The 71723-nt window shown below is 45.7% G+C and overlaps 1 protein-coding gene across 1 annotated transcript; it reads left to right on the forward strand.

Moving 5' to 3' along the window:
- The first annotated feature begins 16369 nt into the window (after nucleotides 1-16369).
- On the forward strand, nucleotides 16370-50101 carry MARCO (macrophage receptor with collagenous structure). The gene is made up of 16 exons (XM_033113052.1): nucleotides 16370-16552; nucleotides 27693-27794; nucleotides 28632-28847; nucleotides 30174-30209; nucleotides 31913-31957; nucleotides 32983-33027; nucleotides 33325-33423; nucleotides 37046-37135; nucleotides 37244-37279; nucleotides 37724-37822; nucleotides 37915-37977; nucleotides 45194-45238; nucleotides 46204-46302; nucleotides 46828-46872; nucleotides 47738-47914; nucleotides 49345-50101. Exons 1-16 carry the CDS (start codon nucleotides 16444-16446, stop codon nucleotides 49473-49475), a joined length of 1437 nt encoding a protein of 478 aa, XP_032968943.1. The 5' UTR covers nucleotides 16370-16443; the 3' UTR covers nucleotides 49476-50101.
- The last annotated feature ends 21622 nt before the right edge of the window (nucleotides 50102-71723 follow it).

Consider the following 71723-nt stretch of genomic DNA (forward strand, 5'->3'; position numbering starts at 1 on the left):
TGAGGAAGCCTCCCCGAAATCCCAGTAATATGGCAGTCACGGAGCTTCCAGGTTGGTGAACACATTCACATGCTAAGAGGGTGGCACACTCCATGGGGACAGAAGTCCCTGCGCTCGGGACCTTCTCAGACTTCACCCTATGCATTGCTTCATCTGGCTATTCATCTGTACCCTTTACCATATCCTTTAAGAAACTGCTAAACACAAGTGTTTCTATGAGTTCTGTGAGCCACTCTAGCAAATGGAGCAAACCCTAGGAGGCGGTCCTTAGGACCTCTAATCCAGCTGATTGGTCAGAAGCATGGGTGGCAGGGGAAGGGCAGGAAGAAGTCTCGTGGGACGCAGCCTTCAGCCTGTGGGATCTGACACATCTCTGCGTAGATAGTAGTTAAACTGTAGGACACACAGCTGTGTCCCAACAAACTGCTTAGTGTGCAGAAAAGCCTCCACACATGTGGTTACCATAAGTGTCAGCAATGTTTTATGAGAGTAGTAAAGGGGACTCACGAAAAGAGAAAGACAGAGCAGGGGAGAATGAGGTATTTCCCCTGCTCAGGAGGTGGAAAACTGAGTTTTTCCCTTTACACTTGGGGATGCTTTCTAAATTCCACCATATATTGGGCTGTTTTTGACTGTCCAAAACAAGTGCTGCTCCTTTAACTCTCTGGGAAGCTAACTTAGCTGGTGGGAGTTGAAATAATGGCATGGAGCCTCCATGCCTTTCCCTCAGTAATATGAAGCAGAAATTCATAGGCAAACACAGAGTCACGATATTTAGAGGACGAGGTCCTAATATCCACTCTGGCTCTAGCGAGTCTTGCCAGAAATGGGGGTTGCTGTCCCCACAAATGCCTGCTATGGGGCTGACAGCAGGTAGGAAATGGGTTGCTGCCACCATGCTGATGGCAGTAATCATTAGAAATTAACTGCAATTTATCAGCCAAGCTGTTTCCTGGAAGCTGCAAATGTTCAAATAAACTCCAGTGTTATGAAATGCAGCAGTCACTTTAGACTGTTTCTGCAGAATAATTGTCCAGCTGGTGTGATAGATTCCTGCTGCTTCTTATTCCACCATCCTCCCTGACATCACTCCTGGCTTGTATTTTAAAAGGATAACTCTAGCTGCTGTATTGAATGTGGACTGTATGGTAGCAAGGATGGAAATATGGGCACCGATTAGAAAGTCACTGGATTCAAGTGGGAGATCCTGGTGGCTTGCACCAGAGTGGTAACAGAGAGTTAGTGAGAGTTTTCAAATTCTGTATATATTTTGAAAGTAAAGCCAAAGGATTTCCTAATGGATTGAATGTGGGAAGATAAAGAGAATGAGCGAGATAAAGGATTCAATGTTTACTTCACGATTTCTTTTTTTTAGATTTTCTTTCTTTTTTTTTTATTAGTTTCAGGTGCACAAGACAAAGCCATACTTAGACGTTTATCATTTCTATCCCTCACACTGTGTGAACCCCCTCCCCCCATCCACTATCCCTCTGACATCGCACAGAGCCATTACATTTCCACTGTCTCTATTCCTAATGCTGTACTCCACTTCTTGCAAGTATATACATACATGTATATACATATATATATATAATTATAGTTGGCATTCATTATTGTTCAGCTTCAGGTGTACAGTGCGGTGATTAGGCATCTACATCTTCCCTGAGGTGGTCTCCCAAATGGGACACGTGTCTATCGGATACCCTACAAAATCTTTACAACATTATTGATTACATTCCCCAAATTAATTTTCAAAACCCCGTGGCAATCTTGTGGTTACCGACTGTTTTCTAATCCCCTCACCCTCCCCCTTACCCCCACCCCCCCGCCCATCTAGCAACCCTCGGTTTTTCCTCTATGTCTCCAAAACTGTTTCTGATTAGTTCATTCACTGATTCTTTTCTCTAGATTCCGCATATAAGTGAGATCATATGGTATTTGTCTTTCTCTGTCTGACTTACTTCACTTAACATAATGTTCTCTAGGTCCATCCATGTTGTTGCAAATGGTAAGATTTCTTTCTTCTTTATGGCTGCGTAATACTCCATTGTATAAATGTACCACAGTTTCTTAATCCAGTCATCTACCGATGGGCATTTCGGTTGTTTCCATGTCTTGGCTATTGTGTATAGTGCTGCAATAAACATAGGAGTGCATAAATATTTTTGAATTGGAGTTTTGGATTTCTCCGGATAGATACCTAGGAGTGGAATTGCTGGATAATAAGGTAGTTCCATTTTCAGATTTTTGAGATACCTCCATACTGTTTTCCATAGTGGCTGCACCAATCTGCAATCCCACCAACACTGCACAAGCGTTCCCTTTTCTCCACATCCTCACCAGCACTTGTTTGTTGATTTATTGATGATAGCCATTTTGTCTGGGGTGAGGTGGTATCTCATTGTGGTTTTTATTTGCATTTCTCTGATGGTTAGTGAGGTTGAGCATTTCTTCATATGTCTGTTTGCCATCTGTGTGTCCTTTTTAGAAAAATGTCTCCTCATGTCCTCTGCCCATTTTTTAATTGGGTTGTTTGTTTTTTTGGAGTTGAGTTGAGTGAGTTTTTTATAAATTTGTGATAGTAACCCCTTATCAGACATATCATTGGCAAATATCTTTTCCCACTCAGTAGGATCCCTTTTTGTTTTATTGATGGTTTCCTTTGCTGTGAAAAAACTTTTTAGTTTGATATAATCCCACATGTTTATTTTTTCTCTTACTTCCCTTGCACGAGGGGATATATCAGTAAAAATCTTACTCCAGGTAATGTCTGTGAAGTTTCTTCCTATATTTTCTTTTAGGAATTTTATGGTTTCAGATCTTACATTTAAGTATTTAAGCCATTTTGAATTTATTTTTGTATATGGTGTAAGGAGTTGGTTCAGCTTCATTTTTTTGCATGTGTCTGTCTAGGTTTCCCAGCACCATTTATTGAATAGACTGTCTTTACCCCACCGTACATTCTTGCTTCCATTCTCATAGATTAAATGGCCATATAGACATGGATTTATTTCTGGACTCTATTCTCTTCCATTGATCTATGTGCCTGTTTTTATGCCAGTACCATGCTGTTTTGATTACTGTAGCCTTGTAGTATAATTTGATGTCAGGTATTGTTATACCTCCTACTTTGTTCTTATTTCTCAAGATTGCTGAGGCTATCCGGGGTCTTTTATGGTCCCATATAAATTTTAGGATTACATGTTCTATTTCTGTGAAAAACATTGTTGGTAGTTTGATAGGAATTGCGTTGAATATGTATATTGTCTTAGGCAGTATGGACATTTTAACTATATTAATTCTTCCTATCCATGAACATGGTATGTGTTTCCATCTTCTTTCATTTCTTTCTTCAGTGTCTTATAATTTTCTGAGTACAGATCTTTTACTTCTTTGGTTAAATTTATTCCCAGGTATTTTATAGTCTTTGGAGCGATTGTAAATGGGATTGCTTTTTTAATTTCTCCTTCTGATGTTTTATTATTGGTATATACAAATGCAACTGATTTCTGAATATTAATTTTGTATCCTGCTACTTTACTGAATTCATCTATCAGCTCTAATAGCTTCTCTGTGGAGTCTCTAGGGTTCTCTATATATAGTATCATATCATCTGCATATAATGACAATTTTACTTCCTCCTTACAGATTTGGATGCCTTTTATTTCTTTTTCTTGTCTGATTGCTGTGGCTAGAACTTCCAGCACTATGTTGAATAGAAGTGGAGAAAGTGGGCAATCTTGCCTTGTTCCTGATCTTAAGGGGAATGGTTTTAGTTTTTCCCCATTGAGTATGATGTTAGCTGTGGGTTTATCATATATGGCCTTTATTATGTTAAGATATGATCCCTCTATTCCCACTTTCTTAAGGGTTTTTATCATAAATGGCTGCTGGATTTTATCAAATGCTTTTTCTGCATCTATTGATACGATCATGTGATTTTAATTTTTTCATTTTGTATCACGTTAATTGATTTGCAGATGTTGAACCACCCTTGCATACCAGGGATGAATCCCACTTGATCATGGTGTATGATCTTTTTAATGTATTGCTGAATTCTGTTCGCTAATATTTTGTTGAGGATTTTTGCATCTGTGTTCATTAGCGATATCAGCCTGTAGTTTCCTTTTTTTGTGGTGTCTTTGTCTGATTTTGGGATCAGGGTGATAGTGGCCTCATAAAAAGTGTTTGGGAGTCTTCCCTTCTTCTGGATTTTTTGGAAGAGCTTGAGGAGAATTGGTGATAATTCTTTTTTGAACATTTTGTAAAATTCACCTGTAAAGCCATCTGGTCCAGGGCTTTTGTTTGTTGGGAGATTGTTGATTACTGATTCAATTTCCGTGGTGGTAATCAGTCTATTCAGGTTTTCTGTTTCTTCTTGAGTTAGCCTTGGAAGGTTGTACGCCTCTAGAAAATTGTCCATTTCTTCCAGATTGTTAAATTTGTTGGCATATAATTGCTCATAGTAATTTCTTAAAATTTTTTGTATTTCTGAGGTGTCCGTTGTCACTTCTCCTCTTTCATTTCTGATTTTATTAATTTGGGTCCTCTCTCTCTTTTTTTAAATGAGTTTTGCTAAAGGTTTGTCAATTTTGTTTATCTTCTCTAAGAACCAACTCTTGGATTCATTGATCTTTTGTATTGTTTTTCTGGTTTCTATTTCATTTATTTCTGCTCTGATCTTTATTATCTCCTTCCTTATACTCCCTTTGGGCTTATTTTGCTATTCTTTTTCCAGATCCCTTAAGTGTGAAGATAAACTGCTGATTAGTGATTTTTCTTGTTTCTTTAGGTAGGCCTGCAATGCTATGAATTTCCCTCTTAGGACTGCTTTCGTGGCATCCCATAGATTTTGGGTCGTCGTGTTTTCATTTTCGTTTGTCTTGAGATTTCTTTTGATTTCTTCCTTGATCTCCTGGTTGACCCATTCATTATTTAGTAACATATTATTCAGCCTCCATGAATTGGTGTGTCTTCCAGTTTTTTCCCTGTAGTTCATTTCTAATTTCATAGCACTGTGGTCAGAGAAGACAATTGGTATGATTTCAATTTTCTTAAATATATCAAGACTTGTTTTGTGGCCTAACATATGGTCTATCTTGGAAAATGTTCCATGGCGCTTGAGAAGAACGTGTATTCTGCAGCACTGGGGTGAAATGCTCTGAAAATATCGATTAAATAAATCCAAGTGGTCCAATGTGTCATTTAAGGCTGTTTTTTCCATATTGATTTTCTGTCTGGAAGACCTGTCCCTTGTTGTCAGAAGTGTGTTGAAGTCCCCTACTATGACTGTATTACTGTTGATCTCTGTCTTTATGTCAGTCAATATCTGTTTTATATATTTAGGTGCTCCTATGTTGGGTGCATAGATGTTTACTAGAGTTATGTCCTCTTGTCGGATAGATCCCTTTATTATTATATAGTGCCCATCTTTATCTTTTAATATGTTCTTCATTTTAAAGTCTATTTTGTCAGATATAAGTATTGCAACTCCAGCTTTTTTCTCATTTCCATTTGCATGAAATATCTTACTCCAACCCTTCACTTTCAGTCTGCCTGTGTCTTTTGATCTGAGGTGAGTCTCTTGTATACAGCATATACAAGGGTCTTGTTTTCTTAGCCACTCAGCCACCCTATGTCTCTTGATTGGAGCATTTAATCTGTTTACCTTTAAAGTGATTATTGATAGGTACATAGTTATTGCCATTTTTAAATTTGTAGTTAGGTTGTTTTGATATTTCTTCTATTTACAGAAGTCCTTTTAGTATTTCTTGCAATGCTGGTTTGATGGTAATAAATTCCTTTAGCTTATTCTTTTCTGGGAAGCTCTTTATCTCTCCATCAACTTTAAATGATAGCCTTGCTGGATAAAGCAATCTAGGTTGTAGGCCTTTGTTTTCCATCACTTTGAGTATCTCCTGGCACTCCCTCCTGGCCTTCAATGTTTCTGTAGAAAAGTCATTTAATGGTCTTATGGGAGTTCCCTTGTATGTAACCCTCTGTCTTTCTCTTGCTGCTTTTAAGATTCTGTCTTTGTCTTTAACCTTTGCCATTTTAACTATAATGTGTCTTGGTGTGGACCTGTTTGGGTTTACCCTGGTTGGAACTCTCTGCACTTCCTGGGCTTGTATGTTGGTTTCCTTCATCAGGTTGGGGAAGTTTTCAGACATTATTACTTCAAATATGTTCTCAATCCCTTGCTTCCTCTCTTCACCTTCTGGTATTCCTATGATGTGCATGTTGTTGCGCTTGATGTTATCCCAGAGGTCTCTTAAACCACCTTCATTGTTTTTTATTCTTTTTTCTTTCTGTTGTTCTGTTTGGGTGATCTCTGCTAACTTATCTTCTAAGTCGCTGATTCGATCCTCTGCTTCATCTAATCTGCTGTTAATTCCTTCAAGTGAGTTCTTTATTTCGGTAATTGTGTTCTTTAGTTCTAACTAGTTGTTCATTATGATTTCTACATCCTTCTTTATGTTGTCTCTAAGCTCCTTAAACATTCTTATCATCAGTGACCTGAACTCTGTCTCTGATAGGTTGGTTACCTCTGTTTCATTTGGTTCCAGTTGTGGAGGTTTCTTCTGTTCTTTTATTTGGGACATTTTTCTTTGTTTCCCCATTCTGGCTGACTCTCTGTGTTTGCTTCGATGTATTAGGTAGATCCCCTAGAGTTCTTAGTTCTTGCTGGGTTATCTTCTGTAGTATGTGTCCTGTATATTTGACTTGCACTACTTCGTTCTTCTCCTCTGCGTGTGCTCCAAAGGTGACTCTTGTGTTGTGTATATTGTCCTGTTCAAGAAGATCTTTAATTGCTTTTTGCTTGTGAGTAGGTGGGGTTAACTCCTAGGCTGACTAGTTGTGAGACTTGGCTCTCCCCACCTGAGGGTGTTCTGCTGCGTGATGGTTGACCACTTAAATGTGGTTTGGCCTCTATGCGCTCTTGTGCCTGCAGAGAATTCCCTCTGGGTGTGTCACTTGTAGGTCAAACCAGGTAGTACTCTGGTTTGGTCTGGAGTTGGCCTCTGGGTGTGTTGAATCTTGTGCCTCTTAAGCTGGGCCCTGGTAGGGCAATTTCAGAACAAAGCAAATCACCAAGCACAACAACAACAACAACAAAGAAAAAATCAAATACATTCACATGTAAAAACATCCGACAATCCCCACTCAACACAGGCAAAGATATCAAAGATATAAAGACAAAACAAAACAAAACAAAAAGCAGTGTCAGTCTTGGCTTAAGCCCACCAAGTAATCTCCAGGTTGTCCTCTGCTGTACCAAAGAGTCCCCTGCATGTTGTGCAGCCAGAGCTGGTCACCTGGTGCCCAGAGTGACGTTGGGGATGCAGATCTAGATGCGTGGGGCTGAGGGGTCTGGATGGTAGTTTCTACAAAGTCAGTGCAGTGTCTGCCCTTGTCTGCACATATGCGCACTGAGAGTAACACCACCAGCCCTGTGTCCAGTTCTCCTGAGTCTTAGGGCACTTCTTCCGCGTGTGTGTGTGTGTGTGTGTGTGTGTGTGGCCGGCGGGAGATTTCTGATCTGCTGAAAGCCCAGAGCTGCCTCTGCCGCTTACTGCTGATCCCTGGGAGTGTCTCCACAGTTGTATTTGCCCCGCCCTAGGCAGGCCAGAAAGGGTGGGGGTGGCAGTTGGGGATGGAGGGATCTTCTCTCTCCCAGCACAGCTGTGTCACACTCTTCCCGCAGGCCAGAAAAGGTGGTGGCTGGGGGTGGAGGAGTCTCTTCTCTCCTAGCCCAGCAAAAATCACACTCTTCCCAGCCTTTTGCCTGGGTCAGAGCTGCACACCAGTCTTCCCAGAGCCTGAGCACTAAGGCTCTTCTGTAATCTGACACTACTCCTCAGTTCAGGGGCCAGTTTAAGTCTCTGGAAGGGCGGGGGTAGGATTGGAAGAGCGGGGGTGGGTGGGGGGTGGGGGGCCCAGGTATGGAGTTTGTGTCCTTTGTCCAGCCTAGGGCCCAACTGGAGGTATCAGCTGAGGTTATTGCCTCAAATGCTGGATATGCTGCCCCCTCGGCGGGAAAGATCAGCTGTGGGACTCAGGGAAAGAGCCCACCTCCTGGCTTTTGTGTTCTCTGTTCCGTCCTGGGATTCCCTGCGTGTCTGCAGCTGCAGATGTGGGCCACGTCTCCACTCTTCCCCTGCTCACCCAATTTGCCCACCTTCAAGTAATCCTTGCATGAGTCTCAGCTCTTCTGTGTGATGAGCGGAGAGTCCTTTGATGGGTTATAGATGTCCCATTTGTGATAAGATCCGAAGGAGAACTCAAAAAGTGCACCCCGCTGCCGCCATTTCTATGACATCACTTCCATGATTTTTGATTGATACAAATGGAGGGATGAAGTTGTCATCAACTAAAATGGAGAAAATATCAGGAATTCAGTTTTAGTATAGAGCCTGTGATGTCTACAAGCATGCCTTCGAAATAGTGCAGATTCAGTTTCAGACCACTGCAATAAAGCAAATATCACAATAAAGCAAGTGACGTGAATTTTTTGTTTTCCCAGTGCATATAAAAGTTATGTTTACATTATACCGTAGTCTATTAAGCGTGCAATAGCATTATGTCTAAAAAAGCAATGTATATACCTTATTTAAAAATACTTTATACTAAAAAAGGCTAACCGTCATCTGAACCTTTAGCAAGTTGGAATCTTTTTGCTGGTGGAGGGTTTTCAGCGTTGATGGCTGCTGACTGAACAGGGTGGTGGTTGCTGAAGGTTGGGGTGGCTGTGATAATTTCTCAAAATAAGACAACAATGAAGTTTCCCATATCCATTAACCATTTTTTCATGAATGATTTCTCTGTAATGCACTATGCTGTGTGATAGCATTTTACCCAGAGTAGAACTTCTTTCAAAATTGGAGTCAATCCTCTCAAGCCCTGCCACTGCTTTATCAACTAAGTTTATGTAATATTCTAAATCCTTTGTTGTAATTTCAACAATCTTCAGAGCACATTCACCAGGAGTAGATTCCATCTCAAGAAACTAGTTTCATTGCTCATCCATATGAAGCAACTCCTCATCCATTAAAGTTTTATCATCAATTTGAAGCAATTAAGTCATATCTTTAGGCTCCAATTCTAATTCTAGTTTTCATGCTGTTTCCACCACATCTGCAGTTACTTTGTCCACTGAAATCTTGAATCCCTCAAAGTCAATCAATAGGGTTGGAATCAACTTCTTTTAAACTCTGTTAATGTTGATTTTTTTTAAGTTTTTTTTTTTTTTTTTTTTGGGAACATGTGTTTTGTCCAGGGCCCATCAGCTCCAAGTCGCTGTCCTTCAATCTAGTTGTGGAGGGTGCAGCTCCGCTCCAAACCCAGTCGCTGTTTTCAATCTCAGTTGCAGGGGGCACAGCCCACCATCCCATGCGGGAACTGAACCGGCAACCTTGTTGTCGAGAGCTCGCTCTCTAACCAACTGAGCCATCCAGCCGCGCCTTAACTTTGACATTTTGATCTCTTCTCATGAATCACGAATGTTTCTAATGGCATCTAGAATAGTAAATCCTTTCCAGAAGGTTTTCAATTTACTTTGCCCACATCCATCAGAGGAATCACTGTCTATGGCAGCTATAGACTTAAGAAATGTATTTCTTAAATAATAAGACTTGAAAGTCGAAATTACTCCTTGATCCATAGGCTGCAGAATGGATGTGGGGTTAGCAGGCATGAAAACAGCCTTAATCTTGTTCTACATCTCCATGGGAGCTCTTGGGTGACCTGGTGTATTGTCAATAAGCAGTGATATTTCGAAAGGAATTTTTTTTTTCTGAGTAATAGGTCTCAAGAGTGGGCTTAAAATATTCAGTAAACCGTGATGTAAGTAGATATGCTGTTGTCCAGCTTTGTTGTTCCACTTGCATAGAGCATAGGCAGAATAGATTTAGCATGGTTATAAGGGCCAGAGCATTATTTGGAATGTAAGTGTGCATTAAAGTCACCAGCTATATTAGCCCCTAACAAGGGAATTGGCCTGTCCTTTGAAGATTTGAAGCCAGGCATTGACTTTTCCTCTCTACCTGTGAAAGTCCTAGATGGCATCTTCCAATATAAAGATGTTTTGTCTACATTGAAAATTTGTTTTTCAGTGTAACTACCTTTATTAATTATCTTAGCACGATCCCCTGTGTACCTTGCTGTAACTTCTACATCAGCACTTGTTGCTTCATCTTGTACTTTTATGTTATGGAAATGCCTTCTTTCCTTAAACCTCATGAACCAACCCCTGGAATGTAGATTCAAACTTTTCTTCTGCAGCTTCCTCACCTGTCTCAGCCTTCATGGAATTGAAGAAAGTTAGGGCCTTCCTCTAGATTAGGCTTTTGCTTAAGGGAATGCTGTACTTGGTTTGATCTTCTATCCAGACCACTCAAACTTTTTCCATATCAGCAAAACAGCTGTTTTGCTTTTTTATCATTCATGTGTTCACTGGAGTAGCACTTTTCATTTCTTTCAAAAACTTTTCCTTTGCATTCACAACTTGGCTAACTTTGGTGCAAGAGTCTTAGTTTTCAGCCTGTCTTGACTTTTGACATACCTTCCTCACTAAGCTTAATCATTTCTAGCTCTTGATTTCAAGTGAGAGAGGAGTGACTCTCCCTTTTTATTTGAACACTTAGAGGCCATTGTAAGATTATCAATTGGCCTAATTTCAATAGTATTGTGCCTTAGGGAAAAGGGAACCCTGAGGAGAGAGAGAGAGAGAGAGATGGGGAACAGCTGGTTCCTAACCAAACTGTTTTTCTCCAGTTACATTCAGTTGTGTGTAGTTTTTGTCAAGTGAGTACAATAAAGCAAAAGAGGGGCAAGGAGGTGATTATAATGACTGACCATAAATTTAAGATGAATTAGTAGGAGAGAGAGGTCATGAAATGGGTAATGGATAGTAGAAGAGTGGCAGAACAATAGATCAGAAGTCCTAGGGACAAAGGATTGTTGGTGGTGGTAGGTATAGTAAAGGAATGAGCTGGAAAGATAGGCGGTGTGGCCAGAGAGTGGATGGATGAGAGACTATGAAGAATTTACAATTACTAAAAATGACAAGGTAGGGCATGACCCCGGGAGCATGTGACTAAGGCAGAGTGGATAACAAGCTCATCAGAGAGAATAAGGGTCTGTTTTCTTCTCTTACCTGCACAGAGATTAGGACATACCGTGTTTCCCTGAAAATAAGACCTAGCCGGACCATCAGCTCTAATGCGTCTTTTGGAGCAAAAATTTGTATAAGATCTGGTCCTATGTAATATTATATTATAGTATATAAGACCCTGTCTTATATTATATTAAAATAAGTCCGGGTTTATATAAGACCCGTCTTATATTAAAATAAGACCGGGTCTTATATTAATTTTTGCTCCAAAAGATGCATTAGAGCTGATGGTCCTGCTAGGTCTTATTTTCAGGGAAACAAGGTATTAGGCACTCAATAAACATCTATTGAATGAATGGGGGATGGCTGACAGTTACCTCCATAGCAATTCTGATTAATTTCCTATTTTCTCTGTTCCATCCCATTTGCTCCTAGCTCACGATTGCTCAGGCAAAATTATTTTAGATCACAGAGACTTAGCACAGGTGACCCTTGGCACAACTGCAAAACCTGCAAAGTTTCTAGTAATGGCTCTTGCTTTTCTTTCAGTGTATATCTAAGACTTTCATGTGCAGAGACCTCCAGGGTCCCTGGTGGTCTCACTGTCTCCTGCTCCTGCATCTCTTCCAATCCCCAAATCTGCTCTGGGAAAGGAATAATATTGCTTGTTTATACTTCAGAGTGAATAAGTCACTGTTTTCTCTCCTAGGAGAAGATAGCTTTCCATTGGGGGAATGAAAGGTTTGACCTCTGTGGAAACATTACAGGTCTCAGGAAGGTAGAGCGTGTTGTCTGGCGCCAGGAGAATTTGTATTCCTGAAATCAGATTGGGGGTTACACCTGCCTTGCCAGCCTTTGTCCTGGGTGGGAGTGCTGGGTCAGTGGGAAAGTCTCACCAGAGACCAGTTTGCTTCCCTTTTCTTTCCTCTGTTCTGAGAGCACAAGCTGCAATCCTGAAGAAGTAATCCTAAAGTGTAAGTAAGGATCCCAATTCAGGCAAGAGAGGGTATGGGGGGTCTCACATGCACTGCACCTGGGGAAATACCGCCCCTCCCCCCAATCTACACCTGTTGCTGGGATGCTGGCACCATCACCCTCCCGTGGCTCTCAAAGGATGAACTTCTGTGAGTTAGGCCACACTCCAACCATGATGATTCTGTCATCTTTTTTCTTTAATTTCTGTTTTGATTAACTTTATGAGGTATAATTTATACACTATACTTAATTAACTTTATTGAAGTGTAATTTACCAACTATACACACTATACATACATTTCAAGTTCATTAAGTTTTGTAACACTCCAGTCAAGATATGAAACATTGCTATCACCCCAGAAATTTCCCTGTACTTCCCCGTGGTCAATTCTCCCCTACTCCCAACCCAGGAAACCATAGTTCTATTTTCTGACACTATAGTGAGTGTTGCTTGTTCTGGAACTTTTACATAAATGGAATCATGCAATATATCTTTGGGGGGTAGCTTTTTCACTCAACACAATGGCTATTGAGATTCATCATATTGTTACTTATTTCTTTTAGGCTAATTAGTATCGCATTGAATGGCTGTATTACAATTTATTTGTCTTTATCTAGTCACCCTGTTGATGGTCTTTTGTGTTGCTGGGTTTTTATTTTGGATTTTTTGTTTGTTTGTTTGTTTGTTTTAATTTTCAAAAGAGTTAGCAGTTAAGCTTCATTTAGTACCAAGCACTGAGCTAGGCCTGGGTTCACTGCCCACCAGTGTGGAAGGAAAAATGAAATCAATAGACAGAATATTTTTGCATTTATCTCCTATACATCTTGTTTAGCCCAGGTTCCTCTTTGCGTCATCTCTGCTGGTGAGCGCAGGCAGACGGCAGGACAAATGGCTCGACAACCAGTGGAGTGTGACAGGGCCTTGGGGATGGCCACGAAGACTTGCTGTGGGGTTTTGTTTGTTTTGAATATTTGGGTTTCTGTCAGTGGTTTTTATATCATGCATTAACGTGGTTGCCCCAATTTTCACCTGGAACGAGGTTATTCAGGAATTCTTGGTGATCTTGGTGACTCATCAACTAAACTAGTTTGGGACCCACAAATTCATAGAGAGTCAAGCTCTGCAGAGGCCACCAGGAATGGGGTCGTATATGGCTGGGAGTCCTGCCCCATTACCCGTCTAATAAAGCATCGGGAATCACTTGGCTGTCACTTTGGAGAACATCAGAACTTGATATGCTACATCAGAGCCACTCTGAACACACATTTAAATTCTCCAATCCAATTACTGTATATGCCCTCTGTTAGGAAAATAAAGCCAAACCCTGCGTTTCTTTTACATAAATGGAATCAACAACGTGTTCCCCAAATGCAAGCCGACCACTTCATCTGATGCTCGAGAGAAGCAACAGCCAGATCTGCGTTCTTGAAGATAAAAGTGTCTGAGTGGGACTTAGGAAGAGACTGTACAATTTTCCCAAACTGTGCATTTTGTACTTTATGGAAAATTTAAGGGATTTTTAAGGGTAATATGGACAATGCAGGAGTTTCACCTTACAACGTGCAGGCTTGACAAAAGCTGCTTTTCTACTGAGATTCCTTTCATTTACAAACACCCTTACACTTTTCTTATTCATTTGATCCTCACACCCACCGTATGGGCAGACGGAGCAACTATTGGTATCCCATTTTGCAAAGGGGAATGCAGAAACACAGAGTAACGAGCAGCGTTGGGATCGGGGTGAAGCAGTGACCAGTCACTGCAAGTGCAGCGTGGGATTCTGTCTTTATTTAAAACGTTGGTGTTTTGTTCATGGTGGGCTGTTTGCATTAACTTTCAATTGTAAAATGTTGCATTAGAATATTATTTATCTTGATTACTGTATCTTTTGCATCCTCGGCTAGTGCCTGCATTGCCTCACTCTAGTCCTGGCCCTGCAGGCTGGATATATTAGCTTGATTTCTATGGCGTGTCCATTTAATACATGTCATAGGGATGTATTAAATGGGTCCTCCCAGGATGGAGACCTGAGGGCCCATACAGGTGTCCATGCTGCTTGTGACCACTTCATTATTCTGCACAGGGGTCCTCGGCCTGCCTGTGCTTTAGAACCAGTCATGGGTCTGCTATTAAAAGCAGAGCCTCACGTTGGAGATGGGAACTGGCATGTGTGTTTTCAAAAAGCTCCCCTGGTGCGAACCTCTGGATTACAATTCCTGGATTAAACTGAGTGTAGAGGCAGGGGCTTCTGGATTTGAATGCTAGTGCCAGCACTTTCTAACCACAAGATCTGAGGCAAGTTTCAAGTTGTGAGTGTTGAGCAATATATGTAAATGTGTAGCACAGTGTCTGGCACCTAATAAATCCTGAATAATGGTTAATGGTTCTACGAGCTATTACTGTGTGCTGAGGTTCAGAGAAGTTAAGTAAGTCACCCAAGATCACACAGCAAGTTAATGAAAGGGATGGGTTTGGATTCCAGGTCTTTCTGGTCCCATAGCCAGAGCTGAAACAATTACACTTGACATCTACTAACTAGTCCCTCCAAGCATGGTGGTACGAGGTAATTAGCCCATAGTATTTTCCAATGAGCTCCTACCCCACTCCATGAATAAGGATGTCGTTGGTCAGAGCTGAGCCGACCAGGCAGAGTGAGTGGGTTCCTTTGGCTGGGGAGATTTCCCTCCTGCGGGGGAAGCCCCTGAAGCCTCTGTTACCTTGTGCGGTCCAGCAGTCCACCGGAAACTTCTAACCAGAGCTCCCTGCTGCCTTCATTTCCTGACTTCTAGTTCTCTCCTTTTAACCTCTTCTGTTCTGCTTCTGTTCCTAGCCGCAGACTTTCTGAATGTTGAAGTTGTGGGCACCACTGGGGATCTCTCTCTGCCTAGTGGGACAATGCCAGGAATTCACTTTCCTTTCTTTTCCCTTTTACTTTCTGTCATGCCACAGGGCAAAGAAAGTGACTTAGCCGGCCCAGCTTCATCTCCTGCCATCTCTCCTCACCGCTTACATTCCAAATGGGCCAGACGTCTTTGTTTCTCCTACCCCACGCCATCCCATCTTTGTGAGGCTGCCCTTGCCATTTTTCGTACCTGGATGCCCTTGCCTTATCTTGCTCTCCAGGTAAACTTGCAGTCATTCCTTTAAATTCAGACCTGATCCTGAAGCTTTTTGTGCTATTCCCACCCCTGTTTCCCCAGCTTCCTGACCACTTCTGTCTTCTCAGGTTCTTCAATGATGACCACACTCCACAGCAATTTTCTGGAATTCAGTTGTATTCACATCCATCCCGCATACCAGACCATGAAATCCTTTAAGGAAAAAGTCGTTTCCTTCATCTCCCTGCCACAACTTCTCCAGTGAAAGAGGCAATGACCTTCGTGCTAATTACTCACCAGGCACCATCTTAGCCACCTTGAATGATTTAATTCATTTAATACACGTAATCATTACCATCTTCTCTATTCTACAAATGAGGAAACTAAGGCACTTAAAGCTTAAAGCCCACAGTCACAAAGCTGCTGTGTGGAGGAGGTGAAATCTGAATCCAGGCATTCGAGATCTTCGGGTCTGTGTCTTAACCACCTCGTCATACAACCTCCCGGTAGGGCGTGCCCAGCCCGAGAGATATAGGGAAGAGGTTTCTCCCCTCAAGTTGCTGAGAGCTTACTGGGTCCAGACCAAGCATACATGTGCACACACAGAACATGGGAAAACTGTAAGGGGAAATATAATTAAAGGCTAAAATGGGAGGTATAAAGCAGTGCTTCTCCAATACATGCATCACCTGGGGATCTTGTTAAACCATACATTTGAATTCAGTGTATACGGGGTGAGACCTGAGACTCCGTTTCTAACAAGTTCCCAGGCGATGCTAATGCTGTCAGTCCATGGTCCATACTGAGTAGCAAGGATGAACCCCAAGAACAGAAGGATGTCAGAGGAGGGATATTTCTGTGGGGGCTGGAGAGGTTCCAGGGCCGCGAGTTGGGTCTGAGACGATGGGAGGCCTTGGGTAGACAGACGGGAAGGAAAGAAACGTCCCCCCTGGTCATTCAGCTCTCTGCTCGCAGAGGCCTGGGAGCAAAGACTTGTGCCAAAGCCACCCAACCCCCCTAACAGGCCACTTCACTAAGCAAGAATTCCACAAGTGAATAGCCTGTTTTTGAGAAATGCCCAATCCTGATCAGGGCAGGAAACGTTTTGCAAATTCAGAAAGCAGAGCCAAGGGGGAAGTGCTGCGATCTACAACTAGTTACAGTAGTTAAACGAGAACAGTCTTTCCCTGAGTGGCTCCTCATAAGGGAAGCATTTCTGCTGGCTCTAGGACTTTGGCCATCTATAAAGCCTAGCGATGGAAAATAAGGAAATTCTCAAGGAAGAGAAGTTCTTAGCTAGCACCGAAGACAGAGCTGCCCTCGACCAAACCATGTTTCCTGCAATGGAGACCTTTGAAATCAGTGGTAAAGTACTACCCCCCAATAATGACATTGGCCTGGTGAGGTGGTCTTTCTGTTGGTGACAGAAGACTAGAGAAGTCCATAGAAAGTCTGGGTTTGCACCATAGACTCTCTAATACATTTAGGGAATGCTTCAAGCTGCCATTTGTGTAATGCTAATAATAGATGCTGTATCTTTGGCATATAGTTTTGTGGGTTTTTTAGCTCCCCAATTCCTTTCAATGGTATTTAAATATTTTCCCTTAGATTAATGCTACTGCCCCTCCTTTTTATGCGTGCCTTATTCTCACGCACAGGTTGTGTGATGAAATGGCAATGCAAAACAAGGGGAACGAAAAGTTCCACAAAACTGAAGCCAAGCGCGTCGTATCTATTTAATAATGTAGCTCCCCACTTCCTTTCAATGGTATTTAAATATTTTCCCTTAGATTAACACTAATGCCCCTCCTTTTTATGCGTGCCTTATTCTCACGCACAGGTTGTGTGATGAAATGGCAATGCAAAACAAGGGGAATGAAAAGTTCCACAAAACTGAAGCCAAGCGCGTCATATCTGTTTAATAATGCAATGCCTCTAAAATTCTTTAAGGTGACTTCTGTTATAACTGAAGTGTTGACCAGGGAGTGCTTTAACTATTTCCTGTTGCCTAGGATATGTTCATAGCTTCATAATTAGTTTGTTTTCGGTTAAACTCAGGTTTTAAAATTCAGTCAACTCTGTCGTCTTTATTTTTTCACTCAGCATTATACAGGTGATGCATTTTTAAAATCTTCTAGAATTTGTAGCGTTTAAAGTCACCAGTGAGTGACTTTCTACAGGGGAGCACTGATCTCCTATTCCAGAATATCCACTGCGAATCGTCTTCCAAGTTGGTCAGTCCTTTCCACGCTCAGTCTTTTCTGGAAGGTGTGTGTTCAGGAACTGCATCTCTGTCCTCTGGCCTGAGTGTCCCTCTTATCCAGCGTCTGTCTGTGCAGATCACTGGTTGGAATTTATGGGGGTACAAAGACGAAGGGGTCGGTGCTACCTTTAGGAATTCACAGCGCAGTAACAGAGAAGGCAGACATGCAAATTACTTTAATAATTATTGGCTATTCAGAACTTTGCAGCATTCTGGATATATGACTTTTTAAGGTACTGAAATGTTCAAGCAAAGTCAGCTGATCAAACATTTTCAGCACCTACTACCTGCACTGAGGAAACAGACAAAAACAAACATGGCCTCTGGCCTCCGGGAGCCCACAGTCGTGTCCGTAGTGGCAGGAGGATGGCAGGGTGAGGATGGCCATCACTTATTTCTATACAATCCGTCACCGGCTGTGACTGATATTTGCACAGGACATTATAAACGAATCTGGTGTGGGGTCATTGAGGACAGAGCCGATTCGGCTTCTAAAATCTAATGGATAAAGAAAAGTAATCAGAGAAAGGAGAGAGTGGCTAGGGTGGATAAGGGACCATATGTTTAAGATATATTCACAAGGAATATATCAGGGAAATGCAAAGAGCTCCACATTGCTGGGCCAAAGCTGGGTGGGGGAGCTCAGTGGGGATTGACACTAGGACCAATTAGCTTTATCCTGAGGGCAATAGGGAGCCTTGCCGGGGTTGAACTTGGGCTGAGAGGCATTGGTTTGCATTTAAGATTGTTCACTATCATAGATGGTGGACAAGCTGGAAAGAGTAATGCTGAGGACAGAGAGGAGCATGGCAACAAGAGATGAGAAGCAGTAGTTGTGAAAAAGGAAAAGGAGAATGGTCTGGAGAAACATAAGAAGTCAAATCAGTTGAACTATAATGGTGGGACATGGCAAGTGAGGGAGATACAAGTGTCAAGGGTGAATCCCGGATTTCTGACTTGGGCTATGGATGCCACTAACTAAATATCGACCCAAGAAACAAAATCACTCCAGTTTTGATGGAAGGAATATTTTTCTAAATGCGTTTACAACTTCCTGTCTTCTCCTACAAAGACCATGGAACAAAAGGAACTTTCCAGATGAGTGCCATTGTGGACAGTAATCCCTGTAATGCAGTGACTTTCTCAGGGCTTCCTGAGATGAATGAAACTACTTGCTTCAGCACCAAATGGCTCCAGGCATCTTCAGATGTTGATTTATGTCTGCTCTACATTGCTTTAGTTTCTGAAGATGCTTGAGCCCTGAAGGTCCAACAAACCCCCAGGTCTTCCTCAGCCCCATCTCCCACATCAATAATGGAAAACCTGAGCTTGAACAAGTGACTTTACATTTGTCCCTGTTGACAATTTCTTTCTGGGATGCACTCCCTTCTAACTTTTTGAAAAACATGAACATTTGTCTGGCTCAAGTCTTCCTGTCACTCCCCTGATTGTATCTTGCTTCTCAAGAAGTGGTTCTGCTTGAACATTGCAAGTTCTTGCAGGTCTGTGGAGTGTCATGTGTCTGACCTGTCCCCCTAATCCCTCAGCTATTTCAGGCTTCACATCGTTCTTCATCATAGTTCTTCCCACTAATTTTAGTCTGAAGAATATTCTTCTTGACAGAGAAGACTCCCAAAGATATAGATAGAGAAGTTATGGGTTTTGTTATTCTTTGTTTTAATTAACATTAAGCATTGGCTCTTAGCTGCCTGTCCCTTCTTCCTGTTCTAAAGATAATTTAAAACATTTTCCCAACAGACTTTAATTCAGGGTCAGCCTTGCTGATGTGACTACTATCGTTGCATGTCATTATTCTGACTTTGTTCTTTGTCACATCACTATTTCTCAGCATCTTTTAAACATTTGGTTTTCCCCGTAGAGTTTTTAAAACTTTTTATTTTGAAATAATTATAGATTCACAGAAAGTTGCAAAAAGATGTACAGGAAAGGCTCTGTGATGCACATGCAGTTTTCCACAGTTGACTGATATTGGTACAACCCACCAAGATTATTTAGATTTCATTAATTGTACAGGCACTCATCTGTGTGTGGGAATATAGTTCTCTACAATTTTATCATACACCTATATTTGTGTAACTACCACCAGAATCAAGACACAGAATGTGTGTTCAATCACCACAAAAATTTCTCGTGCTATTCCTTTATACACGTACCCCTCAGTCCTCCACCAGCAGTCACTAAGCCCTGACAAGCACTAATCAGTTCCCCATTTCTATCATTTTGTTATTTAAAGAATGTTATATAAATGGAATCACACACTATGTAACTTTTTTAGATTGGCTTTTATTTTTCACATAGCATATTTCCCTTGAGATCCATCCAAGTTGTTACATGTATGAATAATTGGTTCTTTGTATTAATGAGTATTGTTCCATGGCGTGAATGTATCAGTTTGTTTAACCCATTGAAAGATGTTTGGGTTGTTCCCAGTTTGGGGCCATTACAAATAAAGCTGTTAAGACCATTCATATGAAAGTTTTTTGTAAGCATAAGTTTTCATTTCTCTGGGATAAATGCCCAAAAGCGCAATGGCTGGATTCTAAGAGTATGTTTGGTTTTATAAGAAGCAGCTGATCTATTTTTCCAGTGTGGATGTAACATTTTCCACTCTCGCCAGCTTATCTATAGTTACAGAAAAAACCTCACTGGAATTGCATAGGAATTGTATTACACCTATGGATCAATTTGAGGAGAATTGACATCTTTACTATGTTCAGTTTTACAGTCCGTGAACAAGGTATGTCTCTACATTTATTTAGGTCTTTGATTTTATTTTTTAAATCAAGATTTTGTAATTTTCAGCATACAGATCCTGTATATATTTTGGTAAATTTATACCTAAATATTTTATTTTATTTGGATTGTAAATGCTATTTGTTTTACCTTTGATTTCCACATGTTTGCCAGTAGTTGTATGTATTAGGTTGGTGCAAAAGTAATTGAGGTTTAAAAGGTTAAAAATAATTGCAAAAATCGCAATTACTTTTGCACCTACCTAATAGAAATGTGATTGAATAGAGAGTGAGAACAGATATCATTGCTTTGTTCCCAATCTTAGGAGAAAAGTCCTCTGTTTCATTAGTAAGTATCATGTTAGTTTTAGATATTTTGTAGATACTATTTGTAGATACTTTTTTTAAGTGAGGAAGTTCTCTATTTCTAGTTTGCTGAGAGTTTTTATTAGGAATTTGTCATTATGGGAATTATAATTGTGAATTATAATTTTGAGAGCTTTATTATGAATTGGAATTTGTCAAATGCTTTTTCTGCATCATTTATATGATTAAATGATTTTTCTTCTTTAGCCTGTTGATATGATGGTTCATATTGATTGGTTTTTGGATATTGAACCAACTTTGCATATCTGGAAATCCCATTTAGTCAGAGTATATAAATTATTTTTATACATTACTTGATATGGTTTGCTAATATTTTCTTGAGGATTTTTGTGTCAAATTTCATGAGAGAAATTGGATCTTTTTTCTTTTCTTTTTTTTGGCATTGTCTTTGTCCGGTTTTCATACCAGGGTAATCCTGACCTCATAAAATGGGTTAGGAAGTGCTCTCTACCCTTCTATTATCTATAAGAGATTGTGTAAAAATTGGTGCTAATTATTTTTTAAAGTTTGTCGGAATACTTCAATAAAATCATCTGGGCCTAGATTTTTCTTTTTCAGGAGATTTTAAGTTACAAATTAAGTAGTTATAGATATTTATATTATCAATTTCACATTGGTTGGGTTTCAGTAGCATATGGTTTTTGAGAAATGGGCTCATTTCTTCTAAGTTGTGAACATAAAGCTAGTAATAGTATTTCTGTAATTTTTTTTTTAATGGCTGCAGGATCTGTGGTAATATCCCCTGTTTTATTCCTGATATTGGTGATTTGTGTTTTATATATATATAATTTTTGTCAGTCTTGCTAGAGCTTTATCAATTTTATTGATTTTATTTAAAGAACCAGCATTTCTTTTTGTGGATTTTTCTCTCCTTTTTTTCCCCATAAATTTTATTGGGGAATATTGGGGGACAGTGTGTTTCTCCAGGGAGTTGTCCTTCAATCTAGTTGTGGAGGGTGCAGCTCAGCTCCAAGTCCAGTCGTCATTTTCAATCTTTAGTTTCAGGGGGCGCAGCCCACCATCCCATGCGGGAATTGAACCGGCAACCTTGTCATTGAGAGGTCGCACTCTAACCAACTGAGCCATCTGGCTGCCCTGATGTTCTCTTTTGTATTCCTATTTTAAATCTCATTGATTTCTACTCTGATCTTTACTATTTCTTTTCTCTGGTTGTTTAGGGTTTACTTTGCTCTTCTTTTCTAGTTTCTTGAAGTAGGAACTTAGTTTATTGATTTGTGATCTTTTCTCATTTATAATGAAGCATTTAGTGCTATAAATTTCCTCTCACTGCTGCTTTAGCCAAATCCCATAATTTGATATGCTGTATTCTCACTTTTGTTAATTTCTATTTTTTAAAAAATTTCTTTGAGACTTTTTCTTTTTCTTTTTTTTTTTAATTAAAGTTTATTGGGGTGACAATTGTTAGTAAAGTTACATAGATTTCAGGTGTACGATTCTATATTATATCATCTATAAATCCCATTGTGTGTTCACCACCCAGAGTCAGTTCTCCTTCCATCACCATATATTTGATCCCCTTTACCCTCATCTACCACCCCCCCGCCCCCCTTATCCTCTGGTAACCACTAAACTATTGTCTGTGTCTATGAGTTTTTGTTTCTCATTTGTTTATCTTGTTCTTTTGTTGTTTTTGGTTTATATACCACATATCAGTGAAATCATATGGTTCTCTGCTTTTTCTGTCTGACTTATTTCACTTAGCATTATAATCTCAAGATCCATCCATGTTGTCACAAATGGTCCTATTTCATCTTTTCTAACACCGAGTATTCCATTGTGTATACATACCATAACTTCTTTATCCATTCATCTATTGAAGGACATTTTGGTTGTTTCCATGTCTTGGCCACCGTAATCTTTGAGACTTTTTCTATGGCCTATCCATCACTTAGAAGTTGTTTTGTTTGGTTTGGTTTCATTTTTTCCCAAGTGTTTTGGAGATTTTCCTATTGTCTATATGTTATTGGTTTCTATTTTGTTTCCATTGTTAGAGAACATACTCTATATGACTTCATTACTTTTACATTTTTGTTGAGATTTGTTTTATGACACAGAATATGGCTGAATATTCTATGTGTTCATGGAAAGAATGTGTATACTTCTCTTGTTGCATTGAGTAGTCTATAAATGTTAATTACATCCTGTTAGATTATGATGTTCAATTCTTCAATACTTTGGTCATTTTCTATCAATTGCTGAGAGTGAGGTGTTAAAGTCCCCAACTATAATTATGGATTTATCTATTTCTCCTTTCACTTATATCAATTTTTGCCTCATGTCAATGGAAGCTCTTTTTTTTTTTTTGGTTTCTTGTAGATAGTATATAGTTGGGTCATGCTTTTACAACCACTTTGCCATGCCAATATCTACTAGATATAACTTCTCTTAGTTTTTCTTCATCTGAGAATTGCTTCATTTCTCATTCATTCTTGAAAGATATTTTCATTGGGTATAGAATTCATGGTTGATAAGTCATTTCTTTCAGCACAGGAAAAATGTGTCACTTCCATCTGATCTACATGGTTTCAGATGAGAAATTTGCTATCTTCAGATTGGTATACCTTTATAGGTAACGTATCATTTTTCTCTTGGCTGCTTTCAAGAGTTTTTCTTTTCCTTTAGATTTTTAAATTTCTTTGTATCTAGATTTTTTTTTCAGAATTTTACTTGTGATATGTCTTGGTATTGATTGCTTTGCATCTATCATGGTTGGGGTTTGCTCAATTTCTTGAATTTGTAGGTTTACGTTTCTCACCAAATTTGAGAAATTTTCAGCCACCGTTATTTGTTTGAATATTTTTTTCAGCCTCACACTCTTTGCGGGACTTCAGTGATATGAATATTATGTATTGTGTTGTTGACACACAAGTCACTGAGGTGTTTTTTGTTGTTGTTGTTGTTTTGTTTTGTTTTTGTCAATTTTCTCTGTTTTTAATATTGGGCAGTTTCTATTATTTTATCATTTAGTTCATTGGTCCTTTCCTTTGTCATACATATTACACAATTCAGTCCATCTAATGAGATTTAAACTTTTTGTTTTTTTAAATTATGAGGGTTTTTTTTGTTGTTTGTTTGTTTGTTTTTAAAGATTTTATTGGGGAAGGGGAACAGGACTTTATTGGGGAGCAGTGTGTACTTCCAGGATTCTTTTTTCCCAAGTCAAATTGTTGTCCTTACAATCTTAGTTGTAGAGGGTGCTGTTCAGCTTCTCAGCGGCAGCTCAGGTCAAGGTGCCGTGTTCAATCTTAGTTGCAGGGGGCACTGCCCACCATCCCCTGTGGGACTCGAGGAATTGAACTGGCAACCTTGTGGTTGAGAGCCCACTGGCCCATGTGGGAATCAAACCGGCAGCCCTCGGAGTTAGGAGCATGGCGCTCTAACCACCTGAGCCACCGGGCTGGCCCCAGATTTAAACATTTTTTTCAGTGTTTTCAAGTTCTACAATTTCCATTTGGTTCTTCTTTATATCCTCTATTTTTTGTGAAATTAAAAATTTTTTGTATTACTTTCAAGAGTATTAATAATTGTTGATTAAAGTATTTTTGTGATGGTTGCTTTAAGATCCTTATTGAATAATTTCAACATCTATGCCATCATGATACTGACGCCTGTTGTTTTTATTTTCTCACTCAAGTTGTAATTTTCTCTGTTCTAAGTATAATGAGTGATTTTCTACTGTATAATGGACATTATGTACAGTATGTCAGGAGACTCTGGAGCCTATTTAAATCTTCTATTTTAGTAGATAGTGACACTGTTTAGGTTTATTACATAGATTCTGGCCCATTTTGTGGGCTGTAGTTCCAATAACAACTTAGTTTCAAAGCCCTGACTGTGCTATGCTTGTCTGCTCTGTTCACCTGATGCTATGGGTATTTGTGCTGTCTCCCTGCTGGTGATACCTGCAGGGGCAGAAGGCACTTCTACAGACTGTCAGACTACCGGATGCTACTAGGTGGGAGATGGGAACAGGGCAGAGACCAATTCCCTGGGCCTGCTCACCAGCAACTCAGTGCTGGGAAAGAGAGAGGGGGATTTGCTCCTGCTTAATCTCTACTAGTGTCACAACACGAGAGGAGCGAACCTACCAAGCCACCTTCTGCCACCAGGGGAGGAGTTGGGAGATGGCAAGCCTGGGAACCCTAGAGTTTGTATGCAGCCGTTTTTTCTTTGTTGAGATCTTTTATAGAATTGAAATTTTATTTCCTTCTGGAGCCATATTTTTAATGTAAATCAGACAATAGAGCTGTCAAATGTCTGAAAACTGCTTCCTTAAAATCCTCGCCCAGGCTCACCATAGTTCACTTCAGGGGGGCTCTTTCTTGTTCATCTGAGGTTGTTTTCATTTTCTCATCTCAAGCAACAATTCCTCATGGTCAAATCCAATCCAGAGTAGATATTCCTTTGCAGTTTCTTCTACCCTGTAAGAGATGATCAGCGTAGAGGGTAAAGAATTTATCAGATCCTCTGCTTTCTACGGAGTGAATTAGTTAATGTTCAGAGATCAGAAATTCCCAGCTTCTAAAATATCTTGCCTCTCTGCCAGGTGATTGCTCTGACTTAGAAAAGCATTCCAGGCCTCAGGGGACACCCACAAACCACGCTCATCATACTACCATGTCTGTTTTTCCTCTCGTTATTCTTACTCAAGTGCCTTCCTCTCTGCTCCTACCATCTAGTTTGAACAGATTTCTATCTTTCATGCTGACCCTCACTTCTACCTTTGACCTCTGACCTCTGCGACACCTGTGTCTCTGAAGCACAGTTGATCTTTCCGCTCCCATCCCATGTTGTGTTTCATCAAGTTTAGAGCTATCTTTGAGATTGTGTTCACCAGGCACCATCTTCTGTGAAGTGTAAGGCCTCCCTTCCGTGTTATCATCCTCACCTTGATGGTTGTGTGGATACCTGAGGCCCTAACTTGCATTCCCAGTGTTCTTCCAACACTTCTAAACTGACAGAGTTGAACTGCCCACAAGCTCAGCACCCAGACATCTGAAGCCATCCATTCATCCCTTCATCTGTTCAGTCATCTTCTTTCCAGCACATGTTGTGTACCAGACACCATGTTCATGCTGCAATATATCCTAAGAAGCTTCTATGAAGAGACACTGTTCAGGGTGATCGGTGCCGTGACAGGAGGGAACTCAGAGTGATGTGGGAAAACAGAGCATGGTCCCATTCAGCTCAGGGGACCCAGGAAAAATATCTTGGAGCAGGAGAAGCTCCATGGTGCTCCCAAGGGATCGTAGGAATTAGTCACACTGAAGGGAGGAGAGAGGGTTGTGTATACAGAAGAGATACGTGGCCCGAAGCGGGAGGGATGTAAGCAGGAGAGTCTGGCCTGACCGCGGGTGGTAGGATGTGCAGCCACAGGAGAGCTGGTTGGCAGGAGGGCTTCGTCAACCAGCGGGGAGCTGTTTGTACTGAGGGCAGGGAGCAGCCTCAAGGGCTGAGCAGGGCAGTGACTTGGCCAGGTTGTGTGTTAACTCACTCGTGTGTGTGGGCCTTTATTTGCGGGGTATAGTGGGCGATATTCTGTGCTAGACTGAGCATAACCAAGTGCCACTAACTAAAAATCTACCCAATAGAAAAGCCCCACTCTTCTTGGCACTGCCAGAGCCATCTCTGGACCACTGTGCATTAGATGATGCTCGAGCAGGGACTCCTGTTCTGCCGATGGCTGGAAAGAACGTCAGCAGGCTAACACAGCTCCCACAGGTGATGGAGAAAGATGCAAAGTCGTACGCCTCTATTGCAATAGTCAACTGAAACTTCTCCCTCACTTATCCTGAAGCAAAACGTTGCTCACAATGCACCCTCCATTTCCTGGGCTGTTCACTTCTGATCTCTTTCCCCCTCAGGTCTGCCCCGGGGCTCATTTCAACTGCATTTTCCAAGGGGCAGCAGTCAATGTAGGCTAGTGAGGTGAGCTCAAGCCTGGGAGTTAGATCGACCTGGGGTCAGGGGCCCCCTTTTTTGGACTGAGGCCTGTCCTCTCTGGAAGAGGATGATCACACCTACCTTGCAGGATTGCTGTGAGCACTAGGGATGACGTTGGCCGAGGTCTGGAGCAGAGTGGGTGCTCGGGCATGGGAGTGGTGGGAACCACAGGGCTAGGTGGGGTCCCTGCCTTTGGATGCCTCTCAACTGGCGTGAGCAGAAGGCTGGCGTCGGAACCACTGCAGCCTGTAACACCCCAAACTGGAAACAGCTCATCAATAGGGAAATGTTTGTGTGAATTGTGACTTTGTCTTTAAGGACTATCAGGAAGCTATAAAGGGAATCGTGAAATCCTTCTCTACAAAGAAAACTAGAAGAATGTCCATGGAAAATGATTCATTGTCAAGAGCAAGCTTCTGTAGTAGATGTAATATGACATCATTTATGTAAAACTAAAAGAAAAGAGAAGTCTACCTATGGGGTATATGGGTATTAAGTTTCTGAGAGCAAGGGGGACAGGAGGAAGTCCACGCCCCAAAATGCAAACAAGGCTTTCCTCCCCTGTTAGGACCTCGGGGTTCAGAGGAGGTCATGAACTCTTGTAATACTCTCTATACTATTTAATTATATTAAGCATGTTTTACTATTATCATTTAAAAGATATAAAGACAAAGAAAACAAAGGCCTGGAACTGAATCCCATATTCGTGTCTTATAACCTAATAGGTTTTTCTACTTCTCCACACCTTGCTCCTTGTTTATAAAATGGGAACAGTCATCCTCCTGTCAGAGGTTTGAAACGAACTCGTCAGTTTGCTCCTTCATCGGCTACACACCCACTAAGAGCCCTTGTGGCCAGGCACTGTGCTGGGGCTTTGTCAGTGATACCTCGTTTACAGACCACCTGGTTTCCAACTGTGGCATGTGACCCAGGGTTTTGTTTGCCTGGCCACACAGATGAATGGCCCACGATGGCACTTCTTGCCCTGTGGCAAGAAGGATGATTAGAGGAAGATTTCAGGGTCGTAGGGTTTTGATGTGTTCCCCACTCGACTACACACAGAAGGGATTTGGCCCAGTTGGGGTCACCTGTTCTCCATCCTTGGCAGCAGCCACCTTCTACCTGGGTTGTGTTTCAGATACAAAGCCGAAGAGGCCAAATGGGATGAAGTGCTTCATGGCCCTGGTACTCACCTACCTGATTCTGCTCTCCGTGGGTGCTGGGTTCTTGGTGATGAAAGGTGAGGCTGTCTTGGTCCTGTCTAGTCCCTCTGTGGGTGACTGAACATGGCTCAGACTGACACAGGGCTCAGGATGAGTGGGGAGTCCTGGGACCACTACTTCCCACCTGCTGGGAGAGAGTTCTCAGTCCCTGGGCTGCCACAGTGATGGAATGGGAAGGGGGAAGTATGTGTTTGTGTGTGTGTGTGTGTGTGTGTGTGTGTGTGTGTGTGTGAGAGAGAGAGAGAGAGAGAGAGAGAGCGCGCCTATATGTGTCTAAAGCAATGACTGATGCAGTTATTTCACATAGGCGTGCCGTGATCATCTTACATCAAAGATTTCCAGCTTCTGAGTGGGAAGGGGCTTTGTTGACTGCAGTGTTCATTTTAGCATGACTTTATTTTGCAAAGTGTTCCCAGTCCGAATGTTAAGGTCACAAAGCAATTCCATCAGCAGACACTGAAGTCACTCAAGAACGCTATGTGCCCAACTGTCATAAACACGTGTCACATGCATACTAAGTCAGACCAGCACATTAATTGTCATGCTCAGAACATGCACGGAAGTCTTAACAGCATGAAGGCTGAAGGTTGATTGTGACTCAGTGGGTGCATCTCCAGGCCATGCAGGAGTGTTCTGTGGGTGTGTAATGTCATGCCTGAGTGTGGAGTGCACATGTGCAAGAGACAGAAAAAGCTCTGTGCTCATTCTGGTCCTTGCAGCACATGAAATGTGTGTATGTATTTAGGCCTACAAAAGGTATGCACCTTTGACACAAAAATGTCAGGGAGTTACTCCATGCCATGGTCTTCAACGAGGTCCCTAAGAGAGTACTGTGGGGTGGGTGGGATGTCCAGTTCTGAATCTGCAGGAACAGCTCTGGGCCCTGGACATTCACTTCGAGAATGAAACACTGGCCGCTGAGGACAGCCTGTTCTTTACCCATTCGGAGCCTGTCCGTCACCTGGCTGTGGGTGCACCAAAGCTGCAAGTCCTGCAGGCCCAGCTCATAAAGGTCCACACCAGGCAGGAGTACCTGCTGCGGCAGATGGACAACTTCACACGGAACCCAGGTTTGGCCCCCTCGCCTCCAGATTGGGACTCCTCAGAGATGGGTGGGAAAGGAAGAGCTGCTTGTTCATGGGAAAGGGGACCTTTGGGTCCAAATCCCCTTCCATGGCAAGGAAGGGGCTTCGAAAACCCTGGCCTGGTATGGGACCCTGGGGGCCAAGACTCAGAGTGAGAGCCATAGGGGATGGACATGAAGTGACAGGCCCCGTGGGTGGCTGCAGACAGGGCTCTGGGAGACAGCGGGCTCAGCAACCCAGGAACCAAGGGCCCTGTCCAAGCAGAGTGTGACCTCAACAGCCAGGGACTGGAGCAACCAACCCATGGCCAGATCTGAGTCACAAAGCCCTCAGGCTGATCCAGAATGTTTAGGAGGGCGGTGAGGCACAGTACCCGGGGTAATGCCCAGGACCATGCCATGCAGCTGACTAATATTGGCCCATGGTTGGGAGAGAGTCAGGGTGGGCACCAAGCCATCCAGGTGATGTGGGAGCCGTGGAGGGGAGAGGACAGCTGGCGAAACATGGTGGCTTAGGTGGTGGGGCTGCAGGCAGGAGAAAAGAGAACCAAAGGGGAGAGGCCAGGGGCCTCCTTCCTTTGGTCCTCTCCAGGACTTGTACGTGGCACTCTCTCAGGCTGTCCCAGAAAGGAAGGGCTAACTTGGGCAATACCAGCTCCTATGTGTGACCTCACTAGTACAGGGTTTACACTGTTACACGGAGCCTGGGGTCGTTGCTCTGACCCCTGTGTCTGGGGTGAGCTGGGACGTAGGAGGGTGAGCCCACAGCCAGAGCCCGCAGGCACATGTGCTGGACAGACGTCCAGGAAGGCAGATCCCCCCAGAGGCTGCCACTTCCCCATTGAGCACAGATGAGGGCCGAGTCGAGATTTGAGGAAAAGGCGCGGTGTAGCAGATGGGCAGAGTCCCGGCTCAGATGCTGGGACACAAGTGGGTTCACACTTTCACTTGAGAGGGGAAGGAGCTCGTTTGAGCAACATGAGGGCCCTTCCTTGAACATGACACACTTGCCCAGCTGCTTTGGCTTCATAGTCTTCTAATAATGTGGGGCGCTGTCTAGGTCTCAACTCCCTTTCCACACTTCTCGGGCTCCCAGGGATCTATGGCTCTTGGATGTAAACCACTAGTTACAACTAAACATCTGGCTCTTTCCAAGGGCTCATTCCTGAAAAATGCACTGGTGTCTGGCCCCTGTTGTCCAATCTGCCTGCTTCAGCTCCTCACCCCTGAGAAGCCCCCTGTTTGCACTGAGCTGGGAGCTCTAGGTGTGTGCCACCACAGCTCAGCTTGCAACCTCTTCCTTCCCTTTCAGACCAGTTCCGGACCAAAGGCGAGCGCGGCGCTCCAGGTGGGTTCATTTCCCTGCGGACCCACGCTGCCCTCTCCCACAAGCCCATATTCAGGGCACACAGGAGTCAGGGGAGCCAGCTGTCAAACCCTGAACTGATTCTCAACAGTGTCCTTTCCTGAGACCCTGTGCTGAAGTGAGGGGTTGCAGTCCCCAGTTCTACTTCCATCTCTCTGGACCCCACTCTTGTGTATACAAAATGGGTATAGCATTATGGACCCTACACACTTGACTAAGCTTCTACTCCATATCCATGGTTCTGCACTCACACATTCAAGCAACCATGGATTGGAAATATTTAAAAAAAAAAAAATTCCAAAAAGTGGATCCCAAAACAATACAGCATACAACAACTATTGACATAGCAGTTACATTATGTTAGGTATTGTAAGTAATCTAGAGATCATTTAAAGTATCCAGGAGGATGTGGGTAGGTTATATGCAAATACTATGCCATTTTCTATGAGGGACTCGAGCATCCTCAGGTTTTGGTAACCACAGGGGTCCTGGAACCAATCTCTCGGATACTGAGGACAAGTGTAGAGAGCTTCCTCACAATGGCGCCCTGGCATGGGTGCAGGCTTTGCTGTTGGGAAACCCCGAATCTGCTGGCTTCTCTCCAAATGCGTCACCTCTGGCAAGGCCCATGCCTCTCGGAAAGTCACTCCTCTCTGTGGTGATGTGAGGATGTGCCACGATCTGCGTATCTGTGGCCCCCGCCAAAATCCATATGTTGAATTCCTAACGCCCCAGGTGACGGTATTAGGAGGCGGGGCCTGTGGAAGGTGATCAGGTCATGAGGCTGGAGCCCTTGGGAACTGGACGAGTGCTCTTATAAAAAGGACCCACAGAGCTCCCAAGTTCCTTCCACCATGTGAGGACACAGCAAGAAGTCAGCCATCTGCAACTTGGTGGAGGGCTGTCGCCAGAACCTGGCCACGCTGGCACCCTGATCTTGGACTTTCAAGCTCCAGAACTGTGAGAAATGAATTTGTGTTGTTTATAAGCCACCCAGTCTGTAGTGTTTTGTTACAGCAGCCAGAATGGCCTGAGACAGGACAAGGAGCCCTGTGCTGCCCGCCGAGTCATTGTGAGACTCGAGTGGGCAAAGCAGAGCAGCTCTTGGAAAGGTAGAGAACTGCGTAGGAGTGGCAGCAACAATAGTTTCGTCTATGCAGCGCCTGCCACGTGTTTTCCATGTGGTTTGCACATGGCCACCTCAGGACAGCCCTGCATCACTGGTATATCAACCTCATTTGACGGATGAGGAAACCGAGGCTCAAAACGAAGAATGCCTTCCACAAGGTCACCCAGCTAGAAGGCCATGCTACTACTTGTCCCAGGTCTGTGTGACTCAGCCTCCCTCAGACGACATCATCTATAAAGTTGTCTCAATTGCTAGGCCATGAGCTTCTTGCAGGAAGGAGCTCTGTCTTTGTTGTCTTCCTTCCACGCCGTTCGGTCCTCAGTGCTCAGTGACGGTCTGTTAAATGAACAATGGTGTGAGTGAGTGGCATTGTCACCCCACCTTGTTGGTTGGCTCACTGGTGTCTCTGCCCCTCTTCCTCAGGTCTTCCAGGTGAGATCTTCCAGGTGAGAAGGGGCCACAGTGGAGCCACTGATACCACCGCTTGTCTACTGGCTTCATAGTCTTCTTTCTCCTCCTTGTCCAGGCTCTGTTCTGAATTTCTTTCCCTTTCTACGCCCCCCAGGACCCCAAGGCCTGCCAGGAATCAAGGGAGAAGCAGGTGAGTAGGGGCCGGGTGTATGCACTGACATGCACAGCAGCCTTTCTCAGAGAGGCTGCAGAGGGCTGCAGACACAGACAGACACACTCCAGAGTCTAAACACCCGGTGGGGTCTGTGTATGAGGAAGGCCAGCCTGGTGGAAGGCGAGACCCTAGATGGGCTGGGCACCTCAGCTTCTTTGCCCATGAAATGAGGATAAGAGTGCTTCAGAGAGTTGCTGGGGGATTACTGATAACAATGAAAACCCCATGACTTTTTCTGTTGTTTAGGCTGTAGCCTAAACCTGCACAGCCGTCTTATAAATGGCCACGGCATGGCTAGGGCAGAGAATGTGGGGAGCTTGGCTGCACCCCACCCCCAGGGGAAGGGGGAGACACAAATGTCAGAGCCGGTGACTGTTGCAGGCCAGTTCACTCTCCACTCAGACTCTCGAACCTCCATATTCCTGGGGGGACTGAGGCTGCTGAGATGTAAAGATGTAAAGACAATAAGACGATACTAGAGAAAGAGCAGAATGAGAGGATTATAAGGAAGTGGCAAATAAACACACCAAGTCTCTAAGCTTCCGGGCCACTGAGGCAGAAAGAAAACACCACCAGCTATGGAAGGGAAACTTGTTAGCAGGGAAAATCTTTAGGGAGGAACTAATTTGGGGGAGGAATTTAAATAGAAGGGATCCCAAAGAGTCTCTTGTTCTGTCTCCCGCAGAGGTTTTTCCAGGGGGAATTTCAGGGGAGAGGATGGGAAAACAATAGGAGGAGACTTTATGCTGCAGTGAAGGACCCACGGAGGCACCTGCACACCCACGTGCTCACACACACGCATGTGTGCACACACATTTATGTAACACTCTCATATACGCACTGTCACGGTCGTGCACGCACTCACGTGTGCATATACACTCACACTACCTGTGTGTGTGTGTGTGTGTGTGTGTGTGAGAGAGAGAGAGAGAGAGATCTAGAATGTCAGCTGATTGAAGAACCCAGACCGCAGAGTGACTGAGATCTTTCCTTCTTCTCAGGCCACCAAGGACCCAAGGGCGCTCCAGGGAAGCAAGGAGCCACTGGTAACTCGTGCTTCCTCTGCTCGGGGTCACTGATGCCCTGGCCCAGGCACTGCACCAGTTGCCCCACTGTGCTTTTCCCTCGACTCCTCCCCAGCCCCAGAGTGGACACACCTCCTACAGTCCTCTTCTCTTGAGTCTTACTGGACCTTGTCAAGATCACCTGAGATAAGCTAGCACAACTCCGGCCTGCATCTGGGGACCCCTTGCCCTTTTCCCCAGAATGGCCCTGCCCATTGCCTAGAAGTCCGTCCCCGGGCAGACGGTGGGAGCCCACCTCATCAGCCATTCCCTTCCCAGGACCTCAAGGAGAGAAGGGCAGCAAAGGCGATGCGGGTGTCATTGGCCCGCAAGGGAAAACTGGCGCTAAAGGAGACAAAGGAGACGTGGGCCTCCCAGGTAAGGGCTGTATTGGTGTGTTGGTGCTCGTTGGGGAGCGGGGTCCACGCTCTGGGCAACTGTGTCTATTCAGCGCTCACTGAAAGCAGAGCAATACTCTGTCTACCGGCATCCCAGGGGCATAGATGTGGTCCCTTCCATATAGATAAGCAAGGACAGGAATGCAAAAGCAAAAAGCAGTGCAAGAGGGGCAACAATGTCATGCCAGGCACCATTGGTGGCAACTGAGGACACAGGCAGTGCTAAGAGCTTGGAGGAGAGGAAAGAGAGACATTGAATGAAGTAAGGGCCTGAGTTGGGCCTGGGGGAAGGAGGGAAGCCTGGCTGGCAGTGAGGGCAAAGGGGGTGATTCCAGCAGGGGGACTTCACAACACCCCCTTGGTGGCAGGTTCTATCTCTAGAGCAGTGTTTCTCAAGCTACAGGCCATGAATAAGAACTATGTGGGGTGTTTGTTCAAAATGCATGTCAGGCCCAACAGTTGGGCCCTGTGTTTTAGAGACGTTGGATGATTCTGACCTTGGAGTTCCACAGAGGCCCGCTCTGAGGAGCACAGCCCGAGAGGCTCTGGCCGTGACTGAGCCCCTTCATGCTTTTTGTCACGTGGCCTCTTTTGGCCCCTTGGGGTGGCTCTTGGGTTCAGTAGGGGAAATGAGGGCTGCAGAACTAGCAGGTTTGGTTGCCATCCCTGCTGTGTGCCTGTTCACCTGTGTGACTAAGCATATGACTTAGCCTGCTGAGATTTGATGTCTTCATTTCAGAAAAGAATGATAATTCAATAAAATAGTAAATTATACTCATCTTGTAGGACAGTTATAAGGGTTAGAGATCATATTTTCAAAATCTACCACATGGTTGATGCTAAATAAATGACAATCATTATTAATAGTAGTAGTAGTGATCCTGTAAGGTAGGAAGGGAAGGACTTCAATTCCAATAACAGACAGAATTGAATTCTAATATGGCTCACTAGCTGTGTGACCTTGGGCAAATGACTTAACCTCTCTGAATCTCAATTTACTCACCTATAAAAGGAGGATAATAATAGGAACCTTTAATTACAACAGGAATATAAGACATAGAAGAAGTCTGCTGCTGTTGCCTGCAAATTGAAATTATTTACATTATAAGAAACTGGGTACGCTTGCCTTCACACAGAGTCCTTAGCAGGCACCTGTCAGCCATCCTCAAATACTAGAAAGGCACTTGTGAAAGAGAAAATAGACTTGCTCTAGTGGTGCCCAGCAGAAAATGAGGACCAATGGGCAAAAGTTTCAAGAGGACCAAAGGTGCCATGATAAGCGGGGAAGAACGAGTTAAGACTTGGGGCTGCTCCACGGTGAAATGGGCAGATGAAAGTCTTAGGGGGCAGCCCGCTCCTGGGGAGGGGATGAGGAAGTGCAGAATTCTCCCAGGGGGACTGAAAGGGGACCCTTGCACCAGGCAGATGACCTCTGAGGATGGTCCCCAAAGTGGCAGGCACTCTGTAGTTCTCTCTGCATTGGGGAAGGGAGGCCCAAACTTTCTCAGGGTGGCCCTGCCAGCCCCACAGAAGGGGATGACAGCCAGGCCTTTGCCCTCTAGCCCTTTCCTATGGAGTCTGAGCCATGCTGTTTCCCCTCCCCCACTCCCCCACTATCACATAGGAGGGCACTGAGCCCACACCCGACGCAGGCCTGGGAACGACACAGGCCTGGGAACGCTGTGGTTGGGTGGCGAGGGAAAATGCAGCACTTTCAGTTCTTCAGAAATCGGGATGCCAGCCTACCCCTCCACTTCCCAAATTTCCTCTCCCAAGATCACAAGACCTCTCTTACCCACTGCTTGCCCAACCAACTGCTATGTGCCTCGGTGTCACTGAGGTTTTCTGTTCTTTGTCCCAGCAGATGGGTAATGCCACAGTGGTGAAATTCCAGGGGACATTCTCCACCTTTAGCTGTGATTAGAAAGCTCTGAAGTGAGATGCAGCTGTCATACCTCAGTTGGTGCCAGACTTTGGTCTTTTCGTTGACACTGCTCTGTTTGCAAGGTTGTCCCCTCTGATGGAGACACAAAAGTCATAGGAATACAGACTCAGGACCAGGCCCCGTTCGAGAAACCTCATATGGCCACACAGTTGCCATACCATGATGGGTCTGGCCAGCCCAGAGTGGTAGGGTACCAGCAAGTTCCTCCAAGAAAATAATTCTTAGTCCTTTCTAACGAGTGCCATTTGGCCCTTCTGCTGAAATGGACATTGAATGACCAAGAACTGCCTTCTGTGCTGTTCGCACCTAGACTGTTGTAAGAGATCTCAGCTGTAACCAAGTTCTTTACGGTTGTTTTGTCTTCTATCAAGGAAAAATCGTCCTTCAAGTAAGTATCCAAAGCATCTCTGAGAATCCAATGTGCAAGCCTTTCCTCCAACATCACTCAAAGCTCAGACCCAGATAGGTTTGCATGACAGTTGCTTCTCTTTCTCCTCTTCAGACCATTTTGTCTCCTTTTCTCGTTCACTAGAGAAACGACTGGTGGCCTTCTTAGTCCTCTCCCCCTCTGATAGCATGAAATTAATGGAATGGAGGTGTTTCACCAATTCCATTCCCCACAGCCTGGGGGAGTTGCTCGGGGGGGGGTCTTTGTTGATGGTGGGACTTCAGCAGCTTCCTGAGTGGCAGGTAGCCAGTGGGCTGCCGATGAGCAGGCCCCCGTGTGACAAGGGTCAGGCAGCCTGCTCCCAAACCAAACTCACAGTTGGGGAACGGGTTGGTGAGTCCTACCCTGTGAGGAGCTGCCCTCAATTGATATGCACCTCTGAGCAGTGGCAGAAAAGAGGAGGGAGCGAAGAAGGACTACGGTGTGGACAGGCCGGGATGAGCCTCCACAGGCTGGTGCCAAGTGGAAAATTTGAAATCTTGGGCACCAGGAAAGCCTGTAGCTGAAGTGCTGGCAGGAAAATGAGCTGCTGCAATGTTTCTCTCTCCATCAAAGCCAAGTTTCTATTCTCAGTGTTTGAGATCTGCCTTCTGGAATATTCAGATTTCAGTTGGGGAGGCTTGAAAAAAATAATTCCCCAGGGTGGCCAGTTAGCTCAGTTGGTTAGAGCGCGAGCTCTTAACAACAAGTTCGTTGGTTCGATTCCCACATGGGATGGTGGGCTGCACCCCCTGCAACTAGATTGAAAACGGCGACCGGACTTGGAGCTGAGCTGCGCCCTCCACGACTAGATTGAAGGACAACGACTTGACTTGGAGTGATAGGTCCAGGAAAAACACACTGTTACCCAACAAAATAAAAAATAAAAATAATTCCTCAAATGCAGACACTAAAATCACGTGGGCAGGGCAGTGCTGGTTGAGCCTGGGCTGTGACAGTCCCAAGGGCACCTGACAGTCTGCCCTCTGGGCCTTCCACTGCCATCAGCCAGGCCAGGCCACCTCGTCCACTTTTCATAAATGTATGCCTTGTCTCTGAGACAAGATGTTTGCTCCCTGAGGGCAGCCATCATGTCTTCCACTTCTGGGCCCCAAGTAGGACCTCAAGGAGTCTGAGTGTGGAATTTGGGTGGGACAAGAAGTCGCAGAGTGACCTGCTGCCCAGGCTTGCCCTCTTCCCACAGCTGACTGTGACTCCTTGGTTTTTCAGGAGTCATGGGCGTGAAAGGAGACATGGGGGTCGTGGGACCGCCTGGAGCCACAGGCAGTAAAGGCGACCCGGGGAAACCAGGCCCCCCAGGTAAGAGGCCACATGGTCAGGTCCACTGGCCTGAGGTATTCCCTTTTTTTTCTGCCAGGCTGAGCTAGAGAGTAAAAAAAAATCCTTAAAAGTTTTTCTTCATTTTAGGTGTGGCTGGAATTCCTGGAATGAAAGGAGATCAAGGTAAGAACTGTGGGAATCTGGGCATCATTCCAGCTCCCACTGCCCCAGGCAAAGTCAAGACCAGGACCTGATTCTGCTCTTATTTCAGTGGAGTATTAACCCAGAGCATCTGGGGTTTCTAAAACCTGGCCCCACCGAAGAGGAACAAGCAGTGTGCTTAATTGATATCCCTCTTTAGAGCTTCATTCCCCTCTGCCATCCAGGTTTGGTGCTGGACATTCACAACCCAGAGGTCCTAGTAAGTTCACAAGTCCCAGACTGCAACCGTGAATGGAAAATATCAGTAAATTGCTGAGACTATAATTTTCCTCCCACTGTTAGGGCTACTCCTCTGCTTTTAAAGCCCAGGGAACATATTAGGTGTTGAGAACAGAAGTGTGTTGAGAAGGTGGCAGCCAGGCCCTCTGCCAACCACCAGCCTTGCAGTCATGACTTAACTTTCAGGACACCCCGGAGCAGAGGGGCTTCGAGGCCTTCCGGGTCTGTCAGGACCCCCAGGTGCCAAGGGGGAGCCTGGCGAAGCTGGTGCCACTGGTCTAACAGGTGAGGTCCTTGGTCCTGTGGTGGGCATGGGGAGTGATATATGAGGATCCATTTAGCCCAGCCCTATGCCCACCATGGCATCTGTTGCCCAGGACCACCAGGGATACGCGGGATTCCAGGAGCTGCAGGCATGAAAGGAAGCAAGGGAGACACAGGTAAGAGGGTGTGGGTAGGTGGGTGGGCGGGCTTGCTGGGTGTCAGGGACGGAGAGGGAGGAGGACTGGCTCCCTGGGGGCCCACCAGAGAGAGGCAGAGGGTCTCCTGTGCTCTGGTGCCTGAAGGCTCTAGGACTGTTCTTCCTATGTTCCGGCCTCGAATGCCATGGCCAAACTTCCAACATCAAAGGGGAGAGCAGGGCACCTTGGCCCCACTGCCTCCTTGGTCTGCCTTCCAGCTGTGGACACAGTTTCCACTCTCTCCTGCTGACCTGCAGTGGGGCTTCACGGGACAGGGCTCTGGGTTCGACAAAGGGGTGTTGAGAAACCCTTTCTTGCACATCCTCCCAGGGTGCTCAGGCTGGGAGGAGTGACCCACAGCCACTGAACCCACAAAGACTAGCGGCTAAACCATTGGGCCAACTCAGCCTAGGTTATAAACTGTCATTCCAATTTGGTCTACTTTATAAACCACTATGCCAGTTTTATCTGGTCACTGTGTAAGTTTGGGCACCTGCAATGGTCTAGAAAGTCTGGGCCTCCGTGTTTCATAAGACCTGGTGCCTGCCCTCAGACATCAAGTCGATGAGGAGAGAAACAGGCAGACTTACCAGACTGTCGGGCACACTTTGATGTGGCATTTGCATGGAGAACTGCCACATGCCGTTTAGAAAGCCAGGTGCAGGCCAGGAGGTGTTGTGACAGTGCAGGGCTGTGAGAAAGGGCTGTGTATCTGCCTAGGATGTTTGTGGGCAGAGCAGAGGCCACGCTGGTGTCACCCAACCTGGATGCCCTACCCCAGGGCCGTGTCACGGACCCACACCAGAGGCAGGCCCTGTCAGTTTTCATTGATCAAGTGGTCGACTTATTGATTCCTTAAGCCAATGGGACTTAACCTCTTAAATGCTTCAAGTTAGCAGTGGCCTGGGTCTGGTGGGGGTGGTGAAAGGCAGACCAGTGCAGGGCTTCCGCTGAGTCTTGAAGGATGAATGGAGCTTGGCTACATGCAGGAGGGGAAGGAAAGTCTAGAAAGAAACAGCTGGTGAAGTCACGGAGGAGTGAGGGAGCACTCTGTAGGTTGGTGTCGCTGGCACCTGGTTGGTGTCTAGGGTTGGGCTGTGGGGGAGTCAGGAGCTCTGTTTGGAGGTGGGGGTAGGGCCAGCTCCTGGCCAGTTTTGGACTCTGGGCCTTTGACCTTTGGGGTTTTCCTGAAGGTTGTCAGCAGCCATGGAGCGGGCAACTCCTACACCCACTGTTTTTCCAATCTGTCCAGTCGTGGAGCTGATTTCTTTTCCACAGATTGTGTTCACTGTAGGCGTGGGCTCGGCTGCCTGTTGCCATATGGGGGTCAGGTGGGCCTGACTTGTCAGCTGCCTGTTCTGATCTTACACCTCCCTCTTCCCTGGTCCCAGATCTTAGGGTATCTGACTTTGGGGGCTGAGGCTATCTTGTCCCTGAGTTTTCTGCTTGGTTTCCTGGAGGTGATGACTCATCCTTCAGTTATAAGCAGGGAGTCTCCCTCCCACCCCTCCACCCGCCCGCCCCCATTGCTAGCCTAAGCAGGAATATTGGGGTAAAGCATGATTACACCCAGAGGGGCGCCGTGCCCACTCCCTAGGCTCCAGCCTGTGTCTCCCACTGTCTGAGGGGAGGGAATCTTGCCCTGAACTCTGCATCCTGGGAGTGTTTGTATAATAAGAGCAGCTCCTGACAACGAGCATCTTCATGACAACCCAATGGGCTAAGCACTAACTCTTGCTAGTGCTATTTCAAAGTAAGAGATGCAGCCAGGGTTCGAATCCAGGCCTGGCCAACGCAAAGCCTGGGCCTTACACATTGCACGCCACCATGCCGTCTTCCCCCCAGGCAGCCTGAAAGTTCCCTGCTCCCATCAGGGCTCTCCGGTGAGCACCACCTCTCCTTCCATCCCAGTCCAGGAAGGACCAGAACAGAAGCTGCAGCAGCGTCTTCCACTCTTAGAAGAAAGCACGAGGCTCTCAGGCCCTGTTAGGGCTCTTCCTTATTTACCCCAGACCCCAGCCCCATTTCAGCAAACAGCCTGGGGTTCATTTTCACTCTATCATTGAGTCCTTGTCTATTTGTTGGGCACCTTTATGGGGATCTCCATCAATCAGGCCTAGTGGTAAATACCAACCAGGCAAATTCTAAGGGCAATTCCTTAGTTCCTGCTGCCCAAGTAAACATGGGGAATCACATTTTCAGTCTGGGTCTTGTGATAATTACAACTTATTTGCATAGATTCCCTACACAAACCCACATGCTTGTCTTGATCAAGTAGCTGATGGTCCACATCGACCTCTCAGAAGGGATTTCCCATAGGACCATAATCTGGCTTATCGTAGCCAGGTCTATAAATCATCCTGAAGCCATCGGTTAATAAACTTTGGGAGAGGTTACATTTCTGAAGTGGGAGAAGGAAGGGTCGGTGGTGAGTGGCTGCCAGATCGCATCATGGGAGATAATGCGGACTTTTCAATGTCAGGACATTGGTATTCCCCAAACTAGAGGTCCTGTGGTGTTTGTCCAGTTTTGATTATATCAAGCCAGTTTTTCAAATTGATATCTTTCCCATTTTGTAAATAAAATCATTAATCTTTCAAGAGACTATCTAGACATATTGAATGAAGCTAGAGAAATGACAGTGCCTTGGCTTGACCTGGGTAGCAGTGAGATCTCATTATTGTACATTAATTATGAAAATGAAGAGGTCTGTTTATTATTAACAATACCTCCAGCCAGACACTGTGCTTGGGACTTTACTCCCAGGATCTTAGTGGTACGTGGGTCAATGCACAACCTCCGTAGGCCTTGCTTTCCTGCTCTGTGGGGTGTGAGGAGTAGTCTAATATCAGTTGGTTTTGCAAAAAAAAATTTTTTTTTGCAAAACCATTAAAAATGAAACTAATTTTAGCTTTAAATTCCTTAGCTATTTTGAAAAGTAAAGTTTGTTTGGAAATGAGGAAGGGCTCACTTCACCTTGTAATTATGGCATTTTTTTCCCTACCATTTCTACCTCATGAAATGTTAGAAGCAGCCAAAACATTTATGCTCCAAAACACCAATCTGATCAGAAATTTTGCACTTCAACAGCCTGACATCTAAAATCTGAGTTTTCTATGTCCTTTTATTTATCTCTTGAGGAAAGTCAAAGTGCAAATAACTACAAATCTATTTTCTCACCTGTATTTTATAACATTTTACTTTAAAGATAAACAACAAAGAATAATCCATACCAGCAATTAAGCCTTATGCAGTGAATTTAATTTCTCAGTTAATTCCATTCCCCATATCTAAGTACTGAGTTAGTCCAAGAACTTATTAAATTCTACCAAATCATGTTACTAAATTGTCACTTATAAAGCTTTTCCTTGTTTTCCTTTAAGTGTCTTAGAGATATCTGCAGAAGTCTACATACGTCCCAATTTTGGGCCCCCCACCCACCCTCTTACTTCTCGCCACACAGCTCACTTTGTTAGTTATTAAATTAATCCTAAATTTGCCAGGAAGCACTTAGCCTGTACCATCAGGATGGTGTTTAAGGAAGTTTCCTAATATACTGGAAATTTCTGTATTAATTCAGTCATGAGACCTGTGCCTCAACATGGACTTACCACTGACTAGCTAGGTGACAGTGGGTTGGTATTTGACCTCTGTGGACCTCAGTTTCCTCCTCTGTGCGGTGAGAGGAATAGTCTAGAATAATATCTGGGTCCCTGCCAGCTTGGTAGCACTCTGTGTTTGAAACAGGCAATTTTCCCTTGGAGCAGGAACGTTCTAAGATTTTAGTCAGAACACCAGCTGAACATGAAACAATAGGAGGGCATGTGCTTTCTAACTAAACTTTTTTTTTTTTTTTTTTTTTTAAGAAATAACTTCTCTAAATAAACACTTCGCAAATAAATATTCTGGGTCTCTTAGCTTGGTAAGTTTGTGATACCCAGGGAAACCCAGTGTGTTTGTGGTTAAGAGGAAAACCCGACATTCGTTCGCTCTCTAGTGTAGTTTTACAACATGCGTATCTAGATGCTGTGTTTCAGCCATTCTCTCTCTCCCTGATCCAATCCGGATGCTGCCTTGGTCCACAGTGTAGTTAATAGTCCTTCAATTGCATAATCAGTGCACAGCCATTCAGGAAAACACCCTCTAGAGTCCAATGAGGCTTGGAGAGAAATCACACAAAACTCAATTCCAATTTCCACTACGCGAAGAGAGGAGTTTTGAAGACAAAACCGCCATTCATTATACACATATCAGAGGGCATTTCGTCAAGGGCCAGAAGGTTCTGGGAGCTCTCGGGCATGGGAGCGACTGAGAGTTCCTCCGAGACAGGAAGGCTGGCTGTGAGCTGGTCCCTGAAGGGTGAATGAGATGTGTTTGAGGCAGTGCTACACAAAATGTGGTCCCTGGGCCAGGAGCACCAGCGTCACCTGGGAACCTGTTAGAACTACAGTCTCAGGTCCCCATCCCAGATCCACTGAATCTGCTAATCTGAGTGGAGCCTAGCATTTGTTTTATAACAAACCCTGTGCAGGTGATTCTGAGGCAAACTCCAGTTTGAGTACTTGTTTAGGAAAAAGGGATGGCCCAAGGCTGGCTGGGAGTGTCTTTGGAACCAGGTGGACATCCACAGTGAAACTCCAGGAAGCAAGCAGTGAGCTGGCAGCTACAGGGACCAGTGGGAGGCCGAACATGGGTTCTAACTCCAGCTTCACCACTGCCTGAGTGACTTTGGATAAATCCCCTCACAAGTCTGAGTGTGGTCTTCCTCCTCTGTAAAGAGGGAAATGGCCCTGCCTAGCAGGGCAGCTGAGAGATGGAAGGAGCAGTGTAGGTAAAACCCCTGGCAGGGTGCAGGCAGCAGCAGCCGCTGAGTCCCCGGGAGGTGAGGGGTTGGGAGGGAGGGTGTGAGAAATGAATTGGGGAGGGTCAGGCTGCAGAGACCACGGACCTAGTGAAATAGGGTCTTCTGTATGGTTCCTGTCTGTACAGGGTGTTTGTTGTTCAGTGCTTTGGAGACAGCTGGAGAGGGGTACTTTTTTGGGGGATGAAGGGGACAATAAAGGGAGGTCATGGTGCCTGGGGTCCTTGTACTTTGCTTCTAGGGGTAGGCTCTTAAGGTAGAGATTTCTGCAAATATGCACCCTCTAGGATGCAGACAGAGAGAGCCAAGAGTCTAGATATGGACCGTTTTTCTAACAACCAAAGACGTGTGTCTGACTGTGACTTAGCCTCCCTAACTGGGACACATGCAATTCAGACGCAGGTAAGCAGAGAGGAAAGAGCTGCTACCTCTGTTGGGTGACCTCCAGGCAATAGCAAACAGTCAGGGAAACTTGCTGGGCAGAAAGCCTGGAGTTCATAAGGAGGTTTCAGCCCCCATGTGTGAGGTGCTCCCCACCTGGAGGGAAGACAGACGCATGCAAACAGGCTCCACAGGGCACCACTTATTGAGCACTTGCCAGATATGAGGCTCAGCAATTGACACAGAGGAACGACTTCATTCAAGTCTCACAGCTGTCTCCTGGGGCCACCAGGAGACTCAGAGGAGGAAAGGGAGGCTCAGGAATGGGGACACTTTGCTCAAGGTCACAAAGGTGGACACAAACCCAGGGTGTCTGACTCTGGCCACTTTGCTGTCTTGGGAGGAAGTGCACTATCCATTGGCGAGGCCAGAGAAGGCTTCACAGTACACCTAAGATGACATCTGACATCCTAGCAGGTTTTACAGTCTTGATCGGAATTCTCCAGGGGACCAAAAGGGTGAGGCATTCTAGACAGAGGGACCAGAGCACAAATAAGTGGCCCGGTGAGCTGGGGCCTGCTTGCCACGGTTTGGCCTCTAAGGCACCTCCAGCTCCTAGAAGAAGCTCTCTGAGCCTTAGTCCTGTCCCCATCCCTAAAATGAGGGGCTGAAGCAGTTGCCCTCTCAGATTCTTCCAGTGCTTCCTGCTTCTCTTGGTGCCAACGTGTGTCGTGGCAGCTCGCAGTTCCTTGGCCCTCTGACCCTACCACAGCGCCCGGCCTCAGGCAAGATGTTTGAAAGGCTTGCAGGAGCCAGGACTTCCCTGTCTTGTTATTCCAAGAAGGTGCCCTGAAGCGATTTGCCAGGCCTCTCACCTGTCCTCCATTGACCAGCACAGAGTAGGTGCTCAGCAAAGTCAGGAACTGGGAGACAGGAACTTCCTCAGGCAGGAGCTTTCCCCAGGCAATTGGCAGTGAGGATAACTGGTTTCCGGTGAGCATCAAAGGAGTGGGCCTTTGGTTAAGGCTGGACCTGCACCATGGAGGGAAGGGAAACCAGTCAAAGGCATGGTGATGTTCACAGTCCCTCATAAATAGATGTCTACATTCCTATTGTTATAGTAATAGGAATTTACATTACTTCACATTAATAGTGAGCTTTTGTTTTCCCAAGTCTGTGTATCCAATTCTTGGGTCCCGTTTCTTTGAATCGGAACCAATTCTGGCACTTAAAATTGAGAGACCATAACGTTGCTAAACCAATAAATTATTATCCCACAGTGACCCAGCCTGGTGCTGGAAACAGTAGACCTTAGTGAATTAGTAGAAGTTAGTGAATGAAAGGATGAATGGGTGGAAGGAAGGAAGGAAGGAAAAAAGGAAGGATCTTTCACATTAGAACTACAAATAGTATCCACCAATAATTGCAGTGATTATTTTTCCATTTTCTGGATGTGAGACCCTTTAGCCACATGAATCTAGGGGCCACAATGAAATAAATCAACAAAGATATTGAACATCTACTATGGGTTAGGGCTCCCAAAGCTTCTGGTGGCCACTGAGACCCCTCCATAGTCTTTTGGAAATAAAGATAATTTTATTTTCAAATATTTCTCAATTGTTTTCTAATAACATGTAACAGGAAGGAATGTAATTGGATTTAGACACCAAGTCAAGCTATCATTGGCAAGGAAGACCAGCCAGTAAGTCTGGGGTCTGTCTAACTCAGACTCCCGTCTGCTATATTTCGATTTCACTCCAATACACGGGTCACCATTTATCGACCGTCTGTCTCCTTTTATGCTGTGCTGAAGAGGCTTTAAACAATCGTGAAAAACCAATGTATCTTTCCATCTGCATTAATCAGACAAAAGGTAGAGGTTGTCTAAGATTAAAAGTGTCTAATATCCAAGTTTTATTATCTTCTCCTCTTTTTTTTGTATTTTGATCTTAGGACTTCAAGGAGAGAAAGGAACAAAAGGAGAATCAGGATTTCCAGGTAAAGGGCTGGCTTCATTTTAATTCCCCAGAATGATGACTGCAAAGGCTCATGCTCAGAGGGCGGGTCTCGTTGACTTTGAATACACCGCTGTGACCTTCCCCCAAAGTGGCCCGGGATCAAGACCATTTGAGGCTAAGACTCTAAGACTCTGTCAATCAAACCTCTGATTCTTCCCCTGGAAAACCTGGGAATGACAGGAACTCACTGACCTGAGGGGTATAAGGAGAGGGGCAGGGGCTAACGGTGGTAGAAAGGTAGAAAATGTCAGGGTGGTCAGGTGGTGGCCTCAGGCTGTGCAGCCACCATGGGGCTGTCCAGCGTCCCCTCCAATCCCAGGTTGGTTGCAAGGCGTGCTTCCCCATATCTGCTCTGGTCTCGCTCCATCTCCCCTTTGTTGCCTCAAGCCCCTCCCCTGCTCCGCATTCTTCTCACTAGATACTGTCCTCATCCTGGTTCCCTAGGTCCTTGCTGGTAGCTGGTTCCTGAGTTTGGCACTTTCCACACAGCATTTCTCGTCTTCTCAATAGCCCGACGCTAAGGCGTGCTGAAACAACCCTTCTTAGACAAGTTGCTTGAGCAGTCTTTCTTCCTCATGAACTACATATTCTATTCCTACTTTAACCTACTGAAGGAGAAATTGAGGCCTAGAAACATTCTAGCAAATTCTCCCACAACGGCTAGAACTTTTGCACAATTATATAGTCCGATGAGAACCAACAACCTTTGGAATCCTCTCAGCAATTTTCACCCGTATGTTCTCAACCAGCATTTACATGGGAGGTGGGAGATCAGAGCATCACCCTCCCCCCAGTTGGACCAAAGACATCAGTAACATCCAAAGAAGCCATCCACGGGGTGACACCTGCTAGTTAAGGGCAACTCATTCATTAAACACCCAGGCCCTTGGTCATCCTTGAAAAGCAGAGCAGAGCATCTGACGAAGTGGTCTCTCTCTTCTCCAGGCCTTGCAGGCATGAAGGGAGATAGGGGAAGCCCAGGCCCGGCAGGCCCCAAGGGTTCACCTGGACCAGGTGGCCAAAAGGGAAACCCAGGAGAGAAAGGTAAGGTCTCTGTTTCTCCTTTGTGGGTTTGAAGGAGAGGCCCTGTTGTAAGGCGTTTGGGAGTTTTCAGAACAAGAGGGGTCGAGGTCTGTTGGTTCAGTGGATAATTTCTGAGCTGGGATTGGTCTTGGCACTGAGCCTACAGAAGTGAATAAGGCCCAGCTGGACACTCAGCGAGGCAGACATGTGAACATGTGCTCCAACATGTGCCAGCCGTGCCCCTGGCCACCCTGGACCATTTCCATGGCTGATTGGATCTTTCCACAAAGGAGATCCTTCCCACTCCACGTCGCTTACCCATTCAACGTCCCTCACTAATCTAGTTTGTGAGGGACTAGATTGTGGCTCAGGCCATTTATTCACGGTTAACTGTTGGTGCCCATAATGCTAGGGCACGGGCACAGCTGGGGAGAGAAACTGCTCTGCTCCCCACGCCTCCACCTTTCTCCCCAGTGCGGGCAAAGGAGGCTGAGGGGGTCCTGGCTTTGTTTCCTTCAAATCACGTGGTTTTCCTCTTCATGACAGGATCTTCTGGGTCGCAAGGAATAAAGGGAGAAAAGGGTCAAAAAGGTAATTGCTGCTTCTGTTCTCTTTAATTTGTGCTTTAGAATCAATTCTATTCTTGAAAATTGTATGTGTGGTAGGGGGAGAGGCCTTGCTTCTCGGAGAAATCCCTCATTTTTAGGAAAAGTTAATGGGTTCTCTCTTTGAATAAGCCTGCTCACAGCATAGAGTGGCACAATTTTCCTCCCTCTCTCCCTTCTTCCTTTCTTCTCTTCCTGTCTTCTTCCCTCCCTCCCTTCTTCCTTTTTTCTCTCTCTCCCTTTGCTTCTACCCCTCTTCCTTCCTTCTCTCCCTTTCTTCTTTTCTTTCTTCTTTTACTCCTCAGCTTTTCTCTTTTTTTCCTCTCTGTAACACAAGACAAGATGTGGTCATCTGGATTTCCAAAACTATCCACAGAGGCACCTGCTCCTACCGTTTCCCCGAAAATAAGACCTAGCCGGACAATCAGCTCTAATGTGTCTTTTGGAGCAAAAATTAATATAAGACCCGGTATTATATTATATTATATTATATTATATTATATTATATTATATTATATTATATTATATTATATTACCCAGTCTTATAGTAAAATAAGATCGGGTCTTGTATTAATTTTTGCTCCAAAAGACGTATTAGAGCTGATTGTCCGGCTAGGTCTTATTTTGGGGAAACAAGGTACGATATCATACGTGCAAGTCCAGGTAAACAGGCTGCTTACCAGGTCGTGTTGACGCCATAATGTGGGATCTTTCTGGCTCTGGTGACAGCCAAGCAGAGGGGTTTCTTTCCCCTAACCATAGATCTTCCGAAAATGAAAAGGGAGAGCCCGCATTCACACAAAGCCCTAGGCTGCCTTCCTCACCTCTCCCACTTGTGTTTTTTCACCCAGGCGAATCCCAAACACCTGTCAGGATTGCTGGCTCTCTGAATCGAGGCAGGGCTGAAATTTACTATAACGGTAACTGGGGAACAATCTGCGATGATAGTTGGGACAATTCGGATGCCACTGTCTTCTGCCGCATGATGGGCTTCTCCGTGGGAAAGGCTCTTTACAACGTGGGAGCTGGTAAGTGAATCCTCCACCAGCAGCCTCTTTCCTTGAGGGGCTGATGTAGGCTTTCCCTCCCTGGTGGAGTGTTGACACCCTTTGGCTGCAAGTGACTCACTGTGGTTTGAGTTTAAAGATTGGCTCAAGCAAGTGAAAAGTTCTGCAGCTCAGGGCCCCAGGCTTACATCGTTCCAGCTTGGCAGCCCCAGGAGAAAGATGACCTTTCTTCCCCACAAGTGACAGCAAAGGCTTGGTTGAGGCTTTGGCTGGCCTGGCATGGGTTAATGTCTGGCCAGCCCTGGAGCCAAAATGCTGCCTGGCCAAGGGTGTTTGGGAGGCATGGCTCTCTCATGACACCTGAGGTGCTGGTGCTGGAGGAACGGAGAAAAGACACAGGGCAGGCAAACACCGGTGTGCATTCCAGCTATTTGGAAACTGGAGGCCATGCTGTGATCATCTTTAAGAAGAAGGTGCGAAGGGAAGAGAAAGCAATCATGGCAGGGACTTCCTAAAATCAGTTTGGGAATGATGTCCTGGGGTGCTGGGGACTCACCCTGTGTCTTTCAGCAAAAGGTTCAATCTTCCAACAAAGGAGTTAAGTTCCCAGGCTGAGACCATTCCTTTGGCCATAAGAGCTGACCTGGCATGGACTCTAGCCCCTTTCTCCTGCTTCGCCCCTAAATGTTCTCTGCCCTTTCTCCACCCCAAAGTGCACATCTAGTTTTTAATCTGAGTCCAGGATTGTAAAAGTCTTTTAAAATGCACATATTCCTCTATAGATTAAGTCTGTATAGATTGTCACACTATAGTATAAATTATTGTAATCAAATAATCCAACTATTTTCCTCTGAGTTCTTGATCTGAAATCAATTATATCAGAAAAGAGTGGGGTTGAAGAATGTGTAAATGCTTTAGTGCAGGGGTGTCCAAACTGCGTCCCGCAGGCCAACTACGGCCTGCAATCCGTTTTTCATTGGCACGCAGCAAATTCCAAAAATATATTTAGTTTACTTAAATAAACCAGGTGAGGCAATACGTACTTCACCTCGAGTGAGTGGCCCGGCTGTTTGTGTATTTTACTGCATATGGCCCTTGGTGAAAAACGTTGAAAAATGTTTGGACACCCCTGCTTTAGAGCCAGAGAATGACCTGGTGAAAAGGGCATGTGAGGAGATCGGTACAGCTGTGGTGAGTTAGCCGGGAGGCGATCCCCTACGAGACCCCATTCAAAGCATGCATGGATTAAGAATTAAACACTTGGATGAGATTTTTGTCAAAGGACAGAAAGCAGACAAAAAGGAATGAAAGCAGAATGAAGCACCTTGGGCTTGAGTGGATGTGAGAGAAACTGGCAGTCTACCCCACATGGGAACCCCCAAGCACAAAGGGGCCACTGTGCTTTGACCCTAATTTCACTGCCCGCTTCCTCCTTGTTTCTCTCAATCTAGGCACCGGGAACATCTGGCTGGATGATGTTGCCTGTCAAGGGACAGAGATGAACCTATGGAACTGCAACAAGAGCAACTGGGGCTCTCACAATTGCAACCACAGTGAGGACGCTGGGGTGGAATGCAGCTGACCCTCCCCAGGCTTCTCAGTGCTCTGCTCCGAAGGTGTCTGCAGTCATAGGCACTCATCCCACCGGGGGGTAGGCCAGTGCTCTCTGAGGGGTTTCCTGGGAGTGGTCGAGCAGCTTGTGGGGTGGGGTCATTAATAAAGCATAAAGTGTTACCTGGCAACATCACTGGCTGTGGCTGAGATCACTAGCTCATACCTCCCGTATCCCCCACACAACGTTTCATTGAGTTCTACATGCCCCTGTACCCGGGGACAGTGGGGCCTTCACTTATAGCCAGGGGGAGGGTGGAGGTACAGGGGGAGCTACATGCGATGTGGAAAGTGAAGATCACCCCGAGTCAAAATCATCCGTGACCATCCCTTCAATCATTGAAATGTAGCGTCTCTCACAGCGAGTTCTCCCTCCAGCACTGGAGCTGTTGGCCAGCAAATGAAGAGGTCGGTGGGCATGTCATTGGCACCATGTTGTATGATAAATAGGAATTGTACCTTTAAGCATGAAAATTAGTTCTCATTAAGATGTGAGCTCCATAAATGCAGGGACTTTTGTCTGTTTTATCCATCCCTGTCATGGCACAGTAAATATTTACTGAATGAATGAATAAACCAAGAAAGGAAAGCAGTTCAGCCTCTGTGAGGAATTTGGCTTCTCACTCCCTTTGCAGTCTTCCTCAGGGATATATACTCTGTCCGAGTGCAATCACATTCTCTCTCTCTCTCTCTCTCTCTCTCTCTCTCTCTCTCTCTCTCTCTCTCTCTCTCTCTCTCCCTCTCTCTCAGTGTTTTAAATGGTTCAGGTGAATGTTGAATTTGGGAGAGTGACGTGTGTGTGTGATACGACTATCATCACTCACCCTTGACCCACTTGGAGCTTGGTCAGGGCATTAGGAACACAGCTGAGGGTCCCTAGTAAGTGGTAAAGCCAGGGTTAGAACCCTTGGGAGGGCTGGGAGATGGAGTGGCCAGAGCTCTGCTGCTGAGCGTGGGCACAGCCTGAGAGAGCAGCCCCCACTGGGACACCTCAGGGCTTCCCTGGGAGCTCAACCAGCCACCCAGAGTCCACCATACTTTCAGAGGCCGCGGCAGCACAGTTCTAGAACTAGTGTCAGAGCTGCAGGGGGACAGAAGGGCGAGCCTTGGCACGGAGGAGAGCTTGAAAGCTGGTTGTTTTAATTTGGCAGAAACCTCTATAATGATGCACCTTTTTTTTATCACGTTGAGATGGGAGAGTGGTAGGTCAGGGAGGAAAGAAGACATTTTAACGCATATCACAGGTTCTGGGACACAGTGTTTTGCAAAGGTGTAACTAAAGTGTCTTACCCAGGGCCTCTTATCTCTCAACTCTTGTTGCCTGTTCCTTGTCTCCCGAGAAACTTTTTTTTCCCCCCAAAGGAAGGAAAGGGCAGGAACTGCCTGAAATAAAGATGTCATCTCTCTCATCTGAATCTCCACACTGACTTCCTGAACCTCTTTAGAAACATGAGCACCATGAAAAGAGATTTGAAAGCAGAAACAACTTTTTTATTTTTTCCATTTATCTTATCAAAAGCCAAGCCTGGCTGACTCGATCATAGCATTTTAAGTAAAGGAGTTCTGACCTGAGCAAACAGGGAGGGCATGAGATAAAAGCCCCTCTACCCCCTTGCCCCATGGATAGTGGGAAAAGGAAATTAGGAAACAGAAATAGAGGGGAAGGTCATCCTGACAGTCTCAGGCCCAGCTCCACCATCCTTTTCTATCCCAGGATCTGCCTCCTCCGAGAATGATGGACTGTGGGACCCCTTCTGCCATCTTTAGGGCTCTGTCAGCACTCGTGTTCTCTCTCTCTCTCTCTCTCTCTCTCTCTCTCTCTCTCTCTCTCTCTCTCTCTCTCACACACACACACACACACACACCTTTCCACAGGGAAAAACAAGTTTATAGGCACAGAATAGCCCAAATCCTTGCAGAGAATGAACCATCTGTGCCACCAAAACAATGAAGACACCACTGTGACTTAGCCACACCCAACAAACACTTCCATGGCTGTGGTTTTCATCTCTGACCTATTGATGAGGTGCCGACCTGTCTCCTGAGCGCCACTCATCTACATCTACCTACTACCTCCACATGGGTACCTCAAATGTCAGGCAGCTAAAGCCTGACTCTTCGTCTGACCCTTTTGTGTTCCTCATCACAGCCAGTGGCTCCCTCCATCCAGTGCCCCAGATAAAAACTGAGTGTCAAACGCCATGCTTCCCTTCCCTTACCCCTCAGCCACCAGGCACCAAGTCCCAGTAATTCTACCTCCCAAATAACTTTCCAGTCCATCTGTTGTCCCCATCTTTGCCACCACACTGGTCTTGGCCACAGCACCTTGGAAAATCTCCTAATTCCATGTTTCCCCGAAAATAAGACCTGGCAGGACCATCAGCTCTAATGCATCTTTTGGAGCAAAAATTAATATAAGACCCAGTATAATGTAATATAATATAATATAATATAATATAATATAATATAATATAATATAATATAATATTGGGTCTTATATTAATTTTTGCTCCAAAAGAAGCATTAGAGCTGATGGACTGACTAGGTCTTATTTTCAGGGAAACACGGTTGGTCTCTTCCCTCCACCATGCTCCACCACCACCCATTTATTCGCCACACAACAGCCTACCTTTAGAAATGACAAAGCTAACCATGCCACTCTCTGCCTAAAGCCTACAGCGGCTCCCCGGTCCCTTAGGCAGTGGTCCAGATTCATCACTGTGGCTTACCAGGAAGTGACCATGACGATTGATTTCACACTGTACTCTAGCAACCTTGATGTTTCGATTCCTTTCGATTGCTTCTAGTTCTGTGTTTCATGCAGTTTCTCTTACGCAATGTCTCTTACACAATAGGCTCTTGAAAAATGTTTTCTGATAGACTTCCTGAATAAATGAACAAATGAAAGAATGCTAAGCAAAGCACTTAGCTTCTCTGTACTGGAATTGTGTCATAGTTCTTCTTCAGATGATGGGTGCATTCTCGTCGTACACTGTACTCTGATTATTGTGACTTAAGACCCCAAACAGTTTCCCAGATACGAAGGAATGGCTTTCTCCATAGGCAAATCAAATCCTTGCTTTTTGCATTTTATAAGGTTAGCTTTCAAAACAAAGTCTTGGGGCCCATGTTTCACTAGGTGTATTGTTCTAAATATTTTCTTAAAGTTCATATCTTCCTGCTGCCTCAGCATCCCCATGAACATGCTATGAGCACCCACCCAGGTGACCAGGGGCACCAGGGTGAGAAGACGGGCCCCTGCCACCAGTTCTTTTCCTAACTGCCCGCCCCACCACCCCGCGACTGTGACTTAGTGACATTTAAAGGTGCCGGTGAAATCCCCTTGGCCCTTTGTTTGTGTGCCCTACCATGACTCCCAATAAAAGCCCTTGGCCACAAATCCTCACTCTCTCAGCTCCATAACTGTGTGGTGGAATACACTCCCTTGGCACTTTCTCTGTATGGCCTCCTCTCGGCCTGTAGTGACCCTGACTCTCTAGGACCTGTGAGTATAATCAACTTTGTTTTCCCATGCCTCTCCTATGTCCCCTCTTGGGTCCGCACCTGACTGACCATCCCCTAAAAGAACACAGAATCCTAGAGCATCACATGATACCAGTGAGATTATTCCCATCTTATAAGTAAGCAAACTGAGTCACAGAGAGGTTCAGTAATGTGGAATGTTGGCTTCAGTTCACACCCTTCTTCCATGGCCTCTGCAATTTGACTTTGCATCTCTTCTTACTAGAAGCCAGGTCTGTTGCTCTTTCACTCTCTCTCTTGGAATTCCTGCCACATTATGGAAACAAGCCCAAGCTAGGCCACTGGAGGATATGCCCCCTGAGGGCATGCTCTGTCGGCTGGCCTACAGCTGGCCACAGTCACGTTAGCGAGCCCAGCTGAGACTGGTCAAGCCGGGCCCACATCAGAAGAACGAACCGCCCAAGCCACCCATAAATTCATGAGCAATCACACGTGGTTGTGGCGTAGAGCCACTAGTCTTTGGGGTGATTTGTCATACAGCAATAAACACCTGACAAGGTTAACCTGAGGACACACAGCTGATAAGAGGCAGAGGGGGATTCGAACCCAGGTCTGTCTGACACCAGTAGGATTAAGAAAGGAAGAGTCGCTGCCGCCTGTACCTCTGTGAGGCAGTTCCTCTGATAAACTCTCAGGCTGAGCTAAGCTGAGGAAGCCGCCCTGTCAGACCCACAGGGGCCATAGCACGTGGCCGCAGATTGTGGGCACACTATTCTGTGGCTGATTTGGGGCTGAAGAGGAACTGGGTAAAATTAACATGAGAGCTCCTCAATTGCCAGGGAGCCCGCTGTGGCGGGGCTGAGGCGGGTTTGGGCATGGCATGGCCTTCTGACCTCTGCGTGACACTGCTGTCATCGGCTTCACTGTGCTGTCCTCTTGAAATAATTCTCCTCCCTGTTTCGCCTTCCTGGACATTATGACCTGGCTGACAGATACTAGCACCGGACAGACTGGCTGGGCAGGACAGAGATGGCAGGGCCTTCAAAGGACCTTCTGTATAGAAGCCCCCTAGTCATTCCCCTGCCCAGATTGCTTCCCAGCATCCAGTGTAGAGATGCAGCTAAGAACGAAAGTGCCTGGATTAGGATCCTTGAGCTGCCATGTAACAGGCGTTTACCTAAACAATCAAGTTATTAAAGCCCATCTGGGCCCCGTTTCCTAGTTTGTAAAATAAACATAGTAATAGTTCTTCCCTCTCAGAGTTCTTGTGAGGAATAATTGAAATGATAAGTAAAAAGGAAGCATTTAGGGCCGGCCCGGTGGCTCAGGCAGTTGGAGCTCCGTGCTCCTAAGTCTGAAGGCTGCCGGTTCGATTCCCACATGGGCCAGTGGGCTCTCAACCACAAGATTGCCAGTTTAATTCCTTGAGTCCCGCAAGGGATGGTGGGCAGCGCCCCCTGCAACTAAGATTAAACACGGCACCTTGAGCTGAGCTGCCGTTGAGCTCCCGGATATTTCAGTTGGTTGGAGCGCGTCCTCTCAACCACAGGTTGCTGGTTTGATTCCCGCAAGGGATGGTGGGCTGTGCCCCCTGCAACTAGCAACGGCAACTGGACCTGGAGCTGAGCTGCGCCTGACACAGCTAAGACTGAAAGGACAACCACTTGACTTGGAAAAAAGTCCTGGAAGTACACACTGTTCCCCAATAAAGTCCTGTTCCCCTTCCCCAATAAAAAAAAAAAGTGAGGGGAAAAAAAAGGAAGCATTTAAAATCATGCCTGGCACATGGTTATTGTTCAGTGTTATTATGATCGGTCAAGACCCTTCATAGTTCACCCCTCGTCCCCCAACATTGTCCCACTGAGCGTCTGCACCAAGTAGAGGAGTCTTCTCAGGGCCCTGCCATCTGTACTAGGCTTGGAGGTAGGATGGAATAGGATGGTGTGTCTGTGAGTCCTCCAGAAGCCGACACAGAGGGAGTTGGGAATGGGAGAGGTTCACTGTGAAAGATAAAACCTGGAGGGAGCAGGACTGGGCAGGAGAGTCTCAGACCAACATGTACACGTGACAGAGTCTCAGCCAACTCCACAGGGACTTCTGGAGCAGAGATTGCCCCTCAGAGTCCCGTGTTAGGCAGAAATAGCCAGGCTCTCCTCTCCCCTCCCAGTCAGTCCCTGGCTGGGGGCTGCCCTAGAAGTACATGGCCTTGACCTGGAAGTGGAGGTGGAGCCTGAAGGTGCCGCACTGATGCTGGAGTCTCCTGCACTTTCACAGCCTAATGGCAGCTTCTCCCTTGAAGCCAGAGACCCAGAAGCACCTCCATGGCTGCTAGAGATGGTTTGCTGGGATTTGGATTCAAATCCAAATCAACAATGACCAACTGTGTGGCTTTGGGGAAGTCATATAACCTCTCGGAGTTTCTGCTTCCCCATTTGTAAAAGTGGAAATAATAATGAAAAGTACTACTTTATGTGGATTAAGTGCTGTGCTCTTGGCACACACTGTGGGCTGAAGAATAGCAGCATTTATTAGAGCAACTTCTGACTCCACATCTTGTTCTAACCATGTTTCCATGCCCAGAATATCTTCCCTTTTCCATCCACCACTCCAGAAGTGTCCCCACCCTTTATGGTCCAGCTCAAATTGTACTTCCTTTAGGAAACCTTTCCTGATTGTTCTCACTCCAGAGAAACCTTTCCTTTCTCTTAATCCTTATAGCCCATCCATATAAGGAAGGAATAATCACTGCAGAATCTAAGATTTTTTTGAGGGCTTACTGTATGGTATGCACCACGCTAGATGCATTATATTTTTGTGGTTAACCACGATCTCATTTATTCTTCACAGCAATGCTGAGTGAAAGATTCCATCATTATCTCCATTTTACACATGGAAAAACTGAGGCTGGGAGAAACAAAATTACTTTCCTTTGCTCATTACAACTCATCTTCAGGTTTTCTAGTTCTGAATACTTTTTCATTTTCACCATGATGACCTCAGGAAGCATTCAGAAAGTATGTATTGTTGCTACATAGGAATTTGCATTATTAAAATAGTGTCCAGCACTCACAGGATAAGGTTGTTCTAAGTCTATGGCACTGAGGTTCGGGAATTCATTTATTCAAGCACTCTTCAGTTCCTCTCTGTGGCAGGATAATCAGAGGTGAATAAGGTCAAGTCCCAGGAATATAAACCATCAGATCACAAATGAGAGACCATAGGCCAGTAAACATATTAAAAGAATGTTTATCATCACTTATAACTTATAACAAAAGAATTGCAAAACATTTGAGATCACTTATTTGCATGTCAAATTGGCAATTTAAAAAAAATCCTTGGTGTTGGTCAGGCAGGAGAGAAACAAGAATAGAAATATGGATGGATTTCCACTATGAACAGAAATATGAATAGATTTCCTGGGGGTGGGAGGGATTTGATGAGATGTGACCTGAGATTTTTGAAACAAAAAAAGGAACTACAGTGGATCCTTGCACGACATGAATTTGAAGTGGATGGGTCTACTTACATGCAAATTTTTTCAAAAGTACTTTCTCTTCCTTATGGTTTTCTTAATAACATTTTCTTTTCTCTAGCTTACTTTATTGTAAGAATACAGTATATAATACACATAATGTACAAAATATGGTTATTTGGCTGTTTATGTTATCAGCAAGGCTTCCAGTCAACAATAGTTTAATTTGGGGGGAGTCAAAAGTTACACAAGAAGTTTCAAATGTGTGGGGGTTGGGTGCCGCTAACCTGCTGGTGTATTTCAAAGACCAACTATAATCAGAAATACCTTCTGTATTGGTTAGTTACTGCTGCATAACAAATCACACCAAGCCTTGGTAGGTTACAGTTATGCTCATTCACACATCTGCAGATTGGATGGAGTGTGAGTGATCTTGGTTGGCGCCAACTAGGCAGCTCTGCTTCAAACTGCAGATCCCGCTGGGTTTGGGTCCTCACTGTGGGTCAGCTTAGGCTGTTCCACCCACGTTCCCTCTAGAACTTGCCTCCTGGTGAAAGCAGCAGCATAAAAGGGTAAGCAGAAACACATGATGCCTCCTAAGGCTGAGACTCAGATGGGGCACACTGTCATCTGTACCCACATTTCATTGGCCAAAGCAAGTCACATGGCTGTGCCCAAAGTCATAGGGCAGGAAAGTTCCCTCCAGCTCTAATGGGAGGACAGCAAAGGGACAAAGGGCATGTGTAGGAGGGGTGCAGAACTGAGACCGACAAGGCATCAACCAGCATCGAAGTTCTTTGAAGAATTGTGTATAACAGTGTGGAGTCACACAGATGTGACTTTAACTTATGTAAATTTAGAACAATTTAAATAGTGGTCTAAAGTTATATTTTGCACATATCTTCTTTATTAGGTGCTGTACATTATTTATTTACACATACACATTACTATACATGACTGTATAGTAAGAAGACTATATACTTCATGGGTGATTTAAGGGGTTTTCAAAGGTATTTTGACTATGTGTGATTTCCCCTTTATGAGCTGAGATTTGCTTCTCTTGTAAAGAAAAATTGGAAATGGCCAATATTTCAACAGTAGAGTTTTGGTTAACTAAATGACAGTACATAAAATGCAATTGCAGACTATTCAACCATTATAAACCATATTAGAGAGGATACTTAGGAATATGGGAAAGTACTCATGCTGTATTTATTTTAAGAGACAAGAGTTATAAAACAGTACGTACAGAAGAACTACAATTTAATAAAAACAGTTGCCTCCCTCTCCTCACTACCCCCACCCCAGATTCGAACAAGCACTAAAGACATGCGAGTTCTCCCACAGATGCTTCTTGGGTACATCCACTATCCCTCCACCTGCCACCCCCACCTCCACCATGGCCCCCACCACACTGTCAGTGGTCTGATTATAACAGCCCTGTGGCTTGTCTCTCTCCCTTCAGACTTACCTCTTCCTAGACTTTCACTCCAAACAGCCAGAGCAGCCTTAGGTCTTGTCCCTCTCTTTGTTTCAAACTCTTCCAAGACCACCCACTGCCATTACAAGGAAGTCCCCACTCCCAGCCATGGTATAAGGGGCCCTCAGTCATCTGACCCTGCTGACCTCTCAGCCTTTGAATTGCCACTGGCCACCCAGCCCAAATTTACTCTTCAGCGTAAGGAATTTCATTCAGTCCCTCAGAACAGTTGAGCTCATTCATCTCCCCTTCCTTCTACTTTTCCTCCTACCAATTTCCTCTGAGCCTCACACCCCTGGATGCAGCCAGCATGATGGCACTCAGTGTAATTTAGGAGAACTGCTCATCACCTCTCTGCTCTGAGAGCAAGAACTGTGTCTGTGGTACTGTACTCCCATTATTGAGCATATATAATATGTATTATATTGCATATATAATGCAAGGTCGGACAATTAAGTTTGCAAACTCATCCTAGAAAAAGTGCTATATCCCTCATTGCTGAATATCACTGTGGTCACCTTCGAAGTACTCCCCTTGGGAAGCTATGCACCAACGCCAGTGTCTAGTCCACGCTTCAAAGCAATTTTGGAACTCTTTTTCTGGAATGGCCATCAGAGCTGTTGTTGTATTACGCTTGATGTCCCGAATGTCATCAAAATGTCATCCTTTTGATATTTCCTTTATCTTCACGTACAGAAAGAAGTCACTGGGGGCCAGATCAGGTGAGTAGGGAGGGTGTTCCAATACAGTTATTTGTTTACTGGCTAAAAAATTCCCTCACAGACAGTGCCGTGTGAGCTGGTGCATTGTCGTGATGCAAGAGCCATGAATTGTTGACGAAAATTTCAGGTATTTTATTTTATTTTATATATTTTTTTATTTTATTTTGGAATATTGTGGAACAGTGTGTTTTTCCATGATCCATCATTGCTTTTTTCAATCAAGCTGTGGAGGACTCAGCTCACTGGATTTGGCAGTGAGAAGATGAGGGATGGGGGAGTTCTCATCTAATTGCTTGTATTCCCTCAAAGGGCATGAGCCAAGGACAGCAGCTGAGTGAGAGTAGAAGGTGGAACAGTGCTGGGTGTCAAAAAGAAGGCTCCGGCTATGGGATGCAGAGGGCTTCACTGCTGTCTCTATTGGGAATGTTAGGAGCAGTCAGGCAGCCATCTACTGAGGGCTCACCCTGTGCCAGGCACACGTTCTCTCATTTAATCTTCAGAACAACCTTCATGGTTCAGGTTCCTGGACCACTGTACAGATGAGGAGCTGTGTGTTCAAAGTCACACAGCTAGTAAGGGGCAGAGGCTGGGTTTGAAGCCAGGTGTGTGGGATAATAGAGTGGCCCTCCACATACTGCTCAAGAAGCCTTTGCTGAGCCTTCACACAGTGCCTCCCCTTCTTCCCTGCCAGGCACCACCTCACGTCACAGCTCCCCTCCTGGGCAAGTCCTGTTTCCCGAGGGCCCAGCAAATTTGGGAGCTGTCACATGTTGACGGCTGCCAAAGGTTTAATGTCCTACCGGGAGAATTTAGGGCCCAGGAGAGTTAAAAGGCCCCTCAATTTACCTTAATCCTGTGCTGCCTCTGTTTTCCTTTCCATCTATCACAACCCTGGTCCCAGGTTCGCCATCTCCCCCTTGCATTTTCACTTACAATTTGGCCGACATTTACCTGTGTCCTTTACCACCAGCCTCCTTGCTGGGCGTCGCTGACACAAAAGTTAGAGAGCCAGTGCCTGCCCCTGAGCTCAGGGTCCATGGGGGAAACAAGTACAGAGTGATGGGCTGGGCTGGCCCAGGAAGGTGGGGGCTGGCAGAGTCTCAGCTTTGAACCCCCACCAGGCTCAGGGCCAGGCTGACATTCCTTTCCTCATCCCTGCCCCCCAAATCTATATAGTAAAAATCTTAATGAACATATGCAAAACAGTTTTATGGTATCTCCCCATAAAATGAGCTCAAAATCATACAAAAGATAAAACAGGAAACTTGGATGTTTGTTAAAATGCATATTAAAATGGCATTTTCCTGTATTTTCTGACTGCAGTCCTCTGATAAGCTGAGAGGAGCTCTTCTCTGGTCTCCGGCCCCATTTGGAGGGGGCTGAGAGGAACATAGCAGGTGCACCACGGATCTAGTGGGTACTTAGTACATGCAGGCTCGTCTCCTAGAGAAAACTTGGTAAAACACTGGGAGGTGACTGACCGTTGCTGGTGATGGCAGTGCTACAATTGACGAATGATCTGGGGAAAGGTGAATTTCAGGTGTCCCGGCCCCACAAACAAGACCTGGATGCCTCCCACTCCTAGTCTGACTGGAGAACTTTAGGGCACAAGGCCCCAGGACTTTATTTATTTGCAGTCCAAGGCGCGGTTTGGGAGGTTGCTTTCTGTCTCCAGGCACGCGGGGGCGCTGTAGGCCTGTTCTGCCTGCCAAGCGCCGGCCTCGGTGTCTGCCGGGCTCTGGCAGTGTCTGAACCTGGAGAGGCTGCACGTCCGAAGGCTCCAGGGCGAGTGCCGCTGGGACCCAGCCCACCGCCTCAGAAGAAATATGCCCCCTACACTGTGCCCAGTCAGGGCCTCCACTAAATGCTCTCATCGTGACCCCCAGTAATAACCCATCTACTGCTGCCTCTGGACAGAATACATTCAAAAAAGCAAGTTCAGGGGGTCAGCAACCTTAGGATATAGGGAAACTCCCCTTCATTAAGCCCTGACTGTGAACTCGTACTGTGTGAGGTTCTTTATATACATTAATTCCTCAGAACAATCTCATGAGATTCTATAGCTCCCAGTTTACTGAGAAGGCAACTGAAGCACAGAGAGGTTGTTAGGTTATTTGCCCAAGGCCACACAGCAAGCTGGTATGCAGCCGACCTAATGGCCCAAAACCAAGGCTGACCCAGAAGCCCATGTTCTTCCCCATACCTGTCATCTACTTCCCACGTAAAGAATTTGGGAAGGAGGAAGTGGCTACTTCAGCAGTTTTGGTGGAGGGACTTCTAAGGAGCTTGGGGCAGACTGAGTTCTATAGTGGGGAAGTACCAACAACATAGTCAGGAGCCCTGGAAGCTAGTCCCGACTCAGTCAAATATTGGCTTGTGACCTTGGCCTCCAGTGCCTGACTCCTCATTTGGACGAGGTCATTTCAAAGCCCCCAGCATCTTCAACAGTTTGTACATGGAGGACTCCCTGACGAGGCGCTTCCTCCAAGGGCTGGCCAGTGAAGAAGAAGGGAGCCAAGAGGGGGCTTTCATGCAGACTGTCTCAGGGCTGTGCCACCTGTGATGTGGTGCTTGGCACCAGATGACTAGAGCCCCTGAGAAGTGCCCTGTCGCCAGGCCTGCCTGAGGGGGTGGCCAGTTGGTCTGAGAAGGCAGGGGGGCAGGGAAATAAATGTGCTTACCAGCAGTGCTCACTCCTGGCCTCAGTGGGCTCCCTGGTTCTGTCCTATGCCCTCTGGCATCTGGAGATGCCGCTGGCCTTTGACAGCCCACCCTTCCCAAGCTGGAAGCTGGTTCTCTCCTCGGGCTGTTTTCCTTATGAGTATTTTGGGCTTAAATCCATTCCAACAAATGCTGCCCGGGCACATCCTATGTGCCAGGTGCTACAGCAGCTACTGGGCTTGCACAGAGGCTCAAGGAGCTCCTGGACCAGACCCATCCACAGACAACTGGATGATCTTATGTGGGGTTCAGGGACACAGAGGAGGATGATAAACCTCCTGGGAGTGATGGAAGTGCGGGGTGGGTTCCCATGGGAGTCCCAGCTGAGCCGGGAGAATGAGTAAAGTCAGCTGTGGGAGTGAGGGCAGAGGGAAGACGCTCTAGGAAGAGGGAGCTGGATGAGTGGGGTGTGGGGGCTGGACATTTAGGGAAAATGACCAGTGCAGACATGAGTACATCAGCCCAGCTAAGAGACGACGAGGCTAGAACAGGGGCAAGGGTCGTGAGATGGGCCCTCGATGCCCCCAAAGGAGGGTGGACTCCAGGCCGATTCCTGGCTAGGATGCCCAGGAGTGTAGTTGCACTATTCACCAAAACAGAGAATTCAAGGGGCGGGCAGACTCGGAGAGAGAGAAGCTTGGGTTTGACCTGTGGGACCCCTGAAGGAGCTGTCTGACTGGCATGGATAGGAGGGACCCGTCAGGGATGCCTGAGCCTGCTGAGACGGCCCTCCCAGGGCACCCAAAGTGTGGAGAGTTCTCAAAGGCAATTAAACCAGTTCTGTGATGCTGACTGTGGCCCTTGTTGTCATTGATAAAACAGGCTGCAATTAATTAAAAATGAGCCTCCTCCCCTGGTAAGCAGTGTTTACAGATTCTCCCAGTGGCACCTGATGGTTCTTTATCTCCTGGATGAATCAACTTTCCTCTCCCAGAGTTTCCCAGCTGACGGCTGAATCCTCACTGGGCAAGGAGGCTGAGGGATCGCTGAGTACATCAGTTTGCCCAGGGAGCCCTCCCTGCCCCCATCAATACGGGAACCCTCCTGGGTTAGCTCAATCAGAGTTGAGAAGTGGGCCAGAAGACAGTTTGGGCCAGAGGCAAACTTATCCTCCAAAGCCTGCAAGCCTCTCAGGCCTACCTGGGGCTGGAATCCACGTGAGTATATGTGATTAACAAAAGTGTACCAAGCAGTTTCTTTGTGCCAGGCACTGGGGACCAGGGAACAAAAGTCATGATCCACAATCCTGAGGAGTTCATAGTCTAGGGGGAAAACAGAGATATCAACAGACAATTCCAATAGGGTGGGACACATAGAGTCAAAAGGGTGATGTACATGCCTTTGAGAAGACTTGAAGGAGGAGAGGGAGTAGGCATTCTGTGCTCTTCTACCATTACTTTCTGGTGCAATAATGGTAGTTCCCTTTTTATTGAGCACCTACTATGTGCCGGGCCCCTGTGATAAAAGCATCTCTAATTTGTACCACCACCTTGAAGGTACTCTCTAAAGGGAGAAACTGAGGCTCAGAGAAAATAATTGGCTTATTCCAGGCCACACGGTTGATGAGGAGCAGAAATGGGGTTTAACACAGGGGTATTTGCCTCAAAGGCTTAGACTCTCCATCCCAGCTCTCTGTACATTCAGCCTTAAAGAGGCTCCACGGGTAAAATAGAGAAACAGAATATATAACCGAGGCTTGAGTTGGGGTCAAGAAAAAAATGCAGAAAAACCAGACTGTGAGAATCCTCGGAAGTCATGACTTGAGTTAGATGTCTTCGTTTTGGAGATGAGTGAGTGGATCCAGAGGCAACGCAATTGGCCCCAGAACACAACTGTTGACTGCTGAGCTGGATTAGAACCCACGTCTCCTGCTCCCTAATTCAAGGCTCCTTTCATGCTTCAAGCTGTACCTTTCACCTGGGGACACACACACACACACACACACACACACATACACACACACACACACACACACACACAGAGTTGCCCAAATTAATGATTTATTTCATCTTTGGCCAAGGCAATACTTTGATGTTAGGGGATCAAGTGAAATGGAGATTGCTCAGAACATGGCTGTATCTTGGGGCAAGACGGAGGGGGCTAGTGGGGTGCAGTACATCTCAGCCACCTTGCAGGGGGGTTTTCTAAAGACCTCCAAGAACAAGATGCAGTGACAAAAGGATTTCATAAGTCAGAGCAACAACGGGTGCAGGGGGGCGATTGAAGACGCTTCCAGTCCTGCCTCTTATTGGCTGAACAAGGCCTGGATGTTTCTCACTCATGGCCTTGGGTGAGCTACTAATTATTGCTTTCCTCTGTAATTTTATTTAAAATCTATTATAAAGTAAAAGTAATACATGCACATAATTAAAAAGTTCAAATAGTGCTTAAAACATAAAATAAAAGATAGCAGCCTTACTTTCTGCGTGGAGCCCTACTCAGCCTTCCTCCCAAACGTACTTTAAATTCAACCATCTGAGTCCGGACTCGTGATTTGCACCCAAAGACCTGCTCCTGCATTTTTCATCTCACATAATGATCACACGGAGCACCCATTCATATAGTGTCTCAAGACAGACGTGTTTACTAGTTTCACATGTATCCTTCCAAAACAATTTAGTATAATCCATATATATAATATATATGCTTTTTATCAGCATAAACAGCATAATGCTAGACACACTGTTCTCTGCTGGGCTGATTCCACTTATACGTCACCCTTTCTAATGCTATTCCACAGTACAGACGAAGTATAACTCATCCATCCAGTCCTCGACTGATGGGATCTTAGGGAGTTTACAATCTTTGCCCTTTCAAACAGCACTGCCTGAGCACCCCTCCTGGTACACCTTGGAAACCTCTGCAAGGCACCTGTGGAACTCACTCCTAGAGGTGGAGTTGCTGGGTCAAATGGCATATGTATTTTCAATGCCAACATAGTCCTAAATTAGCTTCCAAAAGGGTTGTACCAGTTGACTGCCACCAGTAACAACCTCTTTCCCCACAGCCTGGACGGCGCGGGATAGTAACGAGCATTTTCATATTTGCCAAGCTGAGATGTGATTATTGAAGTCTCATTGCTGTTGTGAATTACATTTCCTTAATTATGAGTTAGGTTGAGAATATTTTCATGTTGGCTTTCATTTTTAAGAACTTCCTGTTCACATCTGCTCCTTTGGGGTCTTTCAATGATTCTTTCAATGTTAATTAAGGAAATTAGTCTTATGTCTGTCCTGTGCATGGCAAATACCTTTATAGTTTGTCCTGAAGATATTTTTCCTCTATACTAAAGCTTTTAATTTTTTGTGTAGTCAGATTTATCAATCTTTTCCTTTTGGCTTCAGGGTTAAGCTGTTATTTAAATATTTTATAGCTAGTTTCAGTTTTCACCCGACTAGAGTGTAAGGTGCTTTTAACAGCATTACCTGCAAGTTCTAACACAATGACTTGTGCTTGGCAGGCATGCCTAAAGTATTTACTGATTTGATAGATGGATAGATTGACAGACAGACAGACAGACAGACAGACAGACAGGTAGATAGATAGATGATAGGTAGATAGATGAGGTATTTGACAGCGCTAACCATTGCCTCCTTTCAAAAACATGTTTTAAAATCAAAACGCACAATGTACTTTTAAAAAAAATTTAGTAAATATTGCTTTAATATTACATAATTTAATCTTCACAACACAATGTACTTTTTAAAACATTGTCTCCCCTTCATTTTCTCAACCTTTTTTCGAGTGGGGTCACCCACTTGTCTCCTGACTCCCCTTCAGCCTTCCTCCCCTGCCCCTTAGAAATTGACATTCATCCTCTTTCTTCCATATGCACAAGTTCCGTAGCAGGGATGACACCAAGGGGTGGCTGGGGGGCCGGTGACCACCCAAATCCATCTGCTTCCTCCCAACGCCACCTCCAAAGCAGATGAAGAAAGAGGAGGAGAGAAAAAAGTAAGTGAAGTGTGTGTTCTCTCATTCTTCAGGAAAGCCTGGATGAAAACGCCTTAGAAGGCTGCTACTTCTATTGATGTAACCTGGATAAGAAGAATGTGCTGTACATGCACACACAGCCTCAGCCCGGCATGGCTGCTGCTGCTCTGTCCTGCTGGGGTGTCAGCCCTGCTGACTGCGCCAGCTTGCTCACCGCGGCAACTTCCCCAACCTCTGGACTCCACACAAGAGCCTTCAAGTGCAGTTCCAAACTAGGACCAGTTGTTTCCCACCGCAGTCCTTCTCTCAGTTGAAGATGTCATGCATGCATGCAGTTTTGTTTTGTTTTTTTCCAGAAAGGAAACAAAGGGGCTCCCTCCAGTTCCCCCGGTCCTTTCATTTCACTCTGTCACCAAGTCATCCTCAGATCTTTCCCTGTTCCCAGCACCACTGTCTTAATCCAGATCTTTGCCCTCTTCCATCTGAAGCAGCCTGCAGCTTGTGGCCTGCCCCTGTTCTTGTCCCTTTAATCTCTGTGCCCCTCTCCCACCCGCTCTAGCCCAAGGGGTTTTCTAACATTCACATCTGACTTCCCCATTCCCTAGGGCAAAACCCCAGCCCAGGACCAAACAGAGAGTGGGCACCTGCCAAATGTTTCAGGGTATGAAGTAAGACGAGGGGACTTGAAGAGATGGGCCTCCAGTGCGTGGTCCTCCTGTCCCAAGCACTCCCTCCCAGGCCCCGACTCAGGCCCTGCACACCGTGGTTCCTACATGCATTTGCTGAATAAATGAATGAGTGCTTGGCTGTTTTGGCCTGCCCTCACTTCCCTTTAGATCCCACCTCCAAGCTCTGCCAGCTGCCTCGGCCCTAGGGTTCTGAGCACCATGCCCTCCAGCCAGCCCTCCCAAGGTAGGGCACCTGCTGCTTCAGGTTTGGGCAGACCTCCAGCTCCCTGCCCTGGGGCACCTGCGAGGAGAGTCATGTAGGAAGACAGTGAGAATAGAGCTTTAGAGCAATGATGGGATTTGCAGAAAAGACACTAAAGCTCTCATGTCTATCGTTTCCTTCGCTAGGTGTTTTGTTTTTTTAATTGAAAATTTACTTTCACAAATGGTAAAAAAAAATGAAAGCAACACAACAGGATGTATTATAAGAGTAAGTCTCACCCTGACTCAGACTCTAGTTCTCATTCACAGTCTCTGTGAATTGTTTCTTGTATAGTTCCAAATATATTTTATACATATAGAGGTGTATGTACTTTTCCCTCCCCCACGATTTTGCCAACTTACTATTCAGTCTGCTCTGCAGTCACTTTTTCACTCAGAGGAGTATCTGGGAGATGGATCCTTAAGACTACATACAATTCTCTGTGTTCAAATCCTCTGCAGCCTGAGATTCCACCAATGGATGTACAATAACCAATCGAACTCGTCTGCTATTAATGAACGATTAAGCTTTGCGAGTTCTTTGCTGATGCTCATGCCATGACTATATTTGCATGCAAGCAGCACTAGACTATTAACTCCATGGGGCTGTGTGGCGGACAGAACAATGATCCGCAAAGATGTCCGCGTCCTAATCCCCAGGACCTGTGACTATGTTACCTTAGGTGGCAAAGGGACTTTGCAGATGCGATTACATTACAAACCTGGAGATGAGAGGATCATCTTGGATTATCCAGGTGGGCCCTAAATGTAATCACAGGGTCTTTATAAGAGGAAGGCAGGAATGTCAGAGTCAGAGAAAGGATGAAGGGGCAACTAGCCAAAGAACGCTAGAGCTTCCAGAAGGAGCTCAGTCCTGCTGACACCTGACTGTGAGACTTCTGACCTCTAAAACTGTAAGATAATAAATTCGTGTTGCTTTAAGTCACTTGGCTTGTGGTAATTCGTTACAGCAAACATAAGAAACGAATCCAGGAGTAGTGGGGTTTTGCTCTCGTCCCATTGTATCTCAGTGCCAAAAACAGTGGCGGGTAGACAGGAGGAGTTTTCTCCAGAGTTGTTGAGTGATCAGAAGCACATGTGAGATTACAACGGTAAAACAGCTCCTAGCAGTGGCATTGACCTCCCAAAGAGGATAAGCATGGAAAATATTGGTAAAGTGGTGAAATTGTCACCCAAAGAGGCCACACCAACCTACACTCTAATTAACGAACATGTTTCCCTCCCCAGCCCCTTGCCCGCCCGACTGCAAATCATTATTTTGCCAACATAATTGTGAAAAAATGGCACTGCATTGTTTCGATGTGCATTTTTTAGTAATGAGTGAGTCTGAGCTTCTTTTCATATGTTTATTGACCAATTGCTCTTCCCTTTCTGTAAACTGCCTATGTGTTTCTTCCCTGTATTTTTAAATGGAGTTATTATTCTTTTGCACTAATTTGTAAGAGCTCTTCATAGTGCATGGGTATGAATATGTAAATATATTCCCTTGGTTTGTCCTTTTACTTTGTTCATGGTATTTTTTTTGCCATGGAGAAATTTTTAATTTGACAAAGGCATGAATGAGGTGCTCGTCCCAGTTTGGCAGAGAGGCGAGGGGAGATCATTCAGTTGCACCTGACAGGAGCAAAGGCTCAGAGATAAGAAAGAACAAGGAAGATTAATATGACTGGAGCAGTTAGGGGAGAGAAGGATTGATGAGGTGTGTGTTGTCAGGGTGGGGAGGCGGGCAGGAAGGCGACAGTGGAGACAACCAAAAGCTGGACGGGGGATTTGGATCATCCATTCCTCATAGTCAGGTCTACAAGCAAGGAATAATCTTTTTCTTTTTCCTTTCTTTTTCATTCTTTCTAATGTGCCAGGTACTATATTAGGCAGTTAAAATACTTTATCCTACTGTATATCTACCATCCTGGGAGGTAATATTATTATGCCCATTTAAAAATTGGAGCAATGAAGGTTCAGGAGAGGTGAGGCAATTGCTCAAGTTTGCACAGCCTTCTGCCTGACATCGGAGTCCAAAGTCTTAATCACTGAACTCATGACAGACCTAGGAGGTCTAAGTATCCTGTTTATGGAAGAGGAAACTGAACCTCAGCGAGGTTAATTAAGGTGTTCTAAGTCACACGGCTTGTAGGTGGAAGAGTTAGGATTTGGACTCAAGGACTGCTGATTCCAAAGCCCTTGCTGTTCTCATTCCCTCTCTTCATCCTTTCCCTGAGCAAAGCTGTCCCTAGAGATTCCGATTTAACTGGTCTGACACGGATCTGGGAACATCACTAGGTAACACCAACATGCAACCAGGTTGGCACCCCGGCCCTTGCTCAGGAAGTCAGGGCCCCGGGAGAGTCACCAGCCTGTTGAGTTATCCTCTGCAAACAGCGGCCTCCCTAGGGGGCCAGGGCCATAGCCACCCCGGCCGAGCTCATCTGCCCCTTTGTGGTCTAAACGCAGAACAGGGCAGAGAAATTCTTAGGCAATTCAGTTTTTCATGCACCGTAGATTTATAGTCTCATCCATCATTTTCCTTGGAAGTACCTCCCTTGGGCCTAGGCAAACAGACCTCTGTCTTGGCCCTCTGCCTCTGGGGGCCCACTCTGGGGTGCCTTCCTTGAAATTCCCTGAGTCCCCCTTGGATTCCTGAGACCAGCTGGGGCTGGGAGTTTTGTCCAGGCAGGGTCCCAGGCTTAGACCAGGACCTGCATGGGTCCTAGATTCCAGAAGCACCCCCCTTGAGATTTTCTTAGGTCCCCACCCCGGTACCTGAGACCTTCCAATGTTGGCGGAGGCTCTGTGTGGGGTACCCCAGTCCCGGCCTAGTTCAGCATGGGCCTCTGGTCCTGGGTCTCCCCTGCCAGGTATTCTCAGACCCTCTACTCCATGCATGGGACCTACAAGACAACGGAAGAAGCTTCAGGACTCATGCCTAGAGGTTTATCCCAGGCCACAGTACCAGGCCATGCTTCCAGGAGGGCGATCTGAGGTATGACTGCAACTGCTGGCTGGAGTGCTATTTCTTTCATTAGACGGCACAAGCCTGGACCCCTAGAATGGTGCTGACATGCTGATTTGGCGTAACTGTCATTCATGCCAGACAGAGTATGAATTTGGGGCTCTGAGCCGTCCACCACAGACCCTTTAGGCTTGAGCCACCCGGTGGGCACATGTGCTGGTTCTCGGTCAGTGCGTTTCAATCACTGTGCCTCCTCAGGTCCATAGCGTCTGAGTGGTGGTGGTGGGCTGAGTGGGAGTGGTGGCAGGCCACCTTCAACCCGTGTGCCTCCCACCACCGACCCACCACCTCCTCCCCAGGCTCCAAGTCAGGCAGCTTCTGGGGTGGCCATGCCTCTCTCCTCCTGGGCTTTGGAGAAATGCCAATGGACCTTTCCAAGTGATGGGGTCTCCGACGGCTGGTGGCTGTGGTGACACCATACTCCCCTGGCCCATCTTAAGGGGCACCAGAGAGGGGACGGGCACTCCTCGTGACAATGCCCAGGACCTCCACACCCTGTCGCCCGTCCTCCATGCCGGTGGTGGTGTGTGGAAGGCAGGGGCTGGGCCACAGTGACAGAGCACATTCTGGGGAGGCAGTAATGACAAGCTAACGAGTTCAAGACACGATGTGGGTGGAAGATGTGTTGTTTTACGTGTATGCCACAAAATTCCAAGTTCCAAATTTAACACGACCACAGAATGAATTACTGTTCCCATCTCCCTGCAGTCTTTGGGCAAGTGCTGCACGTGCAGCCATCAGTAACAAAGCACAATAACAACCTGAAGTCAGTATTCACGGGCTGATACAGCTTCATGAGAAATGATGTAAACAGCACTAAACAAAGAGCACCAGGGACCTGCAGAGGCCAAAAGATTTATGTGGCTACAATATATACAGGTTCCGAAGCGCCACGGCGTTGTGAGTTTACATGATGTCGCCACCTTTTCCTTGCAGTGGGAAATAGGAAATTAGCCAGGAATGTGCATTTGACAATAAAGAATACAAAAGATGGTTCCTGGACCTGAACAGGGAGGGACAGGTCACTCTGAAGAATCTTCGTAAGCTTTGATAGGACAATAAACAATTAAGTTTCTCTTCTCTGCCCATTATCCTAACTCTTCATCCATAAATCATTACACTCCACATGAATTTTATTAACACATTTTTAATCAAATATTTTCCTGGGGCCCCTTACACCTGAAGGATAGTTCTATTCTTTGGGCTTGGTCAAGCTGTGAAAATACACATATTTACTAATTTATATAATTCATTTCATGCTTCCCATGTCCCCTGCACTGTGCAAAGCATGGTATTAGCATTATTTCATTTCATCTTCACATCATCTTCTTTGAGAACAATTCTAACACCACCTTTATGTTCTACTTAGGAGGGTCTGAGGCTCAGAGAGGTAGACTAACTTGCCTGAAGTCACACAGCTGGTAGGTGACCAAAGCAGGACTAACCCAGAGCCTGTGTGGCCACTGTCACGTTCCCCTGTCCTTAGTCTATGTTGGGTCTCAGTGGGACTAGGGTGTCTGTAACTGGGCAGACCCTTTTCCTCCAGCCACAAGAAACACACCTTAGGATAGTGAAATGGTGGAGGCTTGCTGAGCTTGTGTTTTCCTCTTTGAGGGTACAACTCTCTGAGCCTTCATTCCCAGTCTTCCAGATTTTAGTCTTCTTTGCACATTCCGGTCTTCCCCCTTCTGGGGTTCTGTTGTCTCCTGTTAACCAAATATGCCAAAGTGTCCTGTTAAGAAAGCTTCGCCAGTCTGAGCCATGCCAGCCATGCCCTGGAAGGCTCACCTGGGCCGCAGAGAGGTGTCAGTGATGAGAAGACAGGCTGGAAGGAGGTGGGTGGCGACTGCAGGAGCAGGACAAAAGCCAGTGAAGGGCGTCAGGCATTGAGGAGAGAAATGGATGCTTATGGAGAGCCTCCAAGGTGCCAGGCGCTGGGCTACAAGTGTCATAGCACATCTGTGAGGAAATCTCATGTGACCGACTGACACAGGGGAACCTGAGGACTGAGAGCTGAAGAAAGTGGCCCAGGTGTCACTGTGTGAGGTGGCAGGGTCAGGCTCCACTCCGAAGCTCGGTGTGTCCCATTTGTCCAGTGTGTCCCAGGAGGCAGGGTCCGAGGAAAGCTGGTGGGGAGGAGGAGAGATGTGGGTGGTGAGGCAGAGGACCAGCAGCGGGACAGAATGGGCACGTGCGCTGCAGGGACAGGCTGTTGGGCAGAGTGTTTGATCCAACAGCTCAGTTTGATCCAACCAGCATTTGTTGCACACCTGTGTGCCAGGCCTCGTACTGGGCCCGGGGGTCAGAGATGAGCAAGGTAAGACATTGCCTGCCTATCCTAGGGGAGGACCCAGTCGAGGGATGGAGAGACCATGCAATACAAGAGTAAATGGCAGAGGTGAAAGGAGTCAGATGGTACAGGAAGGGGTGATTTGCTCTCCTGATCTG

Source organism: Rhinolophus ferrumequinum, chromosome 8 (genome assembly GCF_004115265.2).
Source record: "Rhinolophus ferrumequinum isolate MPI-CBG mRhiFer1 chromosome 8, mRhiFer1_v1.p, whole genome shotgun sequence".
NCBI lineage: Eukaryota > Metazoa > Chordata > Mammalia > Chiroptera > Rhinolophidae > Rhinolophus > Rhinolophus ferrumequinum.

Coding starts and splice junctions, on each gene's coding strand:
- MARCO (XM_033113052.1), top strand. CDS start 16,444: ATGGAAAATAAGGAAATTCTCAAGGAAGAGAAGTTCTTAGCTAGCACC. Junction 30,210..31,912: donor AGGCGAGCGCGGCGCTCCAG/GTGGGTTCATTT, acceptor TTCCCTTTCTAC/GCCCCCCAGGACCCCAAGGC. Junction 37,280..37,723: donor TGGAATGAAAGGAGATCAAG/GTAAGAACTGTG, acceptor CTTAACTTTCAG/GACACCCCGGAGCAGAGGGG.